The 72,089-nt window shown below is 40.4% G+C and overlaps 2 protein-coding genes across 2 annotated transcripts; one reads left to right on the forward strand and one right to left on the reverse strand.

The window, feature by feature from the left end:
* The first annotated feature begins 747 nt into the window (after positions 1-747).
* LOC307262766 (homeobox protein Dlx3b-like) lies at positions 748-12,990 on the forward strand. The gene is made up of 3 exons (XM_080043738.1): positions 748-1,545; positions 8,602-8,786; positions 10,735-12,990. The coding sequence occupies exons 1-3, from the start codon at positions 1,215-1,217 to the stop codon at positions 11,155-11,157; spliced, it is 939 nt and encodes a 312-aa protein (XP_079899864.1). The 5' UTR covers positions 748-1,214; the 3' UTR covers positions 11,158-12,990.
* Positions 12,991-21,064: 8,074 nt separating this feature from the next.
* On the reverse strand, positions 21,065-36,673 carry LOC307263237 (homeobox protein Dlx4a-like). Its single transcript, XM_080044347.1, has 3 exons — positions 35,882-36,673; positions 31,705-31,901; positions 21,065-23,469 (listed from the first exon to the last, which is right to left on the reverse strand). The coding sequence occupies exons 1-3, from the start codon at positions 36,207-36,209 to the stop codon at positions 23,224-23,226; spliced, it is 771 nt and encodes a 256-aa protein (XP_079900473.1). The 5' UTR covers positions 36,210-36,673; the 3' UTR covers positions 21,065-23,223.
* Positions 36,674-72,089: the final 35,416 nt, after the last annotated feature.

A 72,089-nucleotide genomic window follows, 5' to 3' on the forward strand; every position in this document is an offset into this window, starting at 1 on the left:
AATAATTACATGTATTATACATATGTTTTGTTTTTAAGAAAATATAAACAAATCCCCCTGCCTTGAAACTGCATAGTGCACCTTTAGGTCCTCGAGATTCTCAGTGGTGACACTTGGTGGTGATAGCATGTCACTTAACTGGATGTGAAACTTCAAACTTTTTTTCAGGGACATTGAGAGTTCACCTGCACTTTTTATCATTTGTAGTTTCTAACAAGAGTTTCTCTTTCACTTTAATATATTAAAAATGCAGAACAAGTTTAAATATTACGTACCCATTAGGGATTGTCAGATTGAACACGGCAGTAAATGACTAGTTCATTTGAATATAGATTTTTAAATATAGAGATTTTAACAGTTAGAGTTAGGCTACTCGGCGATAGTTATCCTTGTGGCTTCACCATCATGCGCAGTTTCCTTCAGTAGAGTTACACCTACAGTCTATTGCGGGCCGCTGTTTCTCTTCCCCCGAGGCGTGGGAGAAGCCAGTCAACGAACGTAAAGAAGGAAACGCCTTTTTTGTTGTTGTTAATAGGCCCCAATTAACGGTAAATAACTCCAAACACGGCTCGACAACAGCAGCCGGCTTTGTATCTGTATTTGAATGGGAGGCAGTTCCCTGACGCTAATGCGTAAACACACCTTATCACAACACCATTACGCACGGCTTGCCATGCTCAATCTTTAAATGCTCTGCTGAGGAACGCGCGTGTTTTTGTTTTGTTTTTTTTATCCTCGAGATCCGTCGAGGTTAAATGTTAGTTGGAAGGAAGAATGTTAAACAGACTTTTAGACCAACTCGCCAACCCATAGGAGAAAGAGAGAAAGAGAAAGAGAAAGAGAGAGAGAAAGAGGCTCATACTGGAGGTTTCTGCGGGGAGGAGACGGGAGCCAGACAGGCGACAGTCAGCGCTGTGCTGTCTTGGCCTCGGGGCTGAGGCAATGGGGGCGAGCCAATGAGAAGGGAGACTTCCACTCCCTTCTGTCCTGCCCGGCTCGGCTCAGCTCGGCGCGCCCTGTAATTACCAGCTCGAGTTGGGTTGGGCGCCGCCACGGTGGACAGCCCGGGCTGCTGCGTCAAGGGACTTTGGGAACACCAACCAGCTCCTCCAGACTGCGAGCACTTGACTTCCCCCAGACCAACTCCACGTTACACGGTTTGAGAGCAGCAACCCCAAGCCTGAGAAAAACAAATCAAATAGCCTAGCAGTAACATGAACGGGCAATCATCCTCACCTGTCTTCGAGGAGAAGAAGCCGCTCAGCAAGGATTCCCCGACCCTGCCGGAGTCCTCGTCCACGGACATGGGCTTCTACAGCGGCCAGAGCGCGCCCCACGTCTCGCAGGATTTCTACCCGGCGCAGCAGCAGACGTACGCGGCGCAGCACCTGAACCCGTACGCATACCACCACCACCACTACAACTTGAACGGGATGGGTCCAGGCGGCAGCGCATACCCCAAGCCAGAATACCAGGTTTACCCTCATGCGGCGTACAGAGAGCACGGAGCCTTCAGCAGAGAGGCACAGGCAACGCTGCAAGACGGTGAGTCGATCTAATAAAGTTTGGCTTTTTTACTCCCATGCACTGGACATGACAGATCCGACTGATCTCTGGTGTCAAGATATTAATTTCGGATCAGTTTAATGGAGGCAAAGGATATAAGGAAGCAAATAGGCTCTCCAAACCACATTGCACTGATATTTTCTCCTTTTACGCACAGTTGTATGGAACATCTTCTCCATCTTCGACCAACATCGTGAAAAGCCACATAGACCAGCTGGAAACGATGTACAGCAAGTGCTCACGTCTATGGCCATATGACCCCAAACATTACGCACGGAGTTTTACGCACGGTTATTTAGTTCAGGTTCAGTGATGGAGGAAGTATTCAGACCCTTTACTTAAGTAAAACAAAAACAAATAAAAAATTAAATCAAGTTTTCAAAATAAAAGTACTCAATGCAGATGCGACTTTTCTACTGTTATATATTAAAAACGACTTGTCAAATTAGTCACTATCCAATTCCATTTTGTGAATCAAGTTATCATTATTGGACTGTTTCATCTGTGCTTGTAGGCCTCCATATGTGTCTGGGTAGGCCTACTATATACATTATTTAAAACACTCTTCTTATGCTTCATGCGCAAACATCTTTATTAGGAAAGTAACAAGTAACCAAGCTGTCAGATACATAGTGGAGTAAGTAGTACAATATTTCCCACTGAATTGTACTGGAGTATAGAAGTAAAAAGTAGCATGATAAGAAAATATTCAAGTTAAGTACAAGGGCCTAAAACTAGTATGTACAGTGCTTTGTTACATTGATGCATTTGGCTGATTGTCCCTTGATGTTGAACTTTATAATCTCCATCATTTGCAGTCAGACCGAGCTACAGTAGGGGAGACAAGGGTTGACTGAGACTCCCACTCCTATTCTTCCCTTGTAGATAAACCCTGTACCCACATATATCCCTAAACATTTTTATATGTCACAGATATATATATATCAATATTTTTTGTTGAACATCATTCTTTTTACCAAATGTAGTACCAAATTAGATCAAAGGTTATCATTTGAATAAGTTGTATTTGCAGCTGCAGAAGTAGTGTGTGTGTGTGTGTGTGTTTAAATATATTTATCAAATGTAGAGGTCTGTCAGTATATCATTCATTCTCATTGGAGACGCGTCCGGAGTCTGCAGATAACACACATTGCAGCTGATTGCGATTTGTATAAATTCAAATGGGATTGGAGCAGTAGGGTTCATCAGCGTGGCCGTGCTACCTCTTCACAACTTTCCATGAGAACTACTTCTGTGACGACTTCTGAGTTTTAGAAAAGAGACCGAGGTTCATAGGAGATATAGGGGCAGTCTTGGGAATATAAATGTAATTTTAAGTACTTCAATCACATGTAAATAGGACCTACCATCAACCAACAGCAAACTGTAGTTAAACTTCTAGTTTTAATTACATGGAGCTCCCCCCCCCCCCCCCCCAGCATGGAGAGGGGGAGGCGGTCTATGTGGGTGAAGAAAGTAAACAAGAGATCATTTCAGGACATATAAAGGGTCAACACACACGGTGAAACACCTCTTATCCGTCTTGTCCCGGAGCACCTTGGCTTTCCGTCATTTATTTTGATAGGAGAGTGGAGACGAGCCTGAAGGCCTTTTGGACGGAAGCCATGGCCTGGTTGGGTGACTTTACAACTTCACCTACTTTAGGCACAAGGAACTAATTCATTATCACAAATTGTCGTATGCGCACTTCATAGATAACCTCAAGTGTCTGTGGCAACTTAAATAAACTAATAGTACAATACAGAGTGTGTGTAACAAGGGGACATGTGGTTAAGAAGTGAGGCCATGAGGTCAATGTGCACTCTATACAGCTCCTATACAGGACAGCATTTGGACCCACGAGCATTATTTAGGCCCTTTAACTTTAACTCTTAGTTGTGTTCCCAAGCATTATTCTATTGTCTCTCTCTCTCTCTGTCTCTCTCTGACTCTCTCTCTCTCTCTCTCTCTCTCGAGCTTGGATGGTGCCTAGTGTGCAAACTGGACAATGAAGAGCAAACCCGACAGACTGGTGTGCTGTTTTTTGACATTCCAGATGGGAGTTGACTCCTAGGGAAAAGGCCTCGGGGGACTTTGGCCCACAGCCACAGAACATCAGGTGTCACGACATGTCAGTCAGCCTTGGCCTTTGGATCATCACACAGGGAAGGCTCCTTATCGCGCCAGAGCCCTCCTCCTAGGCAACAACGCCCAAGTATAGAAATAAAATAAAAAACACATATAAATGATGAAATAAATTCACAGATCAATATAAAGGAAACAGCAGATATATATATATATTAAAAATTTGTTTAAAGCAATAATTGTGAGTAAATGGATCGAAAGATAAATAGGTGGAAAACATATTCAAATTAACCAAAGGAAACAGAATGTTGGAAATGCAGAGGTCATAGGTCAAAGCCACATTTATGCAACTGCACACCCTTATCATAATTTGGACTTGTTAAATAAAGTCTTCAAAGCTATAGTGCGTATAAGGAATTTGGAGTTATAAATACAACAACACTATCGGGGCATTTATTTATGAGGCATGCCTTTGGTGATAACACATGGATTTTATATGCCATACTGAGAAATACAGAGAGTGTTTTGTAGAGCAGTTAATAGACTTACTCCTTTGGTGATGGCTTGAATGTAACCGACATTCATTCCTATGATAAAGTTACACACTATTAGCATTCATTTAAAATGAACAAAGTTTGATTTTACATATTTTATTTATGAAAATAATAATGAATTATTTACAGTTTATTTAAGTAACGTTATTTCCAAACATTAAGGTATATTTAAGGCATATTAAGTAAAAATAACAAATAAATAACAAAAATATCACATTATCAACATATTCACCCTCACCACCAGTTTATTTTAAAATGTGAATAAATATATGTTCATTCATATTCAAATCTGTAAACAATTGTAGATTGGTGTAACTGTAATACATTTGTTTGCAAATACAAAATGCATAATACTACAGTATATGGTTAAATCATTTTCTTTAAAGGTGCACTTTGCAGTTTCAGAGGAGGAGGATTTGTTTTCAATTGCAGAGCCTGCAGTTAGTTTACAATACAAATCTTATCTACATGCAATTCTAAGTATTGAATAATTCTATCATCATAAATCAAAACTAAATAATTTTGATACACCTAACACCAAATGTAAGACTAGAATATGTTTGTAAACCAAACTGTGGGCCCTGCTGCTGTAAACAACAACAGTGAAACGGTAACTTTTCAGGAAGTTTTCTAACTTTAAACAGTGTTCCACGGATCCAATTTCCTGGAAAGATTGTTTATTCATGTCTGAGAATATACCAATATACCTTAAAATTTTTTACTTTCTTTAACACACAAAAAGTTACATAGTGCAGCTTTAAATATTTTCCATCTTAAAGGTAATACATAGTGTGCATGGTGATCGAACAAAGAAATGTGTTTTGAGTAACGCTGGTTGTATAACTGTGAGACAAAACAAAAATAAATGGTATACAAGAATAACAGCAGTGTGTGTGTGTGTGTGGAGCGATGTGTATGAGCTGCCTCCGGGCTACATGAAGAGCACCTATAAATCTCTGTCTCCCTCTCTCCGGCTGAGGGAGACACTCAGACCAAAATTATACGTTCAGAAGGGCTGGCGGAATTTCTTTGAAAATCTGGGGCCTGTAAGCAGTCGTGGCTATTTTTGTGCCTTTGTGTGACTTTGTGTGAAAAACTCTCACATAGGTTGTGTTACATTTTCAAAGAAGAGAAGAAAAAGGAGAAGGCCACAGTGTCGTAAAGTCTTCGCTTTAAGATTGAACAAAATACACCAAAAGACACAGGAATATCACATGCCTTTTTTTTACAGGGTTCATGCAGCTTTTTAAAAGAAACATTTCCAACACTTTCCAGATAAACGTTACACTTTCAAGAACCCCAAAGCTTTAAATACAATCATATGAAAAAGTTTGGGAACCCCTCTCAGCCGGCATTATAATTGACTCTGCTTTCACAAAAAAAAGATAAAAGTGGTATGTCTTTAATTTACCAGGAACAGCTAAGTACTGGGATATTTTCCAAACAAAGATTTTTTGAAAAGCAGTATTTGGTTGTACGAAATAAAATAAAATGTGAAAAACTGGCTGTGCAAAAATATGGGTACCCTTGTGGTTTTGTTGATTTTAATGCCTGTAACAGCATGTAAAACTGATGACTTTAAACGCAAAGTTGGTTGGATTATGTTGTTAAGCCTTGAACCTCATAGAATTGTCTGTTTAATCATGAGAAAATTTATTTTATGTGCCTAAATGAAAGTTGCACTTCTCTTTGACTCTCTGCTGAAGTGAGACAGAATGGGATCATCAAAACAGCTCCCAAAAGATCTTAAAAACAAAGATTATTCATTGTCATGGTTTAGGGGAAGGCTACAAGAAGCTTTCCCAAAGGTTTCAATTGTCAATTTCTACTGTAAGGAACGTTGTCAGGGAATGGAAGGACACAGGCACAGTTGCAGTTAAACCCAGGTCTAGCAGACCAAGAAAAGTACAAGAGCGGCATATGCGGCGGATTGTGAGAATGGTTGCAGACAACCCACAGATCACCTCCAAAGACCTGCAAGAACATCTGGCTGCAGATTTCAAACCTTCAAGACACATGGTGCTACAATTCAGTAGCCTGGAAATCCTGACCCTGATATCTTGAACGATAGAGGGTCTGGCGACGATCAATAGTAATTTCCAACTCTAGGGGCGGCTCCTACTCGTGCATTTCAAATGCCACTGCACGCAGTTGGATAGCACTACAACCAATCAGAGCGATGCACAAGTGACGTAAGCCCCGTTCGTTTAGCGAACAGCTGTTAAACTGTTCAATTAAACGTTTGCCGTTGTCGGTCGGCAAAACAGAACATTCCACTTACTTGCTAGTGAAAGCTATGAGTCCCGTCTTCCAATTCGTTAAGGGTCGAGGCCAAAGCAGTCTCAAACTCACACAACATATCCGCAGCCATCTTTGATGTTTACTATCACAGCTTCGACGTCGCATGCACGTCACTGTCGTCATCCGGTTACGTCCTCCCCAGAGCACCATATAAAGGGCTCTGGCGCGCCCATATTAGATAGAACCAATTGAAACGTTATACCAGATTTCTGGTAGTCTTGATAAGCTTCAACGGAGCGTCTCCAGACCAACACGCGCAGCAAATTTAATTTGCCAGCGCCTAGTGGCAGGTCTGGGAATGCCAGGCTAACAATTCAGTGCAATTTGCACCAAAACATCTGTATGGCCGGGTGATGAGAAGGAAGCCCTTTCTGCGCCCACGCCACAGATACAGTTGCATGGAGTATGCAAAAGCTCATTTAGACAAGCCAGCTTCATATTGGAAGAAAATGCTTTGGACTGATGAGACAAAAATTAAGTTATTTGGTCTTTATAAAAAGCAGATGTTTTGGTGCAAATTGCGCTGAATTGTTGAACGATGTACAGATACACAATCTGCAGCCAGATGTTCTTGCAGGTCTTTGGAGGTGATCTGTGGGTTGTGTGCAACCATTCTCACAATCCTCCACCTATGCCGCTCCTGTTTTTTTCTTGGTCTGCCATGCCTGGGTTTAACTGCCACTATGCCTGTGTCCTTCCATTTCCTGACAACGTTCCCTACAGTCGAAATTGACAATTGAAACCTTTGGGAAAGCTTCTTGTAGCCTTCCCCTAAACCATGACAATGAACAATCTTTGTTTTTCAGATCTTTTGGGAGCTGTTTTGATGATCCCATTCTGTTTCACTTCAGCAGAGAGTCAAAGAGAAGTGCAACTTGCATTTAGGCACATAAAATACATTTTCTCATGATTAAACAGACAATTATATGAGGTTCAAGGCTTAACAACATAATCCAACCAACTGTGTGTTTAAAGTAATCAGTTTTACATGCTGTTACAGGCATTAAAATCAACAAAACCACAAGGGTACCCATATTTTTGCACAGCCAGTTTTTCACATTTTATTTTATTTCATACAACCAAATACTGCTTTTCAAAAAATCTTTGTTTGGAAAACATCCCAGTACTTAGCTGTTCCTGGTAAATTAAAGACATACCACTTTTATCTTTTTTTTGTGAAAGCAGAGTCAATTATAATGCCGGCTGAGAGGGGTTCCCAAACTTTTTCATATGACTGTATATATTCATGTATCAGTGGAATGGAAGGGTAATTATAAAGTGTATATTGGCTATCATCATAAGGTCATACCCAAGCTATTGAAGAAAAACCTCATGGATTTACCAAAATGGTTTAATATAAAACACTAAAATCCTCTCCTGTCTATTTCTAATTTCTGGAATATTTTGGGTCACTTGATGTGTAAGCTTTTGAAGAGAAACACATGGATTTTTCATAAAAATATAAATTTAAAATAAGAGAAGTACTCAAGTCCAATATAAAGAGTCCTGTGCGGTATATTCAATGTTTATGATAAACTAGCCAGTACTTAATTGATGATCCCTAAGTCAGTCTGTTCAATATGGAGAACAATCCAGCATCTTGGGGCGACCGTGGCTCAGTTGGTTGAACGGGTTGGCCAATGATCCAAGGGTTGGCGATTCGATCCCCGCATGGCCACCTGTGTCATGGTTGTTGTGTCCTTGGGCAAGACACTTCACCCACCTTGCCTGGCGTGAATGTGTATGACTGCTGTATGTTTGAGGTGGTGCTCTGCTGTATGTTTGAGGTGGTGCTCGGAGGGGCTGTTTGCGCTTAATGGCAGCCACGCTTCCGTCAGTCTGCCCCAGGGCAGCTGTGGCTACTATCGTAGTTTACCTCCACCGGTATGACTGTGTGTGAATGAATGGAACCTGGAAGCCTGTAAGCGCTTTGGGTCCTAAGGGAATAAAGTGCTGTATAAATCCTATCCATTACTATTATTTTCCTGCAATGTGTTTCAAGCACACATTTCAAACCTTCAAGACACAAGATATAAAAATCAGGCATTTTCCCAAACTGAACGAAGCCTTGTTTGCACTGTTTTTTCTCCTGCAGTGAAAGAGGAACCGGATGAGGAGGTGCGCATGGTCAACGGGAAGCCCAAGAAGATCCGTAAGCCGCGGACCATCTACTCCAGCTACCAGTTGGCCATGCTGCAGAGGAGGTTCCAGTCAGCTCAGTACCTGGCCCTGCCGGAGAGGGCCGAGCTCGCCGCACAGCTGGGCCTCACGCAGACACAGGTCAGTTTTTTTTAAGCCTTCATTTATACAGGTAAACCCCATTGAGACCGGAGACTCTTTTGCAATGGAGGCCTTTTCCCATTCCCACGTTACCATTCATTCACACACACATTCATACATCGATAGCAGGCTAATTATCGACATTCACACGAGGCAAGGTGGGTGAAGTGTCTTGCCCAAGGACACAACAACCATGACACAGGTAGCAGGGCGGGAATCGAACCGCCAACCCTTCGATCATTGGCCGAACCGCTCTACCACCTGAGCCACAGTCGCCTGACAGTTACAATGTTCATTTATTTGCATTTCAGATTGAGTTGCAGTTGAAAGTGGAGGTACTGAGAGGCTTTGGAAACGGTTGAAAAATTAAGGGAAAAAAGGTTGAAATGCCAGGGAGATAATTTAAAGGTGCAACGAGGAACTTTTCAATATTTCTGAAACAGTCTAAATTTTCCTCTGATGATCATCAAATACATAGCCTGGTCCTTCCAGACCATCCTACTTCATTTCATTTGTACAGACAGTCTGGAATGACTCAATAGACAAACGTTAACTCACTTGAAGGTGGGTGTGTCTGTTGAAGTTTAAAACTATTGGTTCTGCCCAGTGCAACTCTGGATCTGCCAACCAATCGAATAATGTTTGGTCAAGGGGAAATGAAAATTGAGCAGAAGTAGATAGGCGGGTGATGCCAGGCTATGTAACAGTAAATGAAACCATCAGTACAAAGAATGCTATTTTTTATGTCGTTTTTCTTAATGCCTTTGTCATTGGTCCGCTCACCCAGGAACTACAGCTGGGGCAGTAAAAACACTACAGTATTTGTCCAAAAGTGGGTGCAAGAATGAACAAAAACTAAAAGTTCCTCGGAGCACCTTTAAGTGCACTGAAAATTACATTGAGTTGAAATGTCAGTTGATATGTAAGAATAAAACGGCAGTAAAAATGTCTGTTGTACAGTTTGGAACGACAGAGTTATGAGTTTTAAGGCCACAGGTTAGGTTACATAACTAAGATATAATTGGCGAGTTTGTTATTAGATTATACTTAAAAAAACATAAAAATAACACTAGGCTAAGATAACATTTACCGCAACACATATAAATAAGACAACTGAACAGGTAACAGTCCCATAAAAGATATCACAATACACAGAATAGTTGACAGTGATCCGCTGTGAGCTGATAGCATCAGCAGTTCATGCGGTTTCACTATGACTAACCTAATGATTTACTGCAACATGACTTGTCCTCGCTTCAGTGATAAGAGAACACTCTTCTGTGGTGCAGGTGGCGGCTGTAAATCATTGCTCAATATTATGCTTGGTTTCTTGCCACGAGCGTGGAGGAAACAAAGGAATGACCACAAAGCAGCATGACAATAGCTCTCATTGAATCGAAAAAATACATGGAAAGGAGCTCTACATAAGCTATGATGACATTACCTCGTCGGGACAATAACAGTTCTTAGATAGAAGATCATTCTATTCATAAGTTATATTTCAAGTACTAGTTGCCCGGTGTGTATTGTAACTTCTATTATAACAAAACACCTATTGAGAGGATGAACAATTCTTTTTTTGTGTGGCAACAACTGCTTAGTAACCTAGCTGAGGGTAAGGAATGTTATGGTCCTAGGTGGCAGGAGAACTAATGCTAAAAAAGACAAAATTTACCTTTAATGGGCAGTGTGTTTGCACACAAAGTTCCTTTTTACAAACCCAGCAGTCACGGAGCGAAATCCAAATTATTTTGAGTTATTTGGAGGATGTTTCAGACCAACCTGTTGAATTGGAGGACCGACATTAGCTCTCTTTAAGCTCTGTGTTTGGTCACCACCAACCCCCTGAAATGATTTGAATCATTTATTATTAACATTTATACAAATGTACCTTTTGTGAGATGAATTTAATACTCATCTATCTATCTATTTCACTCCTCGATACCAGGTCAAAATCTGGTTCCAGAACCGTCGCTCCAAGTTCAAGAAGCTCTACAAGAACGGAGAGTTTCCCCTTGGGGACGTTCCTCTGGAGAACAGCCCCGACGCCAGCGACTCCATGGCCTGCAACTCTCCGCCATCTCCGGCTGGCTTTGTGAACAACACCTCCACCACCAGCAGTAACAACAACAGCAGCAGCAACAATAGCATCAAGAGTCCTCCAATGCTGGATCCTACCAGCAGGGGGCAGGCTCACTTTCAGCCTCCAGTCGAAGCCTCGGCGGCGGCGGCAGCCTGCATGGGAGACTACAGCCTCCAGAACTGGTACCAGCAGCATGGCACACATTTAGGTCTGCAGCCATCAGGCCCGCCGCACCACGCCACATCATCGGCGCCGTCCACCGCACAGAGTATGGGAGCCGTGTACTGACGCCACTACTGATGGGAAGAGGTTTTTTTTTGTTGTTGTTGGTTTGGCAGTGATCATCGGACACGAGTAAAGACTGTAAAAACCTGTCACATGTAGCAAGAACAGGCTCGTCTGCAATTAATGTGGATTGAAAACAAGCGCTGGCTTCGGTTAGCCCCGTTGACTTTAGCTCTCACTTTTATGAACTCATAACACAGATGTTATAATGGAGATCAGGGTGACCGAATAGGGGCTGAGACCGATGCCGACACTTTTATTTTGAAATCACTGCTAACTAATGAATAGTATTTTGTATATTTAATATTTTAAACATGACCATATTTATGGCGAAAAAGGCTTCAGTCTTTCCCTTCTATAGCTCATACTACTGAAACAAATCCTTCCAGCCAGGCTTTGCAGCACATTAAAGCCAACCACACCATCATAGGAAAACCTTAACATATGTTGGGCTTTAAATGTATACGGTATGTAGGGAACACGACTATTTGATGTAGCTGTGGTCAGACACCATGTTGAAAGGTGAGGAACACTTAATAAAGGCTGATAACCTTTCAAAATAAAACATCGTCCAAAGACACGAGACAGATTATCAATTATTTTTTTTAGATACAATTCACTAGAAACCACTCCGAGCAATGGAAAAACATGTCCTATAAAACATTTGACCAGACGTTCACAAAGTGCTGTGCCCAACAATGTTAACGTCCATGTGTTCTTTTTAATCTGAAAGGATTCCGTTCCCAGTTCTATGAAATACACCCAGAGAAGATTAAAGGTAGAACTGTGTGTGAGCTGCAGCTGTGTTGAAGGTGAGAAGCTCTTGCTGCCAAGGTAACGCTGTAATGTCAAATGTACCCACGAGAACGTATGGAGCCTTTTGTGGCTCCAGATGGAGTTGTGTGAGGCTCCATAAATGTCCTCAAGTGATGTCACTTCAGTCAGAGTCGGTTGGATGTTTGCGAGTTTGTAAACCCGGGCTTGTGGAGTGAGTTCTCCATAGCTCGCCGTGGCAGTGTGTGAGCGTCCACTAGCCCCGCTCCTCCGTTGCTGCTCCAGCTGTCCGGTGAAATACGCACTGCTTCTATTTTTGCCGGATGCCGGAGTTGCCGCATCAATTTATTTAGGACAGAACACATCGAGATAGACCACAGAGGCAGACAAAACAATAAAACATCCGGCAAATTTTCAGAATAAGACACTCAGTGTTTCACTGCAGGTAACAATCTAAAAACAGAGACACATACAAGCATGTCCACTGTTCTTTTACTCGTTCGGATGGGAACAATAACCTTCCGTGCGTGTTGTGTAAATACCACATACAGAGTCATATTATCAAGCCCAATCGCCCGTCACTTAATTACCGCGGGAACTCCTCTGTCTCGTGACTGGCCGTGCCCGCTTTGAAAACGGAGCCGGTGGGTGTTGACGTGAAATTCTAAATCTCCCAACCTGACCCAAGATAACCCTGATGACATCACCGTGACGTCATCAGGGTTCATTTTTCACGGACTTGACTAAGCTCCTCCATATCCCCACAGGAGACATTATACAACTGTTTTCACATGCTGGCTGAGTAGTACTCTCCATGGCGAGCCGACTGATTTTCACAGGTGTACTTTCTGTATAGTGGCCCTTTAATTCCTGCTCTCAAGCACTACAAGGCCCCCTAACTCTTTAAGAAAAGGAGAGCAAAAGTGGTAGCGAGTTGGTGCTAAAACAAAGCTGTATATAAATATGTTGTATATAACATGTGCTGTACTCAGGTCTTTTATTTATAAAGTGTCAACAGTAGATCAAATGTGGTACACCAATTTGTGCCTTAAGAGTAAACTAATAAAATGTCTATATTTGAATAAGCTGCCAGTGTATTATTTCCAGCGTACATACACACACGCAGGCACGCACAGACACACACACACACACACACACACACACACACACACACACACACACACACACACACACACACACACACACACACACACACACACACACACACACACACACACACACACAAGGTGTTGAAAGTGTGCTGACGGTGCTTTCCTGGTATACCTGCCAGAGTGAGTCAGACAGATAAAGGTTGCACCCATCTATATATTACACACACACACACACACACACACACACACACACACACACACACACACACACACACACACACACACACACACACACACACACACACACACAGTGCGTGTAAAGGAGGCTGTGGGAGTTGACACTGCGGCAGACACTCTGGAGTCTCTGGATACTAATAACACACCGCTGACACAGAGAAAGACGGGTGTACACTGCTTTCATGTGGCACACAGTTGGAAAGGGGAGGAGAATGTGTGTGTCTGTGCATGTGTGCTTGTTAGTGTATGTCTGTGTGTGTGTGTAACAAACAAGCCGTCTCCAGGCTCCCAACCAACCAAACCCATAGGTTGGCTAGCAAAGAAAGATGGCAAGACCAGGAAGAACACAATGTTTTATACAGTGTTTTTAGATAAAAAACCTATACACTATCTATGAAAAAAACTAGGGTATCAGTACACTATTCTGTGTACTGTTGTCTGACATGTTGTTTTGGTAATAATTTAATTAAAGGTGCACTATGTAACTTTGTGTGGGTCAGAGAAGAGAACATTGTCTAAAGTATATTCTCATAACTGAATAAACAAAAACTTTTTTCACAGGAAAATTGGATCCCTGGAAAACTGTATGAAGTTAGAAAGATTCCTGAAAAAGTTACTGTTTCACTGTTGTTGTTTACAGCAGCAGGGCCCACAGTTTGGTTTACAGACATCTTTTAATCTTATGTTTGGTTCCAGGTGACTCAAAATAATTTATTTTTTATTTTTCATGATGGCATTATTCAATACTAAGAATTACATGTAGAGACAAAATGTTTTGTAAACTATACCTGCAGGCTCTGCACATGTAAACAAATCCCCCTCCTCTGAAACTGCAAAGTGCACCTTTAAATGGTCCGGTAATTTGTGAAAATACGCTTATTTTCGATGTATGTAGAAAAATAAATGCATCCAAAAATAACAGACTATGTCAAGGATAAAGGCTCAATTTCCAGTAGTTGATATTCTGGGTGCTGGCTAGAGGGTGCTGTTGTATTCCAAAAACACACATAAAGCTTAATGTGGGGTAGTATACTGCCTGTTTATAAATACTAACATATCCACACACACACACACACTCACACATCTACATGCATCACACACATATACATCCCTACCTTTTTACACATACATGAATATACATACATCTATTAATTACACATTGTCATGGTGTGTAGCTACTGTATTGAAAATGAATGGTCAATTTCCTCCATTTATTAGTGAATTTGTCCAAACATTGATTCAGGGAGATTTTCAAGTTTTCATATGAATACCACTTCCATTGACTTGAACTCAAAGTGTTCAGATGGGTTTATTACAAATGCCAATCCTCTTCCAGGATGATCATTTGAGCTTCTTTCTCCCATTTTGATGCAATATAAAGCATGTATTTCTGTTGTTTTTATATTACTATAAAAGTAGGGTCTAACCTGAAGGTATCTAAAGAAGGCTTTTTCCCCCTGCAACATTCACCAAAACAAATGTTTGAAAGTGTTTTTGTCCTGCAACTGAAGTTTTCTTTATACAATAAGATAAGATAAGATAAGATAAGATAAGATAAGATAAGATAAGATAAGATAAGATAAGATAAGATAAGATAAGATAATACTGTATTGTCCGTTTTCACGGAAATTTAACTTGCAGTACAATGAGTAAAGGTTTATGTCTCAAAATAATACCTTGAGAGATATATCCAATTGGCTCACATCAGCTCTAGCATGGCTCTAGGCTTTCCCCCACATGTTGTTTTATTGATTCACATTTGGAATAAAAGGCTCAGCCCTTTTATATGGCTAATTAGCAAATATCTTAGAATGCTAACATGCTAAACCAAGATGCTTGACACAAAGTCATGTCCCGTGTGTGCCATGTCGTGTGTGGGCCTTTTCTCCACAAACAGCATTGCAGAATGATGCAGGTAAATTGAAAATGTAGTCCAAAGTGTAGTGAAGAAGAAGCAGGATTTACAGCAGGGCAAATAGACAACCACGTTCACCTCAACCCAGAAGTGTGTAGGGTGTGGACCCCTAAACCACATTTCCACTAGGACAACTTCCATGTTTGTTTACCTCCCTGTGCTAAGCTCTCAGCTTCCAGGTGTCAAGAGAGGAATGTATCCCGACAACCCAGGGAGAAAGGCAGAGAGCGCCAAAAGGGACTTGTACCAACCTGAGACTGGTACTACACAGGAAAAAGTGTTTTTTTTACCAAAGCCATTGCGGGTAAAGATCAGAAGAACTAGATTATATTTTGATACAAACAATACAATATTGTCAGACACACCACTAAAAAAAACATATAATTCCAAAGTCAAACACACTGCAGAACTGTTTGTGATTCTTTTCATGGTTATACGTATTCTGTGAATCTCCCAACGTGTGCATTAAAATGAATACCTGGGTAACACTTTACAATAAGGGTACATAAATTAACAGTTAGTCAATGCTAATTTAGTGCTATTGATGGTCAGTTAATGCGTAGTTAATGCCTTTTAAGCATTAAGTAAGTGTTAACGCTTAGGTATTAACGGTTAGTTAACTAATGCCTAGTTAAGCATAAACTACGCTTAACATTTAGTAAATGCTTCGTTTATGTTTATAAAGTATTTACTAACCTTTAGGTAATGCTTAGTGAATGCTTGTTAGGTCTTAATCAAGCATGAACTAACAGTTAAATAATGTACCATTATTATAAAGTGTTACCAATACCTGACTATTTATAACACCACGAAAAAGATGGACACAGTGTTTTTGAAGGTGCTGAAGGGACTGTTTTTACACTCACGGGCGGGCTGAGGAAGGTCGATACCAGGTGATGACATCATCAGCCCGAGTGGCGAGGGGACACTGGGTTTATAAGAGTGTTGTGAAAGAGATTTGGAGCTGCTTTCCTTTTTTTTCCTGCCTCAAGCAAACGACCTGCTTCACACTGCGTCTTTGACTGATGTGTTTTTTTGAAAGCTGATACTAAAGCCGACACCTTTTTGCCTTTCTTTCTTTGCCAATGGGGATACAACGAGGCGTGTGTCAATATGAATGTGTCACTCATTCACTTTATTGTCAGGATGGAAATCAAAGCATTCTAACAGATGTATACAAAGTACATATGATACAATTAATGTGATGAGCACTATCAGCCAATGATATCGCTCTAACTATAGTGCATTTTGCCAAACCCACTGTACACATGCATACTCACACATGCATACTCACACACACACACACACGCACACACACACACACACACACACACACACACACACACACACACACACACACACACACACACACACGCACACACACATACACACACACACACACACACACACCGAATGTGTTCACACCACATGGGTCAAGTTTTAACAAGCAACTATAAAGTGACCCCTACTGCTCATGACTTGATTTAATTAATCAATTTTCCCCCATGCCTCTCTCTCTCTCTCTCTCGCTCTGCTTTCTATCAACTCTTTAGGAGGCTACATGCTGTCATTTGCCCAGTAGCAAATGGTGAAGTCTATGGTTTTATAGTTGTTTTTTTTCTCGCATTTTTGTCCTCAAGCGAGCTCTTAAAGACCTACTTCACCGGTGGGAATATGAAGGTGTATTGAATTCTGAGATCCTATTTAGTATAAGTGTGCAAAACAAATTGAAATTGGTTCATTCTAGCCTGAGAAAAGGCAGACAGAGTGTTTTATGGTCTCACTGTCTAACCCTACATTTTCCTTACTGTGACATCACAGTAAGGGCTAGGATTAACAGGACAGCTGGGCCAAGGGAAGACTGATATGAGGGAAGACAGAGGGAAGAAAAACCTAATTCATTATATTATAATAGTGATTTTATAATGATAGAACGCTGGTTCCGTATGGGTGAAGTATTCCTTTAAGTTTCATTTCCTATTTGTCTTCCACATGCCCGGTGTTTATTTTTCTAAATAAACACAAACAGTAATATCTGTAGTTAAACACGGTTTGCATGTTCAGCTCTGTGCTATAACAGGCCTTCTGTGGATCTTGAAAAGTGTTAAAAAAAATATATATATATATTTTTTTATTACGTAAGTATTGGGAGGCTTTAAAAATGATCAAAGAGCTTAATTATTTTTCTCTTGCATGCTACAAAGCAAGGCAAGTGTATTTATACAGCGCAATTCAGACACAAGGCAATTCAGAATTCTTTGCATGGGCATTAGAAATACATCAAGATTAGACATAAGAAAATATTGAAATTGCTGTAGGCAGTGGAATCAGTTATCAAATATTTCTGTGTGATCGGGCGCTAACGCAAGATGTGACACGCCTAAGAACTAAAACTGGGATTGTTGTGACAGCGGACCATTCATTCATATTCTGCTGCGGGTCTAGTTTGCATTCATTTGACTTTTGATTTGTTATATTATTTATAGCATTTTCAATTATTGTTATTGACTGCTGGTAAGTACATTAACAAAGTGACTAGATTATAATTCTGCCTCTATCACCCCCTATCGGTTTGACAGGAAATTGTGTGATTGTGAACCATTTATTAATTTACAATGGAGGTCACACATACAGGACAATATGAAGATGAATGTTTGGAAGATAGGAATATTAAAACCTATTTATGGCCGGTTCTATGGACCAACAATACTGAGTCTTTGGGTAGACAGAGGACAGGCTAACGAGTTCAACTTTCCAGGTTGTTTCCATAATCTGGCGCAGATAAAAAAATAAAAAAAAAAATTATTGTTTTGATTTTTGCAAATATAACTTTTAAATAAAACGTATTTGCACATTCAAATTCTATACTTGAATTTTTTTTAAGATATTTTTTAGGCATTTTTTTATGCTTTTTATTGACAGTGCAGAGAGACAGAGTTGAAATGGGGCAGAGAGGGGAGTGACATGCAGAGAACGACCGCGGGTGGGAATCGAACCCGGGTCTGCTGCTATACTTTTAATTGGAGGGGAGAAATCATCATGAGAAAAGGTCCGAAAGTTATACTGTACATATTTTGTTTTCATGGTAAGCATAATACTATATGTCTAGAGATTATTTTAATAGAATTATTGAATGCCTTGTGTATGTTCAGGCAGTTATCTGTTTAATCCTTCCTCCTGTCTAATCAGTTCACAAATACTTTCTCACTTTCTCCTCAACTTCTCTGTAGGCAGATGTGTGTGTGTGTGTGTGTGTGTGTGTGCGTGCGTGCGTGCGCGCGTGCTTGTGAGTAAGTATTTGCATGCACAAGTGTGTGTGTGTGTGTGAGCGTGTGAGGCCCTTTGCTTTCTCTGTTTTTTTGTTGTTGTCTTCCTCTTTTGCCCTCTTTCCAGTGGGGCGGTGTTGTGTTGCCATGTTCCCACAGCCCCCGACGGGTTGCCATCAATTCATTAGGACTAAAATACAAAGTGTCTGAACTCTGTGAAGCAAAGTATTCCATAAAAAAACAACCCTCTTTGGCGTGAACTCTGCCAGAGGCAACAGGATGCAGCATGAAAGTAACAGACAAAATAAGTTACAGGGACTGGCTTTTGCGTAGTGTGTATAAAAAGACGAGAGGAAAATGTCCAAAATTAATTTCAGCAACATTGTCTTGACCCAAAATAATGTAAATATGTTTTATTTTATTTCCCGTGATTGACTGGTATCGTGGCAAAGAATGCTCAGGTTCCCCAACATGTGTTTCCCTTTAACTAGACTGCAGTCAACTGTCTCCACTCCATTTAAGAGGAAGAGGAAGAAAGTGTCTCATGCGAGGCCAACGGTGCTGAAAGTGTTACACTGTTATTACCCAAAACCTCTTCACATTCAGGTACAGACCAATAGAAACAGCCCGCACTGTACAGCGTCATTAATCCATGTATTAAAGGTGCAGTCAGCCATTCTGGAGGACGCTTGTTGTCAAAATCCCTTTTTAATAAGTGAATATTTCCACACGATTTGCTACTTTAGCCTAAGGACTCTGCACTGTAGGCTAAATCGTTTCAGTTTGCTGGAAAAAAGCGTAACAATTTCCTTAGACTTTGTGACTTGAAATGCCTCCACCAGTGCCATTGGCCACTTGCGACGGTGAGGAGTGCGGATTAGAAATAAACTGCAGTTGCCCTTTAATTAACTGCACCCTCTAGCTATTAACAATTTACATCATGATTAATTATTTTTTTAACCCTTCCTGTCCAGTGAACATCCTGTAACGGAATCAGAATTGGGTGATTTCAAATTTTCTTGATAAACTTTCGGATGAAGAGTTCCTTTATTGGTAGAGAAAATCATCCTATGTGGGCTATATACAATTGGATTACATGGGAAATTCTTTGTGACTATTATAACTCAAGAAAAGTAGACTTTTTAGAGATGCGTGGTTCTAACCTCATCTGATCTGATGCATTGCTGTTGATTTAACAGACCAGACTTTTACTGCTGATATGTTTTGAATGCAATATACTGTATTTACAATATATATATTTATATTTATATTTATTTATAAGTCATTTCACTTTAAGTTCAGGACCTGACATACCAGTTTGAATGACATAATGTTTAACCCTGACCAGAGTGTGAGCCTATGAGCTAGCAGGCCTTAACAGAGCAGCTACACAGTTCATTAATTTTTATTAGCCCTATCGCCAGCTGCACTGCTTCCATGAGTGTGTTGTTGTTGAACCTGCAGACAAACCGTGAGCTCTAAAATAAGACATGACTAAAGGGATGACTTCACACCTCTGGGTCTGGTCTGAAGTGTGAAGACCTTTCCATCCATAGTGTGTGTGACGGTGCAACAATGCCTCTCAACGCCAGGAAAAAAACACTCAGTGTCAACTTTCTTTGAATCACACACACACACACACACACACACACACACACACACACACACACACACACACACACACACACACACACATGCACACTCTCTCTCTCTCTCAAGACACACACCTGTCATATCACCATGGCCTTTTGTTCTTACGTTAAACCGCACCTGAAGGCAATTTGGTCAGTTTCCTTTTTCTTTCCTTCCAGTCCATCTGACCAGTCAAAACAGTGACCTGACCCCGTGGGTTATTCACTCATGGAAAAGAAGATTGTAATACTTTCCCTTTTGTCCTTGAAATAAAAAACTAAACTAAACTAAAACAGAAAAAGTACATGAGAAAATGAGCTAAAAATTCCTGCTCTGTTACATAACCTCCAAAGTATTAAAAGTTAATCCAAGATGAAATCAAACATACACAATACCTATATGTTAATGCAGTTTTGCAATGTCCATTCAGCAGATCAATTTGTTGTGAAAGGATTAGCTCTCAGTGATCCAGTTTGATGTAATCCACTACTTCCTATAGGCCTTTTCCTTCTAGGGCCCGAGGCGGCAGGATATTCCCTCGACTGACAATTACAGATAATTACACCGTCAGAGTGAAAGCTTTATTTAACAAGCTGTGTCCAAAATTACCTATAATTGACGCGGTCATTTTATAAAATCATTGACGATGTTTGACGACTCTTTTCGCTTTTCCAGATGTTTGCGGGGCGAATAGACGTGACCCGCTTCGACTGATTTACGACTCTGAGAGAAAATGGCTCCGGGCCACATGGGGCACACAGAAGACCATAGACTGAGGAAGGGAAAAATTATGTTATTTTAGCAATACATTACCGAAGCCTCCATGTGATATTATCTGCTAAAGGTGCAAAAAAAACTAATTCCTCACACTGTTGGGATGTTAGTAAAATAAACAAAATCAAACAGGTTGGCGATGATCACTGAATTTGATTTATTTCAAATAACATAAGTGTATCCTGACCCCTGGGCCAATACATTATCGGCAAAATATTAATATTATAGGCGTATTTTAAGAGGTTGTTGAGTGAGTTCGAGGTCAACGGATCATGGCTTGTATATATGACTGTAAACTGCAGGTCAAGAGGACTATTCCCATTTCAGAAGGTCTCAAGAGAGGAGTGGCAAAAAAACAGAGAGAGAGTTGGGATGAAACATTTCAGCCATCACTAAAAATCCATCAGAACATTGAAAAAAAACGTACCTAAATCAAAGCCGTTATTGTGAATGGCAAAGTACCAGGCCCACTTTGTTGAATTTGGTCACTTGACAAATGTGTGTGAATGACAAATTCAGTCTAATTATTATTTCATATGTCCTTCATCTTTTAACTTGTTCAGATCTTTTAATTAAAATGACAAATATATACACGTATATCTAAATTTAAATCATACAAAGAAGTTGCAGATTTCCATTCAGTGCCTGTTTCCCATATGTTTTCGAAAGGTTTATAAAAATACCGCTACAACACCATGAAATGGTTGCATGTTCATGTATCTTGTCAGAGCCCCTATCAGTACTGTAATAAACAGTTTCATAATGGCTATTTTGAAAGTTACTACACAGAACCCTTATAGTACAGCCTACACCCTGCCAGAATTAATCAAATATACACCCATTGGTCAGAATAATTTTTTTTTTTTATCTTTTCTTTAATCGGATCAGTTTTTTTAATGTTAACAAACCAATGGGTCCTTTGGATCAGTAAAGTTCCTTAAAGAACAACTATGAAGAACCCTCCCTACATGTACCTGCCCCTTCTTACCATAAACCTCTGAAAAGAATGAAAAAACCCTGAAATGTCCAGAAACAGATACCCAGCTGGCATTAGTTTTGAGTTGCAGCTTTATCAAATAAGTCTCTGTAGGCCGAGCTCCTCTGGAGGCAGAGATAACTTCACAGGCTGTCTCTTAAAGTCAGACTGTGTTCACCTTTGAGACAAGAAATAACACTCGCTCTTCCTCTAACAAGTTGAATTTATAAGCAAGCTACCAAAGCATTGCTTCATTCAGTCAGGGGTTGCTACTGAAGCCGTATGCCAGGGTGACACTACACAATATCTGCTCGGTTATAGCCAGATTTGGCAGTGGTAGGTTTTGGGTCATGCCAAGAACAATTGTTTCTTGTGTTGTGGCCGAAGTTAATCTGGGAAACCCCACGACGTCATCAGATCTGCATGCATTGAGAGAAAGACTAGCATGCTAGAATATTTGTTGTTGTTTTTGTTGCCTTCCACAACTTTTTCCGTCATATTTGTGATGTTGACCAATAGGAGCACGGAGCGCTAAGAACAAACATGGCGAATCCAGAGAGGAATGAAGTTGTTGGTACAACGGATCAGTATCACAATGATATACTGTAGCTAACATTAGCATAATGGATTTCACAGTCTGATTCAGAAAATACACTCTGGTGGCTAGCTAGCAAGCTAAATTTAGTTTTCAGGCTAAAAATGTTCCTTAATTCTACTTCAAGTTCTCTTTGGAGAAACCCATACTATTCTCTTTGTGCAACCCTAAGGTAAATGTTTGTAGGCTTTTCAGAACATGAGACAGTAACAGCTTTCTGCCAAGTCACGGCATACATTTTTATTACTCTATAAACACCTAATCTCAGACAGTTACCATCGTTACCAACAAATAAAATGTGCAGTCTGACCCCGGCAATTCCAAAATTTGGATAGATATTGTTGCATAAATTACATTATTGAGTCTGACTTTCTTGCTGTAATTATTGCTAATTCAGTTGGGTAAAAGTAACACAGTCTCATTTTAAGTTTTTAAAGGTGGAATCAAATAAACAGTTTGCAATTAGCTAACTGGTATAAGGTAATGGTAGCCACATTACATTAAGTACCAGGAACCAAGTTATATTTTGGAAACAATTTTTCAATATCTCAGTAGCTGTCTGTACTTTCTATAATGTTATATGTCTCATATGTCCCCCTTTTCATTTTAAACCTGAAGGAACAATGTATTAAACTGCAGTCAATCTCTGCCAGTTCTATTATTTCTGCCTCCAGAGTCGCCCAGAACTCCTAACAATGTCCGTGTCCCTATGACAGCTCCAGTCGACACGCTGGAATAAAATCCGTCATTTGTCCCTGGAAGTGTTGTGTGTGTCCCTTTTTTGTCCGTCACATCATCTGAGTCCTGGGCATGGAGTCCTGCTGGTGTCCTGCGGGGTACCAGTGACCAAAATTGTTCATGTATCCCCCAGAATGCACCGGGGCACCCTTGGCGGCCATGCTGATGTCCCACAGAGAGCATGGGGAGGAGGAGGACTGAGGTGGGGGGCCCAGGTGGTCTCCCTCAGGTCCACAGGGCCCGTTCTTCATTATCTTCTTGAATTTGGATCGTTTGTTCTGGAACCATATTTTCACCTGGATGACAAAGGGGAAAGGAAAAGAGTTAATAGATGGGTACATTTTGTTCAATGAGGCAGTATAGCTAAAAATAGTTGATCCAAAAAAAACTGCTGAGATGCTCCTTCAATATTTGTTTCCCATGTTTAGAACAACAATAAAAAAGTAACGTTTGATAATTAAACTATGATAAAATGTTTAATTAATAATGCAGTCTTATTCAACAGCCTGCATGTGTCCGAAAGTTTCAGTGTAGCTAATGATTGAAAAAATGTCCCTTCTACAATCCTAAATAAGGAGCCCTTCTTTGTTGATTTAGCTGCCTGACCTGTTGCATTAAAGGTGGAATCAGCGATTCTGGAGAATGCTTGTTGTCCAAACCACTTTTTGTCTAAATGTGTGAATATCTATATCTATAATATCTAAGTGAATATCTCCTAACGATCCGCTACCTGTCCGTATTGTGTGTCCATGCTGAAAAAATAAATCTGGTGTTGATACACAGCCTAGGCCCTGTAAACTGGTATGTAAATAAAGGGGGCCCACTGTAGATAGCAACACACCTGTTTACAGAACTTGTCTGTGTATTAAAACAGTTTTTCTTTCAGTGCACACACAGTACGGACAGGTAACGGATTGTATCAACTGATTTTCACACCATTTTCTTAAGTGTCTGTCAATATTGTTCACTTAATATCTGCTTATTGAAAAAATACATATTGGTGGGTGAGTGAAAGATAGATTCTTATTGAAGGCATATTTAGCCATATTATTCCTAATGTTTGGCTGAAATGAAACATAACGAGAAAACAGTATTTTAGCCAGCAAGTGTGTGAATCTTTCTTCAATGAAACCTTAACAACAGAGTCATTGTATCTAAGTAATAATATACCACAACAACCTAAATTAAGTATTAAAATGTCAAAAGACAAAAAGACAATAAACTATACTAATTATTGCGTACCAACCAAATGCTGACCTTCCAGAAGTGCAATAAAAGATAGTGATGCAATAACGGAACCTAACATTAGTATGCAATTAAATAAAATGTTCAAGCCAACCAAGCCATGCATTTACACAAAAGACAGAAATACCATCACGGTAGGTGTGCCTATAATTATGTGACTGTGGCATAACCATCGACACTGCCCCAGTAACATACCCAATGACACACTGTGTTCGTTTAATAGCTCTTTTCACACAGTTAAAATTGTCAAAGCAAAGGTGACTGTTGATATAGTAATAATTCATTAATTTAATTTGTGACAAAAAGGCATTGACAGCATTAATTTTAAAAAGTAACGTTCGAAAACAACAAAATATGAGGGAATGTACAGTTAATAATGCAGTCTTAACCAACAACCTACATGTGCCTGAAAACCTCAAGGTGTAGTCACTGATTGATAAAATGTAACCTCTCCCAAATGATCTCTTCTTCAGGCGTTGATTCAGCTGATTGCTTTATAAGCAACATCTTGTGTTTAAGTAACATCTCGGCTGGTATCTCACTGCCAGTAAGTCAGGCTAAAATTTTAAGTATTTGCTGGTAATGTTAGCTTATGGGTGCTCCGAGGAACTTTCAGTTTGTGTTATTTTCTTGCACCCCCTTTGGACAAGAGCAGTACTGTTTGTACTACCCCAGCTGTTGTTCCTTGGTGAGTGTAACCATGACAAAGCTATTAAGAAAAACTTTACAACGCATTCTTTGAACTGATGGTCTTGTTTGCTGTTACAGGTACTTTATGATCATCAGAGAAAACATTTGACTATTTTAGAAATATTGAAAAGTTCCTCGTAGCCCTTTTTAAACTACCAGTTCTGACGTCTCTGCCAGAAATGTTAGCAAACGCTACCAGTAGTTATAGGTGGGGTCCGCGATTCTGGAGAATGCGTGTTGTCAAAATCACTAAATATCTCCTCACAATCTGCTACCTGTCTGTACTGTGTGCGCACTGAAAGAAAATGTACTGTTTTTTTTTTTGTTTTTTTTCAACCTTTATTTATACAGGTATATCCCATTGAGTCCGAAGACTCTTTTGCAAGGGAGACCTGTTCCCATTTACACATTACCATTCACACACTCATACACCGATAGCAGGCTAACTATCGACATTCACACGAGGCAAGGTGGGTGAAGTGTCTTGCCCAAGGACACAACAACTATGACAGAAGTGGCAGGGCGGGGATCGAACCTCCAACCCTTTGATCATCGGCCGACCCGCTCTACCACCTGAGCCACAGTCGCCCACACAGCCTAGGCTCTTTAAATGGGTATGTATACAAAGGGTATGTAAACAAAGGGGGCCCACCGTAGCTAGTAACATGCCCGTTACAGAGCCTAGTCTGTGCTTAAACACTGGATTATTTTATTTTTTCGACGATCACCACTTCATTCAATAATTTCTGTGTGGTTAAAGATGATTTTTCCTGTGTTGTCGTTGATATAATTAGCATGTCCTCTGTTTCCAGGGCGCTGGCTAATTGAGCATTAAATCACACAAATATGCCTGGCTCACCTGTCAAGCTTAGCAGGATGAAAGAATGAATCATCATAAACCGGTTGTAAGTGCGGCGTAGAGGGAAAAATGAACGCCCAAATGACTGGTGTTGCATGGAGACAAACCTCTGGCTGGCAACACAGGGCAGAGAAAGATAAAAGAGCTAGAAAGAGAATAGAAAACACTCATGGCGCTCCCATATTCTTTTCTCCTCCACACTGACAGTCCTGGGAATTATTACCATGGGATTTTTTTATGGCTATTTATGAAGATGGTTGAAGTGGTTTATGGGAGATTTTTTTTATTTCTAATAAAAAATCTAATTTCAGACTGGTCTAATTAAATCCCTAAATATGTGGAGAAAACGAAATTATCCCTTTAACCGATAATCAAAAAGGCACACAGCTTTCAGCAATAAAGCGCTAAGAAGTCATGCAGATTGAAATTTCACATTCATTTGTTTTCTATTGTTCCAGTCTACGTGCTGACGTAAATCACAGCCTGCGGGGAAGTTAGCATGGATTGTGGTAAATTCATAAAGTTAAACTATCACTCTATAAATCTACAATATCATTTCGCCACACAATGCTGTTGTTCAGAAATTAACTTGTAGTTTTGCTTCTCTTATCTCGTACTTTTATAAAGAAAAGGTACAAAATAAACATTTAGACGTTAATTTGAATAAACTTTTTCTGATTCTGTCTATACTGCATGACTCCTATACAACCATCTTTAACGGCCTATATCTCAAGGTTTATTTTTTTCAGTGTTCCAAAAATCTCAACTTCTAAAGCATTTACATCAACTAAACTTTCCATAATAGTTTTGAACGCTATTCTAAAGGTTCTTACAGAAGGATTTATTCAAATGTTGTTAATTTTCAGATTTATGATAACATTTTCTCTTTAAAAACCAACTGAAAATAGATTTTTTTAGCATAGTATTTTTTTATTTATTAATATGAAAAAAGGCTGAATCCCAAATCGGTCTCTAATATGTTGAGAAAATTCAATAACGATTTTTACTCTGGCGTTATCCACCATCTAGATTTTTATTTTTAGAGAAGCAAATTCATGCATCATTTTCTAGCTATACAGTTGCTATATTTGCATATTTAGTCATTCATTTCAGAAAATAATGGTAGTAAAAAAAAAGATTGCTTTAAAGTAATTTTTCAACTGGTAAAGTTCCTTGATGATATGTACACATTAAACATTGTACCCTATTCACCTGCAGAGTCTATAGAGTAATGTTATAAAAAATGACAGCCACCAAAGCAAGTAGTGCCTGCCGTATTCTAATTACTTGGAGTGGTACAGCACAGTGGTGTAGCCTGCAGATTAAAACCTACAGTGAGTGAATGGAGCATAGCTTATGAGCCCAGGAGTCAATCATCAGCATGTTAAGTTAATGCAGCCTCAGTGAGAGGATTTCTGCTGTAATTATTGGTTTCATATTTCAGCAGCAACATGAAGTTGACAGCTTCCCTAAGAGCGCGACTAATGACACCGACATTAGCAGAGGAAGGTGGCTGAGAGGCAGGCCAGGTGCCACTGAAGTGTGCGTGTGCATGAATGCTATGTGTGTGTGTGTGTGTGTGTGTGTGTGTGTGTGTGTGTGTGTGTGTGTGTGTGAACACAAAATATAAAACCAAACCTTGCAGTGTGTGGCAGCAGCATTATTCTTGAATATGGTGCACGGAAAAGATGATCTGTGGTGTACCATGAGGGATCTTTTCAGGAATAAAAGGCTTCCATTTGGTGGTTGGTCTAAGCTGTGCGTGTGTGCGTGTGTGTGTGTGTGTGTGTGTGTGTGTGTGTGTGTGTGTGTGTGTGTGTGTGTGTGTGCGTGTGTTTGTGTGTATGTGTGTGTGTGTGAGAGAGAGAGAGAGTTTCAAGAAAGAATGTAAGACTATGCTACGTGCCATTTCTCAGCTGCGTCTGGGAACATTAGAGATTTAGATGGAAAGTGGTCAGCGGTTGGCTGCTGGCCTAATGACATTGAGGCAGGATAGAGATGTGGAGTACGATTGCTATCTAAAAGTGTGTTTCTGTTTATGTTTCCATCCGTATATGTGTATGAAAATGCACTGCATACGTTTCAATACATGCGTGTGTGTGTGTGTGTGTGTGTGAGTGTGAGTATTACGCCCATGCATGAAAAGAAATGGGTTAAAATGTGCTCAGTACATACTGTATGTGATTGTGATGTCGAATTACACACGCACACCAGGCTACTTACGACCGACCAAGAGCAACAGGATGGCCAGTTTTAACAAAAGCCGCTTTGTGTCTCCATCTATTGACTTTGTCATCACCATAGGAAAAACACAGTGTTGTATTTTAAATGTAATATGTTTTTTTTCTTATGTCCATTTTTACAACAATAATAATGTTAGATTGAGCTCTACTGCATTGAGTCCGAATGTAAAAGGAAAATGGCTGTTCTTCAAATGTAAAAATACCAAATTGTTATTGTTTTCAAGAAAAAAGAAATACAATTTTCTCATGTACTTGGTAGTGACATGACAACAAGATTACTCTTTTAAAAACAGTCAAAAAAGACAAATACTTACTTTTAAAACATATGTATAAGGGGACATTGCATTAAGTGGCGGTTTTCCAGTGGTGGCAACAAACATCAGTAGTCAGGTCAGAATATGCTACATTCAGTACAATAACAATTGGGAAAACCTAGAATATACCACATTAGTCAATTATCTTATCTGACCCAATTCAACACGGAATCCCGGTCCTACATCCACTTTTGGTCAAGCCAGTGACTTTCAGGAGTCTCTGCTGGTTGCTTGACAATTCACGGTCACCACTTCCAAGTAACAATGTCAACCCAGAAAAAAACTGGAAGGGAACCCCTTTGTGGCTTTGCTTTGTCTAAAAAAGGTCTCACTTTTGACACTACCAAAGCACTCACAGAAAAGAAGCACACGGTTATTCCAAGCCCACAGAAATGTGTCTGCATTCCTCAAGCTACAACCAGAGATATCCTTTAATTGCACTCTCTAGTATCAACAAACTCTAGCGTACTGCAAAGACTATGCAATCAGTCAAAGCCCACTTTCTCTCATCCAAAACACCTCATAGAAAACAGAGAAAGGTTAAGAATAAAATGGCCTCCCTGGTAATCGTGCACGTGAGTATGACTTGCAGCCGACCACATTAAAAAAAACAATACAACAGAACAGACAAGGCAAAATGAACAGATAATTTCCTACTCCCAGTGTGTGTTAACATAGCTGCGGTGGTTAATTCAAACGAGAGCAGAACAGTTCATCCAATGACATCAGTTGCTTATGTATACTCACTCATGTACTAACACACACGTGCACGCACACTCCTGTGTGTGTATCCTATTTTAATTGAGGTGTCAGCATGCAAACCATATGGTGTTTCCCCAGTGCAAGATTCTCAATTGTCACCTTAACCACAGGTATATTTCATCATGCTCCACAGATTAGTATATGGGCCTTTAAAAATGTGTCAACAAGCCATTTTATTTCACAGCCACAAGCCTGCAAACAAATTCACCCATTATTTTTCCCTGGCTGTTCTTTGAAAGTAAAAACTAACTAGTTTAACAATTTTTATTATTATTCTTTTCTATTCCATTCCATTCAGTTCAATGAGGCAGTATAGCTAAATCCAATCATGATGTAGAAAAAAACCTTTTAGCTTAGCTTGTGCCAATGGTCAAGTTTAGCAGATATCAGTACAATGCTGGAATGAATGTGATTGGTGAGGTTAAGGTTCTTTTAGATTACATTTTCACATGATACCTGGCAAAGCAAAGACACATGGGATTCCTAAACTAAGGACTGTAAATACTGTATTGGCATGTTGCTGTAAATTATAAATGATATTAATTAAACACATTAGTTCAAATGGGCAAGAAAGCTGATCTTTGGGTACAGATATGTTTTGGGTATAGGTAGCCTACTGCATTTTCCCTCTTTTATTTCCATAGGATTGCCTAATGAAAGAGTGTAATTAAATAATGATTTAATTATAATAAAACTTCAATAGTTATATTATTGCCATAACACTCAACTTTTGGTATTCTGTATTTACTACACCACTCTAAACTAGGCCTAGCCTACTGTGTTTATCTTCTTGTATTTAATAATTGCACAATATTTAGTTAAATAGTTATTTCACAATATATCGTATTTAAGAGAAACCAGATGCTCAGTAAAGTCAGAGTTATCCCTCAATTTCAGCAGTGTCCTTAAACACTCTGTTAATGTAGTATTTGATAACACTTACTTTGTTATCCACATAATGGTTATCTAGATATAGTTAGGACCAAATTAAAATATTTCAAAGTGCAGCATCAATCCGTCTTGTTTATCATGGGGTTTGTTCCCAGACTGTGAGTGTCACAGACAGAAACAGCAAATATCAGAGCTTAGATCAAACAGATAAACGCTCTAAGAACTACTGTTGTCTATTATCAATTGAGTGTGGCACATTTAGCTAAATGGCACTGTGAATTCCAGGATGTTAATACTGGTAAAACAAGAGGCAATTTTTTTTTTTAATAATTGCAGCATCCAACGCCGGTTTTGCTGACTTCATGTGACAGACAAAATGGCTGCCATTAGGCTTTTATTTGCCTGCAATTGCACATGTGCGCTCATTCTCTTTCAAAACACACAAATAAAAAACTATTGAGTGAGAAAGATGAGCAGTGGCAAGACATTATAAAAATGTTTTTGTTCCACAGCACAACCCAGAACGTGCGCAGATATCACGCAAACACATGTATACGTACAAGAGCTCCAGCCCTTATTTTTTAGAACAAGTTGTCTTTTCTTCTGGGGTTTGTCTCTTTTGTCTCCCTTTTGTATTGACCATTTATTAATCAACCTCACACGCAATTCTAGTACATCCAGCGCATGCCAATCGGTAATTACACATAGAGGAACGTACAGTGACACCTGTTCAAGAATGTACCAGTGCCTGTTTTTTTTTGAGTTTTTTACTGGCCCGACCGCCTGTACCTGTGAATGATGTGTGGCTGCCGTACCGGTGTCGACTCCCTAACGGTGTGATATTCATCATGCGTGAAATTAGGGTGAGGTGATGGACACACACGCCCTTAATAATTAGAGAGAAAAAGGAGCCAACTCTTTGTTCACCTTCAAATTTCTTCGGAATTGTGTCATCCAAAAGACAGTCAAGTTTTCCCCTTAAGCCATTTAAGCATTTCTTTGGAAATCCTCATTTTAGTATAAATCAATCCTTAATTATCAGACATTGTGTGCTTGTGTCAATATGGAAATATATTTATGGTTAAATTAGGTTCTTTTGGAAAAGTATTTTAAGCCTGAATGGGAAAGAGTGCAGGTGGCATATTATGTGTCTATATCTCAGTGTGTGTGTACTTGTACAACTATTTCTGTGAGTACCAATTTGAGTTTTAGACATTAGGAGGGAGGACATTTTTGGAAAGTGAGGACATTTTGTCCAGTTCTCCCTTTAAGACAGGCCTTTAAAGGGCTTCTTGAGGGTAAACACTAGGTTTTAAGGTTCAGGTATGAATCAGGTTTATGTTAGCGTTAGTGTTAATAGTTGGGGTTAGGCATTTAGTTTTGATGATTAAGGTTCAGGGTAAAGGGGTAGGAAATGCATTATGTCAATGAATGTGTGTGTGCGAGTGTGTGTGTGTGTGTGTGTGTGTGTGTGTGTGTGTATGCGCGCGTGTGTGTGCTATGTGTGTGTGTCATCCACTGCCGTACCTGGGTCTGCGTGAGGCCCAGTTTGGCCGCCAGATCGGCCCTCTCGGGCAGGGCGAGGTACTGGGTTTGTTGGAAGCGCTGGTTGAGGGCCTGGAGCTGCAGGCTGGAGTAGATGGTGCGAGGCTTCCTGATCTTCTTACCCTTCCCGTTCAGCCTCACCTCCCCGTTCTCTATCACCGCTGTGGGCTTCTCGTGTTCTGGGGGGAGAGAGGAGGGAGCAGAGCAGAGGGTTTGATTTTATTAACGCCCCCAAAAGATAAATACAAGGCACCCGACACACACCGACCATCTGTACCAAGGGCACCACCAGTCTCAGCGTTTCATCTTACACGTCCACCAACAAGACACCAAAATTAAAAACGATTTTTTTTTTAATATCCTGCTTTATAAAGTTTTGTCATATCTCTGTAACGTGTTCTCTGTCATACTAGTATGAATAAAAGTTGCGTCTGTATATTTCTCCTATACAACCCATCTGTAATGGCCATTATCTCAACATTAGTTTTTTTCTCCAATACTTCAAACATATCAACTTCTCAAGCACTTACATCAACATACATTACATAGTCATTCTTAGCATTATTCTGAAGGATGTGCTCATATGTTGTTAAATGTCTGACTTATGAGACATTATCCTCAAAACATTTTAATACCTGTACAAAGTATTCTTTTAATATATAAAATAAAAAGGCGTCATCCAAAAATCTGTTCTGTTAAAAATGTTGTAAAAAATATAGATTTTATCTCTGGCCTTATCCCACATCTAGACTTAGGTTTTTAAAAAGATGCACATTTGCACAAAATTGGTTAGATATTACCAAATTTGCATATTTATATAAACATTTCTGAAAAGGTTGTAATAGAAAAAAAGTATTGTTTAAATGTCAGTAATCAACTGGCAAAGTTTCACGAGGATATAAGGTTAACATTTTACCATCACATGTCTATAGCTTTAAAAGGAAAGCTTTTGGTGGCTTGTATTCCCTATTTGTGTGTTTTATTTCGATCCCTCAGAAGACCTTAGAAAATAAAAGCCTTAGTGTAAAAGCAAAGCAAAGAAATTCAGCGTGTGCCTTTATCCAACATACAGGTGGCCTCCATTAGAGTGGCAATATATTCAGCCTTCACAGAAAACTTGTAGGCCTACGTGTCGTGTGATAAGAAAACATTTTGTGTGTGTGTGTGTGTGTGTGTGTGTTTGTTAAATATCCGACCATAAATGGGCTGAAGCATTACATTACAGTGAATAAGATAAACCGTGCATGTAACCTGAAACCATCTCAAATTTAACCACACAATGGAAACAAATAGACGTGGGTTTCAAAACATGTTGGGATTCTGTGCGATAACTTGGTGCAATCCTTGTCAATCTGATACGTGGGAAGAACATGTGTCGGTGGATTAAAGAGGGGTATTAGCTCAGTGAAAACACAGCATAAACAGCTCATTGCAATGACATATAGCCTGATGAGCATGCTGGGATATGGCTGTATAATGCCCACATGACAGACAGGAAAGGCAGGTTAAAGGATGAATGCAGCTTTAGCCTCTTCGTATGGGCTTTTCTTCTTTTTTTTCCTTTTCTTTCTTTCCTTTTTAATTCGAGAAGGCTACAATAACTGTGTTTTATTCGCCCACGCTGATCTCTGTTATGACATGTGCTTATAGTGTGCAGTGGCATGGGAGAGAACAGCTGCGGACAGGCCCCAGGGCCCCACAAGACGTTTTGGGATATCTGTAACTGAGCCGCAGAGAAGGGATGAGATGCAATGGTGCTCGCTTTGCTCTGGACTGGACATTTGATTTTAAAGTGATGAAATACAGAAATAACCATAAAGAGTTGTTAGTACACCGATATGAGGAAATATTACACGTTTTGCGTTGTACGGGCTTCGTCTGAACAACTTTTGATTAATTGTTGATTCCTTAAAAAGTCCCCCAAGACAAAGAAACGTATGTAATGTTAGACTATATAAAAGGGGCTTTCCTTGTTGGTCAGTAGAAGTGCACAGAGCTCTGACTCCCCGTTTGACCTCACATGAACAACCTGCTATACTGTTGAGAGAAACTGAATTAGACTGATTGTGTAATTGGGAGTTTAAAGTATCTTCAGCACCAATCAAACATACAGAGAGTGTGATCGTCCATGGTGCATCTCACCATGTTTTTTCATTTTTTTTTTTCTTTTTTTACAGCTGACACAAGTGATGATTCAACACGTCAGCAGACCATAATATCCTCTTTGTCAGACGGTTTCATGAAGTTTAAACACAGCTTAAAGGGGATGAAGGGTGTTGGATACCTCAGCGAACATGCTTTATTTGTGGTGAATTATTTGATTGATACATCACATGGGCTGAGAAAACCAGTTGAAATAACTGATGTTGGTCTTATTGTCTGAGGAGCATCTTTTTTGTCCCCCGAAAATGTTTGGATTTAAGGAAATACACAGACTTATTAGTATGTTCACCTATTTAGAATGGCATACAAAAGTCAATGAAGAAGGCAGTTGGGATAAAATAACTTCTTTGTTATTTAAAAAAAAAAAAAAATCTACATCCGCTACATCTTTTGTATGTATTTATTATACAAACTCAAACTGTTTTATAATAATATTTAGAGCAATTATCACTAATAGTTTGTATATTTTATAGTGATTGGCTACGTTATTTTTCATGTCCTTCCTCTCATCTTTTGTCAAATCTACAAAATTACACGTTGGACTTCTCACTTAGTTTGTGCTGAGAACAATATGTAACGATGTATTTGGGGTAGAAGAGAACAAATTTAAAGTGACCCTATACATCTGTTACCCATTCATGTAACATATATGATGGTTGTCACGCCACTTCAGTAAAGTGTCCCAAGTGCAGGTTGCTCCTCTCCGCCACTCCAAATGCAATAACTTGTATTCATAATATCATAATAATATTTATTTGAAATGATTAAATTTGATGTTTTTATTGTAACATAGCATTGAAGAAATAATCACTAGAAATAACCTTTTTACATTTTAAACATAACCTATCAAATGCAACACGATATTATGTGTATATACTATTTCAAGTGGTGCAATGAATTTGTGTTCTAAGTCTTCAATAGTCCTCGCAATTAGTCCTCGCAATGGGCCTTTTTTATTTATTAGTAATAATTGTTATACATAAGACAACAATAAAATAAACGATTGAAAGGGAGAGAGAATTGTGGGATGTCCTGTATTAGTATTATTATTATTATTAGTATTGTTATTTAAATCTCAGGTGACATGAGTAGGCTAGTTTAAAAATATCGGAAGCACCAAATAGTTTTGATTAATTTAGTTTTTATCAATTTCAAACAAATTACGGTGAGTAATGCTATCAGTGTTAAGCATATGCCTACATTAGTATTATTATTATTGAAAAGCCTCCCTTCAGTGCGTGCGCCGGGAGCCGGGTCTGGGTGTTATTCGGGATATAATGGGGTTTGGGGGATTTGGGGTTAGGAGCGCGTGCAGCTCCCGGGGCCGGTGCGGGACACCGCAGGGCCGGGCTCGGCTGCTTCTTGTGGAGAGGCTCACGGTCTCTGCGGGCCTCCAACTCATCTCCAGTCCAACCCCAAAGTACACTGTGGCTGACCCGTGTGTGTGGATCCAATTATTGTGCTCCACTGTGGCTTATTTTTCGTGCTTTCTTTACACAATAGGCCCACCCCGACGATTATAATGGGCTCTAATAAGACATCTGTGAGGAATAACATTTTTCTTTTCCCTTCTTAAATTGGGCGAGCCTTGTTTCATTTAATGTCCTCTGTGATGGAACATTCAACGTCGTTTGGGCCGTCCCGTTATTTAAGAAGACACACGGACTCATCATTTGAATAAAGCTAATTTTAAGCACTAGCCTATATGACGCAGTACATAAAATAAAATAAAACTTACTGGTATGTGATGTGTGTGTGGTAAAAGTCCATTGAATTGAAATTACATGTTATAACCTAATAAAACTGACGCTTTTGCCTTTAAGGCAAGAGCTTTTCTTTGTTTGCGTTACTTTTCTTTGGGAGCCCTCAACTCCAACGAAACACCTCCGTGGCATAAGTCTTCATAAGACTGTTATATCCGACTATCGGCCCATGTTCAAAATTAGAATGCAAATTTTCAAATTGTTCTCGTTAAATTATCCTGTGTCAAACCTACCCGCATCATCCAGCCTGCTGTGACCGAGCGCGCCGCCGTGGCCTGCGTGCTGGTAGGGCAGGTAGGCTCCGGGATGGTGCGCGCTCACGGGGCTGTGGTAGGGCGGGTATCCCAGCGGGCGGCCGTAGGACGAGGCACCGGAGGAGAAGGGCCCGTCATGCTGCGCGGCGTGCAGGCCGTGGATCGGGTAATGGTTGTGAGACAAGCCGGGGGAAGGCTGCTGGTGTCCCGGGTAGCCGTGGCCGCCGTGTCCGCCGAACTCCAAAAACGCCGATTTGGACGGATCAGGCGGGACCAAAGTGTCCGATAAAGAGCTCATAGTCATCATTGGGGTAAAGGGACAGTGGTGTGTCGGTGGAAGCGGTAAGAAGGGGTCAGCTATGACCTCCAGGCGGGGGTCATCGTAACACAACCCACCATCAAGGGAAAAAAAGAGAAAAAAAAAGGAGACGTTCAGAGAAGTTTTGCACTTTCCATAAAACAACAGGAACTTTTTTTGAAAACCTTTCGACTGATGTCCCTATATTCCTGCTGAACGAAAGGGGACTATAATGTGGGTTTTCCCTGCGTTACATCCCAGCTGAAGGGTCCTCCAACGGTGAGCGTGTAATATGACATTAACGCGTAACGCACTCGGCGACAAAAAACAAACAAACAAACAAAAACAGCAAAAACAAAACAAAATGCCGAAAAAATTAATGATGTAATATCCTTGGTATCGAGTTATTTTCCTTCTTCTCTCTGTCCACAGTAACCAGTGTGCTGCTTGTTTCCTCGCGCGGCTGCAGAGAGGTGCGGAGTGCACTGTGCGTCCCTGAACGGCCCACTCGCTGCCTCCACACTGCGCACGCCGCGCGCTCATTGGCTGCAGCACTGCCCCACGTCACACTCATCAGCACCGCCGCTGGATCTGGCGCTTCTCTGTGTTTCTTCTTCTTCTTTTCTTTTTTTTTTGGCGGACAGCACATCGAGCCTTAGTGCCGAAGACTACAAGAGCCAAGAGCCATTTGAATCACTTTAATATAATCCGGCAAGTGTGAAAATTGTGGACAAAACTAAATTATAAAATAAAATTAACCGAGTTGAATAGGTGTCTAAACACAACCCAAAGCCATTCAAGAGGACCGGAGCAGACTGACTATACAAATATGGATGAATAAATACATAGATAACCCAACAAACGGGCCAATAATTTATACAATATTCGGCGTGTTTTATGATCAGATGCAAGAGTAAGTTTAAGTGATCTATGAGGGAGTGAATGAGGGCCGTGGCCTTTGATTCGCTTCATCCTACTTCTGCATCATACAATAACTTGTAGGCAGACGGTTAAAACATCTGGCTTTTATAGTTTATTATGTACAATTCAATAGTGGCCCAACTAAATAATTATAAATAAATAGGCCTAAATAACATAAAAAATACGTCTCATTTTTGCGGTCATGCGTCATGAACAGAGAATGCGCATTTAAAAAAATCATGATTTCATAAAAAAAGAAGACAATACTGGCTCAGACAAGGCAGCGGCTTTCCAAAATAAAACTGGCCAATGAAAGGGGCGCGTCACACCAAACGATCTCCATAATTTGCTGCTGAAAGGCCGCAGAATCTATTATCCAAATTATTTTTTTATTGAACACACGTTAAGACACTGTTCCACAAGAATCCAATTTCCCTAAAGGACATCACATTGTTCTAATTCGTTTTCTTTCTTTCTCATCTGGCTGTACATTTTTATTTTTTATTTGTTTTAGATAACATTGGGATAAAGCCGGTCTTGCACGTTGCACCATCGTACACACACACACACACACACACACACACACACACACACACACACACACACACACACACACACACACACACACACACACATCCTCAGGACACCGCCTGTGGTCCCACACGACGGACAATTACAACAATCTTGGCCCTTCTACAGAAACTGAGGTCTCGGACACTGTAATTTTGGCTTGTGTTCGTTACGCTCCTCTGCGGTTGAAATCCTTGACTGTAGTGAGCCCGCTTTCAAATTAAAACCGGCAAACCTCAACATTACAATATAGGCTGCATCCAAAATAACGGAGGATCAAGACATTTCAGGCCAATGATCAGATCCGGACGATCTGCGCGACGAGAGACTCAGGTTTCAGGAGGCCTATATGATAGGCTCAATAGAGATGCCATCAATGTATGTGTGTGTGTGTGTGTGTGTGTGTGTGTGTGTGTGTGTGTGTGTGTGTGTGTGTGTGTGTGTGTGTGTGTGTGTGTGTGTGTGTGTGTGTGTCCTGGGCATGGCGTATAGCGTACAGTGGGGCCTAACTGTAGGCCCATAACTGACACTGTATTATTTGTGTCTCCATTTCTGTGTCGTTGCTCTCTATTGCTTCAAATTCCATGCGGTTGCAGTTAGGCCCTAACGACTTTTGAACGTTAACGGTCCCATCATGGCGGACATGTTGTGGGAATGCTGGTGCTCCAAAAGGCTATACTGTACTTTAATGTCATTTTAAGGTTCTAAGCATGTTCTGCAACATTACAATTCCACTGTTCGACAAATCTTGTATTTTTAATTGCACTTCTTTTATCTCACAACTAAAATGACTATTTAACTGTTGAATCTTTTCCCTTTAAAACATATGATAAGTTATAAAATACATTTTTAATGGTTAAAACCATTGTTTGTGGTTGGGCCCCATTGTCAAGTGTTTATCCGCTGTTAGCATCAAAGAGGAGAAAGTAAAGGTGTCCTTAATAGTTAAAATCTGATTGGTTGAATCTTGCCTATGTCCTATAGTCGACTAACGTTTGTCTTTCTTCCTGCTCAATGATCTCATTTGCAACATTGGCTCACATTTTTCCAGATGAAATGGGCTGAAACACCCAATTACAGTTTGTCTTCTTGATTTAAGAATGCATTGTATTGACTTAGTATACCATTCACGCACACTAAATAGATTAATCAAAAGCTCACAAGTTATTTTCTAAAACTAACTTTTATTAACATATAATAGGCTGATATTTATACCACAATATGGAGTGTATCAGGATTTTTTTGGGGAAAAAAACAAGCAATTTCATGTAAAATCAGACATTCAGCACCCCCATAGCCTTAATAGAATGATCCTTGTTTCATAATTCACATTTTGAGACTATTCGAATGAGAGATTGGTAGTCGAATCGGGCCCCTTCCATTGATTGTGGACTCTAGGCGAAAGTATTCTATACTTCAGCCAAAAAAATATGTATATATTTTTTCATTCAATTTGGTCTGAAACTTGAGAAAAATCTAAACAATTGTGTCGCAGAATTTCTTCTTCTCTCCCCACCTCCGGCCCCTCATGGTTGATCATGTGACCTCAAGAAGGGGCTGTGACCCAGGTTTGGAATCTTTGAACCAAACGAGCTAACTGTGTACTAAGCAGTTACAACAGTAACTATATATGCTTCCAAATCAAGGTTTTGAATGCAGAACCTTAACTTGTGTTTTGAAGTATTTTTTAATGTGGTGCATTAGTACTCATAGCCTTAAGTGAAGGATCAGAATAACTCCTGCATGCAGCCAGCTGGAGGGTAACATTTGGGCTGCACAGACGCCTGCAGGGCCACTGATCTTGGCTTTGATTGGTCTCTTTGAAGGCTCCGCTGTGGCCCTACAAGACAGTCACACACACACACACACACACACACACACACACGCACACACTCTCTCTCTCACACACACACACACACACACACACACACACACACACACACACAAACAAGCGCACAGAAATATAGGTGAGATTGTATTTTCTAAAAATACTGCTCCCCTCCCAATATTCTTAGCGCCATTTGCCAATAAAATAAATCGCCCGAATTGAATGTGAAGTATGAATGAATCAATGGATGTCAACCTCTCCCATCAGGATGAAGTCGACCAACTGTTTTGACAGCTTAATTAGTGTGCAGTACCATGTAGAAAATAATTAAATAATTGGAACACACTGCAGACAAAGATAGACCGACAGAGTCAGAGTCAGAGATGTTTTGGCATGCCTCTTGTAGTTGCCTTTAGGATCCGGCTTATTATACCAACAGGCTGATGTGTGGAGTTAGTTTGCTACACATCCAAGCCTGCGCTGGTGCTTTCATCTGTGGCCAACATTCCTCCCCCTCCCTGACTTCACCTCTTGCGAGCGCCGGGCGGGCACACCCTCCGTGTCAGTGCTGTTATTTAGCGGCACACAATCTTGCTAAGTCGTCACATTTTCTTTTCCCCCCTTCCGTTTTTTCTTTCTTTCTCTCTGTAAAAAGGCGATGGGGTTTGCCAGGGCACAACAACATGGGAGAAAATGATACTATAGCATGCACTTTTGGCATTTAGGCCCAGGGATTCCATGTATCAAATGGTTTCCAAAGTTGAATCCAACATTTGTCGTGAATGAGGGCGCAACAACTAATCGACTAATAATCGACTACAATATGAGCTGTCAACTAATTTAATGCATTTATGAAATTAATTTATAAGTTGGTGGCGGCCGCATGGCGTCAAAGAATAAAGTCTTAAAGCATTTCACCCTCAACATGGTAAACATGGTGCTCCTTCAAAATGTGCTCCAATGCCGAGCAAGAACGGGGGAATCTGAGGCATCGGGTAATGTGAGCCACCCCCTGTATCGAGGCAACGGGAAACATTTGTGGTCATGTGAGATATATGTTTTCAAGCCCCTCTCATTTCCCCTTGGCCCTGAAAGAGAGGACCTCATGGTGCTGTGGTAAGCATGTTTTTTTCATCAAAATAGGTATTTTGCATGTAAAAGTAAATTTTCTTGCTGTCAACTTAATAAACTGTTGTGCCAAAGCAAATGTATTCACGTAGAAAAACTTCTATCATACGTGTTGATGAACTACCAACATGTAAAAACCATGTGATGATATTAGCCAAAGATTAGCCTGAAATGCTAAGAGAGGTAGTTTTTCTCAAATTGTGGTGGTGGGGGAAAGTGAGCCAAATGCTGTGGGGGAAAGCGAGGCACTGTCTCACTTTACCCCACCATGAGGCACAAGTTAAGTTTAGTCTTAAACATATTTTAATGTAATATTACATAACATATGTTTTATTTTAATGTCATACACATTGTAGAAAAGCCATCATGCCAAGGAAATACACCAGGAAGACGATCTGGGGCAACCACACGGAAAGAGCATCTCATCTTTCCCTGTAACCTTCAGGGCTGGAATGTAGAGTAGGCCTAGTTGTAGAGTATGACAGGCTGATGTTATAATCCAGTTGGGTCTTCTCCTGTGTTCTGAGTCCCAGGCTGTTCTCGCTGGTTCTGATTTTCCTATGCTTTGACCCCCAGACACAAGCTGGCTCTAAGGGTCCTGTGTTCTGACCCCCAGACTGTGTTCTAATCTAACTGGTTCTATCTTTCATTTGAATCTTATTAAAACCTTTTGAATTATAATATGTTGTATTTGATTTTCAAGTGTTTAGAAAATTTGCTTTGCTTAATTGACCAAACCCCATCATTCTTTTACTAGTCCGACATTGGTTCTGGAATGTGTGGCTAGCTTTCAGGATTGTAACTGTTACAATATGTGTTGTTATGGTAGTTTCAGAGTGGAAAAAGTAAGTGGATCAGTTTACCCCCTTGATTTTTCTGGTCTGTCTCAGTTTACCCCACAGCTGGGGTAAAGTGAGCCACATGACAACTTTTTTTAAAACAATCATATTTTCACTGCCCTTTGTCTTGAAAAAATTCTGCTAATGCCCATTTCTAGGAAACATCCTGAATTAATGGGAAATGTGTAAATTTGTGTGATAAATCATTTTAGCTCGCTTAGAGGGGAGCAAATGTAAAAAGTGGCTCAGATTACCCCGTTCTCCCCTACGTTGCAAAAAATAATATTAATTCGGCTGGCCACATCTGCAACAGTACAAAGCCTCCACTACAGCGTCTTTTCCCCCAAACTTTTCAAAATGACTATGCTGACTGCTATCTCCATAAGGTAAACAGACTTACTCTGCATTAGCACCTCATACAACTCACTTCAAAAACACTGAACTGTCCCTTTAAAGGTAAAGGAGAGCATAAAAGAGGGCATAGGTCCCTCACACTGACAGCTGGTGTGGGGCACATAAAGACTTTTAATCTTATAAAGTGCTGATATAAAAAAAAGTGCTGTCCTTGGTTCAAATGGACAAACACTTGACATTGGAATGTATCTTTTGTATCAGCAGCAACGTTTATTAAAATACATATTTTTGAATCAAGTATTTATTGTTAGAGAGCACATGCCTCACATCAACTTGAAGCTAAATTTAAAAGCTGATAGCCAAATAAGAGTCATTGAGTCATTTTGCTATTCATAATCCAAATAGTCGATAAAGTGTTTCAATAATGGATAGATTACCGGACCAACCAAACAGTTTATTATTTTTAACCCTAGTCTGGAATATAAAGTGCTAAACCTGGAGAATTGTTCTTCTTCAATCATTTCTAAATGAAATCAATTAGAAAGACTTCACAGGACTTTTTTTTGTCACATTTTTACACAAAGGCCGTCAAAGTGGTATTGTTGTTGCGTGCAGGAACATGCCCGAATCGTGGAACAATTGACGAGCGGGTTGCAATGGCCAACACCTCCGAATCATGGACCATCTTAATGGCTGGGTTCAAACGACGCCGCTGACTTGTGGTGCCCCGCAGGGAGGCAATTTGTCATCTGGTGTCAAGGGGAGATGACTTACTGTCCGACAGCGGGGAGCGTCTCACAGTAGCTTGTGGGAACACGTGCAGGTCAGCTTACACCTCCAGGGAGAGAGGATGGGGGGCGAGAACGAGAGAATAACACATCATGACATTTCAATGAGCCTTAAAATGGTTTCTTTTCAGAACACGGGTTGGATAAAAGTTGTAAACTGACCCTTGTTTTGTTCTGTAGCTAAAGAAAACAAGACACTGATCCTAGTAACAAGTGCATCAAAAGCCAGTATCTTCTTTACCGGTGCTATAGAGCTCCATTGTTGTCCAACAACTATTAATAACACATTCATTAGATACGCTGTTGCACTGGGTGACCTGTTACTTCATTACCATGAACACACACACACACACACACACACACACACACACACACACACACACACACACACACACACACACACAGACACCAACATATACACACACATACACGTTAACGCATATAGACGTGTGAGTCGTTCAGGTCTGCGAATGGTGATACGTATGACACCTCATACACATACATTACACACACACACACAACGTAGATTGTTTTGATACACCTTTCCTGCTGCCAGAATTTGTCACTAAATAAGGATTACTTCGCTGCAGGAAATAGTCTTAAAGAAATGCACTATTTCCTCCTGTATGTGTAACATTTGCAAGAAACTACAGTCACCTGCTGTTTCAGAAAGTCGCTGAGCCTTTAAAAAATATATATGAATAAAAAAAACGGGGGAATTACTCTTCTTGCCAAAAATATTGAAAAGAAGAAAAATACTACATAACGCCATCCTTATCCATTAAAGTTATACTCTGTAAGATTTTAATCTAGTTAACTGTCTGTTAAGTACCTATCTATCAAATAGTGAGTTATAACAAATATGACCCACTGATGAAAGCGCCTGTATTTGCTGCTTTGCCCTGTTATACTATCGGAGGGGCTATTCCGCATTTCCCACACTGCAGCAGTGCGTTCAATTTTACTCGGGACATGGGAGCTTCAGACTCAGTAGTACTGAGTTCAGACCTGTTCGTTTTGTTAATTTCGTTTTTATCTTTCATATACAGTCTTAAAGTCATGGTCCTAGATCCCACATTTTCAATCCTGAGGAAAAGGTAATTCTGCAGCCGTTTCTTAAATTCACGATTTTCCACGTACAATCGGAAGCAGCATGCATGCCTGGGCGAGTGTCACTGAGCCGACGCTAGCGATACAGACTCTCTGTCTCATAAAGTCTGGGTCAAAATGTTGGATCAGAACACACATAGAAAGCGTTACGCAGGTAAGAACTGACAATATACTGACTTCATACATGCAATAATGTTCGGTTTTGAAAGAAACTCTGGTCCACAAGCGCCCGCAATTACATTTACGGCCACTGGAAACAACAACCTAACTCAAATGTAGCAGTTAACCGCTTTAAGAGAGCATGGGGTAACCTGGCCCTCACATTATTTCCCACTGTGAGATGGGATGGTCTGCTTTCCAATAAGCTTATTTAACATTTGAATAATCTCTTTTGACTATATAATGGAAGCAGTACTAGTACAAGATTTGAATGAGGAACCTCATTTGAATACATGGTTGATCTTTAAGCTGCATTCATTGTTTTTTGATGGTCAGCAGAACATGCTGTGAAAGTTATGCAAACACAAAATAAGCATTAACCCTTTTTATTGAAAATGTTAGTCAAACACTATCTCTCCTTTGGTCCCTACCAACTCTGAGTGAAATATTTTGTCCCTTGGCTGATGAATGCTAAAATATGTTTACCAGCTAGTTGCATACTTTTTTTGTCAGGTAATAGATGAATGGGTTTGACCCGTGTAAATATATAAAAAAAATATTGATTATTGCAGCTTTCAAATCTAAAAATGTGGACCGGATTATTCACTAAATGAAGTCATTTGCTCTTCTCTGCTCTTTTGTGTATTCATTTTGAGTGCCAAGTATGCCAACTCTAAAAGCTTGTTTACCTCTACAAAATGTTTTCGCATCAAGGTTACTTTTTGAATTTGTAGGCTACACAGAGGAGCAAACTGACAAGGAGATGCACATGTGATAGTGTTGAAAATGTTTTAACTCCACAGGGCTTTGTGAATCTGCTAGGGAGAAAAAAATTCAGATACTCGAGGAAAGATCTGGATTGACTATCAAAGTGTGATCAATCACACAAAGGGATGGCGCGTCTGTCTCTCGTTAGCTCGCAGCTAATGTCTGTACAGTTGGTACATTGAGTGACCACACCTTAAACGTGTCCCCAACCCCCTTCCTAATGCTAAAGCTAGGGATAGTGTGAACACCATTTCTTGGAGATATCAACAACCTTCATGTAGCGATTGGAAGAATTTGCCAAGAACAAGTGCAGGGAAAAGGAACACTACCAGCTGAGGGTGACACACAACGGGGGCCGCCATACTAACACAAGCACACATGTGAGAGCTGTGTGTCTCTGTTCCCTTGCAAGGTGAGGTGAGGCAAGGTAGACGTTGCCTGTGTGCCTTCTCAGCTAAGACTGTAATTATGGCGTGCCATTATGGAGTGCAGAACAAAGGCGAGCCCTGCAGCAGCCGGAGAGCAGGGGATGTACTTCTGCCTCTATTCACACTGCAGTTAATAACAATACTCCTCAACGCACTGCAGACAGCGCGGCGTCAACCCTCCCACGTGTGTCTCCTTGTGTGTTTTTAAGCAAGAGATGGAAGGAAGGGAGAGGAATGGGTGTGTGTGAGTGACAAAGGGATATTTGCATGTTTCTTTTTGGGTACGTTGAACATGTATGTTAGAGAGTTTGAGGACAAGTTTCGATCACACGTCAAGTTGTCTGCCACTTTGAGGCTGCAAGTATGATTTACCCAGGCCAGTTTATGAGCCAATAATCCTCGCATAAAAAAGTATCTGGGTGTCAATCAATTATAATGGCACAAAACCAAGCAGTAAATGGATTAATGGAGATCATAAAAAGTGACAGACATTTTTGTTTCGTCCAAACGAAAGCGTATAGCGTACAAAGCGTGTGCCTTTTGATACACAAGACCCATAGCACAAAACATCAACAGGAGCACATACAGCACAGTAAGGTCGCGTTGACACCAGCATTGTTTATTATGGTTGAACTGAACCCTGGAGTGTTTAACCTCTGGTGCAGTTTCGTTTGAATGCAGTCTGAGACCTCTGGTGTGAAGCAAACAACCGAACTCTGGTCTGGTCCCTGGCCACTTAAGTGAACTCTGCAGTGGTTCATCACTGGTGTAAACCACGTCCACACCAATCAAACAAAGCTTAGTATTTACACATAATTTTGCGGCACTGTATGCATGTTTATTTGTTTGTGTCTATTATCCATCCGTCTATTGTCTGCCGGTGTGCGGCCCATAAATGTACCTGTGATGTGAAGAAGAATTTCACCTTGAGGACAATAAAGTCTAAAGTCTAAAACCATTATCCATGAAAGAGAGCCAGAAACTGAGGACCTAAAACTGAGGACCTAAATGGAATCCAGCCATCGTTCATTTTGTCTGTGCTTTTCGTACATGGGTGTGACCAGACTGTTTTATACATGTTGAGAAGATACATGTTGGTGAACACACGCATTGGGACAAACAGGTCCCATTGCGGCTGCTGGTATATCAACTGGTTTAAGCTGTGCAAAGATTAGCTACTTACACATACAGTATATCACATATCATACACATAGGACCTCTAGGGAAATGTATGCACAGACTTGATAGACCTCAGGACAGAACTTTATTGACTGTTAGATCCTGACCGAACCTGTCGCTGTGTCGGGAGATTTAAATCATTGATAGAGCTGTGAAGCTGTGCCATAAGATTACATAACGCCCCGCTCCTATATCAGAGAAGGTAGATGAAAGATACGTATCAACTGCAATATTCTACAACATTGTTTTGGGAAACTCAGGGTGTTTTCAAACCTTTTCATTAGTTCTGCTCCTCATCAGGGAACATTCACAATGGAAGGAAAACTTCATGGGTTGACATATGCTCTGGTCATTGTTTATTACATAGTTTATAGCGTTTATAACTTAAGGCAAATGATACAGTTTAAAAAAGGGACATGGTTACAATTGCTGATAATGTGTGGATACATTGGAGTTGCCTAATTTATAGGCTATAATGTTTCTATAACATATTATTCATAAAAAGGTACAAAGCTCCCTGCAGTTAGGATCAAGGCCTGATCAACGCTCACCACATCGAAACGTATCAGAGTTTTTTTCTGACGTAGACATTGTTGAAGAGCAGGTCTTGGTCGGGTTGTTTGGGTCTACACCTGAGTGCGATTGCTGTGTTCACACCTTCTTAAACTAACGAAGGGTGGAAATGGGCGTGCATTTTAAATAATAGGGTGTCTGAGAAAGTTTGTAGCAAAATTCCACTGGACAGCCTAATCAGCATTTAAACAGAGCCTCGGCTGAGCCTTTCCTCCCAAGCACGTCCATTTGGTGCCTGGAAATGACCAAACAGGGATACAGACATACACAAATAAATAAACGTGCGCCTCAAGAAAATGAAGGATTGTGTTAGTCCAGGTGCTGGCATTACTCTGCTGTAGAAAATGACATGTGAGCCATGTTGTACAGAAACCTGCTGAAGTCAAGAAGGTGTATTCACTAGATAAGTGCTGAACCTCTCGGCGTGATGTTGACAGTGGAGAAGTTCATTTTTCTCAAACACTCCCAATGGGTTTTAAAAGTCAAATTCTGTATTTCATCAAGTCTTTTTTACAATATGAGCTGTTTGTCTTTTCTTTTTCCTACTGTTGACATTTGATATCTGCTTGTGTTAACACTCATCATCGTAATGACAAGTCTTTGTCAAAGATCAGATGTTATTACAGAGGGTTTTTTAGCAGCTGAAACATTGCTGGCACTGAGTCCCGCTTATCTGAAACATGAGCTGCCAAAACATATAACGGGCTTGAAAGGATTTAATTTTAGTGTTCTAACTGCTCATTTCCAATGTGTCAAGTCAAACAATTGGGACTCTCATTTTAATTGGCATCTAATTAACCTTCAAAAAGGTTCTTGCACAGCAAGTGTTTCTGACACATGTGCAGAACGTAGATTGCTAATCGTAACAGAAAGCAGAGATCCAGAAAGACTTAGTTACCTGTAGTCACTGTATTTAAAAGGTGGAGTCAATGATTTGGGATTTTGTCCAAATTAGTGAAATCTCCTCACGATTCACTACCTGTACGTACTGTGTGTGCACTGAATTAGTCTTTTTGCATATCCCCTCTCAAGATGCCAGACTCCAGAGGGGGCCCCATGCGGGGTCAGAAATTAACTGATTTTGACAAAAAGTGTTCTACATTAGATTACCTAGTATGCCTTTAAAGGCATGTTCACACCGGCTTTGTTTAGTGCTGTTGAAATGAACCCTGGAGCAATTCAGCCCTAGGTGATTCATTTGGGTTGGTTTGAACGCAGTCCAAAACAATGGTGCGCTCTAAACAACCGGACTCTACTCCTCTTGAAAGAGGTGGTCTCTCAGGCCGTTTACAAGTAAACTCTGGAGCGGATCATCGCTTTACAATGTACAGTCCATTTAAGTTTTTGCCTTTGTAAACGCTAACCGAAACATCTAAAAAACGGAACATTGTATCTGCTCTCAGCTGCTGTGCACCAAAGAAACGGACACGGGTGAAAACGGGTGAAAACGGGTGTGAACACGACCAATGTATTTTCAACAAAAGCAATCTATCCTGTTTTAAAACTATCTCTATTCTTAGCATGGTGTTTTACCAAAAGGAAAATAGGTTCAGTTGATGCATTCATGAATAAGTGATTCTTCAGAACGGTCATATACTTACAGCTTTCCTGACCTGTTTAAATTGTGTGACCACTGCATGAACTTCAACAATCTACCCGAGAAGAAAAAAAAAAAAGTAATGAGATGAAAGAACAGATGATAGTCGTTTCAGCAGCTGTGTTCTCAGATCTTGCCCTCATCCTCCAGTTGACCCCAGAGTATTTAACGTCCCGTTCAAAGTAGTCTGCCAACGCTGAAAACATGTCTCTGGGAAAGTGTAGCATGTCTTAATTGTCCCCTCACACAGCTGGCAGAGGGACCAGATGCAGAGGGACACTGTAGTGAAACGCTGGCTGTTTGACTTCCTCACTGCCCGCTACCATTCATTTCTACAAACAAATATGATAAGGTCAGTTACACAGGTTCCACAGCTTGTGGAGCCAAATGGCCTTAGCAGTATAAGCAGTATGTAGTTAGGCTACTACACAAGTGCAACATAGGCATAGGTAATCAAGCCTACATTATGACAATGGCATCTCATTTGAAATAACACTGCTGCATATATCTGGTAATGGGGTACAGTTCTTGAGCATGTTTGTTCATGGTTTAGGGGAACACATATTTCCAGATCCTGTCCATTGTGTTTAACAAAGAAATCGGAATACGTTTGCAACAGAATCAAAAGACGCCAATACATCTTCTCATCTGTGTGATATCCTGCTGCTCTTTCAACAAGACCTAGTCTGGTCTTTATTTGATGCTGATTTTAAATACTTTTTACAGTGTTCACCATTGAGGTTTAGCCTGTAGGCATGCTAACCACTATCTTGGTTTGGACTGAACATGAGCAACCTGAAAATGCTAATTAGTGCCAAACTAAAAATGTGGGTGCTAGATAAAATGTCTGAGCGTAAATCTCTCAACTAAATTACCAAACTTTAACTGACATATACTGTATGTCCTGTAGTCCTCACCTACATGGGGTATACTAGTGTCCTGGAATAGGTGTCCTATACTGGACATTGATTGCTTTGTAGATGGCTGTGTGTCTGAAGTTGGCATTCGGTCAATTTGGTAGGTAGTCTTCAAAATTGAATGAACAGATACATTTTGTTGCCACTCTATTATGACATTACATTACTACCAGCAGCACCAATTTAAAGCACAATACTCGAGACAATGGGTTTAATGGGCCTTGTCTCGCATACGTTTTATCTTCGACCAAAGGCGACTGCAAGCAATCCTCTCTAGAAATATCTCAAGGTCTCTGCCTTTTTATGCCTGTCTTAGTTATTTCCAATTTCAGGTTATCTGACCATATTCCAATAAAACAACTTTTTTTAATCCTTTCCCTATGTGCTTTGAAGCTGGCGAGCCGGCCAGGACTTCCTGTAATTGGCGCTAAAAGAACCATCCCAAATAAGTTTTCACACCGGACACGAACCGATCCGTTGTTTATTTTTATTCAAACTCAGACCTCTTTTTGTCTGCTATTTGTTTAAGATTAAGATTAAGAAAAATTACAATGTCCGGACCAAACTAGGTAGGTGTAAAAGCCCCCTTAAGTCTGGTCCAAAGTGACAATCCAGAAGACCATACCAAGTAAAAACCATAGGCACTATGTGCATAGATGGCCTTCTCTTTTCTTCGTATGTATACATAATATATTCTATATTCAATTTTATCACAACTGAGGAAATAATGGACTGCAATTAAGTTGTCTTATTATCAGGAGCCGGCAAATTCTGAAAATAATGCAGGCGAGGAAAAACTATTTCCTCTTGCACTTTCACTTCCAACGTCATGTGCATTGGACACAATGTTATTACATTACTAAGCCTTTATAATACATGACTCCTGCCTTTACACAGGCTACCATCAACTGTAACTGAGTGGAACTGCATGACGATGATCAGTCCAACCATCTGTGCTCTTATACTCAGGGAAACTGTTCAGTACAATGTGCTACAGCAGCAATAAGAGCAAAACACATACATCAGATGGGCACATTAGTGTGAAATGTCACTTATATTTTAGCCAAGGTTTCCTTTTTGCTCTTCAGGTTCTATAAAACCCTTTTTTTCTTTTGAGAACAGCAAACAGCGAAGGAAATGATTTAAGTATGTAAGCCTCTACTTATGAAGAGTACGAATCTATTACATGATACTTTTCCAACACTCTTCGGATGGACACCTTTGCCATTGTGCGCATGTACTCAGGTGTGTACATGTTTGTGCAGAATTCATTCATCCGTAGCGTAGCATGTGTACAAAAGGAGCCAGGTAATCCCCGAATAGTCCTAAGGATTACTTGGAGAAGCTGCCTGTAATGCGTCAGGGTTAAACTCTGCTGAACCACTTTAAAACCATGAAATGCCTCATAATTATCACCATCAGCGCTGTGGTGGAAATGTTTTGAAGTGGTGCGAGGAAATAGACCAGGGCATACAGTAAATCCTTTAGTTTTGTGCTCATTCAAAGCCCCTGAAGCTGTTAAGTATCTATTGTTTAGCTCCAGGACTCAGCGTTGTTGGTGTTTTGCTGACACACAATATGTGCTAACGAAAAGTTGCCACTTTTTTCTGTCCATGGTGCTGACTTAAAAGCTGAGTATACTAGGGTTCAAGCCTGATTTGAACCCTAAATATATTGCTCAAATCTTTTTAAGCCAGCTTGTAAATTGTGTCCTGGGCCTGTGCTGGTTGAACTCTTGAACATTGTAGAAACCGGTTAATTTTTTCATGGGTCAGAGAGCCACATCCTTATGTCACTGTGTACATCTGTGGAGGTCTCCGCTCTCCCAACGGACATCAGCGACCACAAACGTCAAGTACGACGACAACAGTACATCACATCGCATATTATTTAAAAGTTTCATATCTGGCTTAACATTGAAGGCCATACACAGACGTCTAAAACCGACTAATCCAGTGAATTTGTGCTGCTGGTCGCAATCATTATGATCATTATAATGTGTTAGTTGGTCCGGTAGGTCACTGTAATCCTGCCCCCTGGCCCATGACATAAGTGGTTCTTGGATCAGGAACAGAAAATAGTCGGTGGAACCAGTTTCCCTGGGTGAGCGAACTGGCACAGGCTCCGATTCGGCCTTCGTACTGCCTCGGTGGAAAATGTTGGTATCCAGCCAGACATTGATGATGAAAGGTATGATGCAAATGCACAACAAACACAGACCAGCTATAAAAAGACACAAACTCAAAACTTATATAAATTAGATGTGAGATGCCTGACAGTGAATACTTTGTGATAACTTTGAATCATGAGGTAAACCATGAGAGGATATTTCAGTTGTCATCAGATTGACTTAATCACCTACACTACTACATGTATTCAAACACACTGCTCTCTATAGTGCGATGTCATCTGAAATATGACCTGAGGCCTAAAGTTCCTCATATCCAATAGATGAACTTGTTTTTCTTGTGTGTGTGTGTGTGTGTGTGTGTGTGTGTGTGGTGTGTGTGCGCGCACGCTATTCTGTCTTTGATGTCTTTCCTTTTTACACCCTATCGAGGTGTGTGCCAACAGGCAGATTATAGGTGTGTTAGCTTTGATGTTTGTCAGTGTGTGTTTGTGCACATGCTTCATCGTGAACGGGCATCTGTTTCTATTTGCACACTTGTGAGTATGCGTGGATGTAAGCTCCTGGTTTGGCAGGCTTGGCACCTGAGGGGTGCGGTGGGTGTGTTAACTGCGAGGAGCAGATTTAGCTAATTGCTCTGAAATAAATAGAGTAGGATATTCCAAGGTTAGTTTAAGGTTAGATGTAATCTGTGCATTTATGGAGGTAAACACAGAAGTAAGATGGAAAGGAAGATGCTACAGCTGGCAGGTGAAACATACCGTACCTAAATCTTTAAAAATGCGGAAACAGTAGCAAAACAGTAACGAGTAGACTTAAAGGTGCTGTAAGCGGAATGGTTCTTTTAGCTAACTTCCTGTCAGTTACTGCAGTTAGCAGTCCCATCGCTCGTCCCTATGTTACCACATTAATGCACTGCGGTCTTCAAGCAGCGAGTTATCTAGCATCATCTCAGATCCATAAGTGTGATAAAACATGATAAAAACCATCAAAACAGACATTGGGAAGGATTTTTACCTAAATATTCACCCATCTGTTCCTCTGGCGCGCACCGGCAGTGAGACCATGAGTGAGACGGGTGTCGGTTTGTAGCGTTCTCTCTTGTGATTGGATATTAATTTCGGGATCCCGAAAAGTTTATTTGCCGATTACATGCAGAGCAGCTGACAGAGAGATCGGCTTTATGAAACGCGCACATTATGTAAGTGATCACTGTATGAATAAAGAGCGATTTAACACTTATATTAACATAAATAAATCGCTTACTTCACCTTTAAAGGAGAAGTAAGTGACATGGTCCTTTTAGCTAACTTTCTGTCAGTGATTGCAGTTAGCAGTCCCCTCCCTCGTCCCTACGTCACCACCCAACACCACATGAAAACATAGCCGTCTTGGTCAGATAGTGGAGATGGAGAGCAGCGAGTTATAGTTGACGGGCACGAATACCCGCCTCTTTATAACGCTCTGTCTCCTGATTGGATAAAAAGAGCAGGATACTTGAAATTGTATCTGGCAATTGCTGCAAAGCTGAATGACTGGGAGACCTGTGTTGTGAACTTTGCATACTGTTTAAGTGATTGCTGTATGAATATAGAGCGATTTAACATGTATAACAAACAAAAAAATCACTTACTTCTCCTTAGATTAAATACTTGATACTGAATCGTCTCTATTCTACACAGAGGCCTTAGTACATCATGTCAGCAAGCCCATTATCTGGTCAGCTAGTGTTAGCTAGCACTAGTTTAAAAAACAGTTTTTTTGGTTATATCAGGGTTGATATGCAGATGTGTGCATACAATATAACAAACAGTAACGTAATATATATAAAAATTAAAATAGTGTTGATGCAGGCGGACTTCAAAAAGCTCTGAACGAGTTCCTCAAGGAGCTTTCTCCAATACAAACATTCTCCCAGATTTTTTTTAAACCTCAGCTGGAACAGGAGTTCCGGCCCATTTCAATCCCTGATTATTAGCCCTAGTATATAAACTGGGATTTACTTGTTGATGTTGCCATACATGTTGCTGAGCTAAGCATGAGAACTATATAGACTGAGATTTACACTGAAAGCAAAGAAATAATACCTGTGGACAAGATAAATGTACTCAAAATTTTTTATTGTGCTTAGAGAAATCTTTCGAAGCTACAACCTCTTAAAATAGGGGGTCTGGATAAATGTTATAATGTAAAATATAGTATAATATAAATGTATATGACATTTTGTGTGATCAATAGGTGACATGAATATAACGTCGGCTTTGTGGCACAAATTAACATTCCCCCAGAACTGTGGGGCTGATTGACCACACACACACACACACACACACACACACACACACACACACACACACACACACACACACACTCACACAGCGGAAAGAAATGCATTGGCAGACTGCAATCAAATTACTGTATATGCAGGAATGCAAGAACATGACTTGAAATGATATGATGTACTGTCATACACACATATGTGCTAAGAACACACATTTATTCAGGATTCTGGTTTTGACGGCCGAGGTGACACATGTAAAAATAGACTTAAATTCACTGCTGTGGAAGCGCTCCAAGGGACGTTTCTCATAGTGTAGTGGAATTGTGGGGCTCACTACTCAGCCCGGCCGATCAGAAATACTTCAGATTGGAAAGGAGACGACGATGGAGGAGTGGATTAGGTCTTAACAGGTGTTTACTTTATTGACAGGTCACAAGTTACAATCAGGAGACACATCCCCTAATACCATCAATACAGATGTGGACCTATATACACAAGCATAGGCTATCGCGCAGGTCTTAACTATCCCTAGCCTAACCGACCTCGGAAAAGGGAGCCGAACCAAGCCATGCCAATCTTCTTCTCGGGCCTCTGTGTTCAAACCAGGACCGGATTTATCTGATGCAGGCTGCTCCGCCATGGACCTAACTGAAGCTAACCGATCCTGTTCATGTTCTCAGAAAAGATTAACGGTCTTCGGATAGTCTATATGATTTAAGGGCGCACTCACATACTATCTGTACCCTGCCAAATTATACTTGCCCCCTAAAGTCTAGTTCGTTTGACCAGTGTGAGTTCTCCGTTCCCTACTCAAATACAGTACACTTCATTGGCCCTTCACAACCTTGTCATGATGCTGGAAAAATGACTACATGAAAAAGGAAACCATAAGACCATGGTGGTTATAACAGGTGTGTGCGTGTTTGGCAGTTTTCACAGATCTTGCATGCGTGTCTGTTTAAACTGTGCAGTTCTCTCCCTCCCTCCCTCTCTCTTCACTTCCTCTCTCCTTCTCCGCTCAACTTTCAGCCCCATCAGGCCAAAAGAAACAGACTGAGGAGCTTCACTGTCTGTCTCTTTTTTTTTCTTGATTTCTCCCATGCCTTCTTTTTCCTCTCCTTCCCCACACTCTGTATTTTTTTTCACCCAACACATGTGCTCCCACACATAAACAAACACATGCACATGTAAGGGCAGTACCAGAGGGAGATGATGAATACCCTATGTGGATGGACTGGATTAAAAACAACATTAATGAGAAAGATCTAATTGCCGTCATCTATCAGCCTGTCTAGACCTGAACTCCAGAGGCTTACGGATCAGATACAAATCAGGCTGAGTCCCATACTGTAAGGACAGAGAGTGAGAGAGTGAGTGAGAGACAATTATTATCGTACACATTTCTTTAGTGCAGTGCAAACATCTAAGGCACGCAAAAAGATTTACAAAAAAACCCAACTCTATTCTTGTTCACAAGACCTTCACAATTCAATACTGTGGCTGCTGCACACACATACTAAACACAATATGAATGAGACTGATACACAAGAACACAAGAAAAAACTCCAACTTCAAATGTATGCCGGCATAAAATGACACGTTATAAACCCAATCTTAGCCTGATTCGTTTTGCGTTGGAAACGACGGTGGGACAATCAATGTTTTTATTTATTTTAGTAAGTAGGACGTAATGGACGACAGCTGAGCTGAAGGTCCAGGACGCTTTACCACATTCCGAGAGACTAGCATGAATATTTTGGTTTGCTTTCCACAACGTGTTTCATCACAGTGACTAATAGAGCTCAACAGTGATTCTGGAAGTAAAAATCACATTTCTCTAAATGTTATTATTATTAGCCATAATGTCATGTAATGTAAAAATAGCTCATTTGGAACATAATACAAATAGTACCGTAGTCTGGATAACACACACACACACACACACACACACACACACACACACACACACACACACACACACACACACATGCACACACACACACATGCACACACTCACACTCAACGGAGATTGCGCTCGCGACATATGTGTCACCAAACTCCTCCCCTTCCTCCAGACAACTGAAAGTGCGAGCGTGAATGTTGCTGCACACGTCATTGATGGTGTCGGTCGGTGGCTTTTATAATAGGCTGTGCGAGACTATACGCATTGTAATGATGAATCGTACATAATGAATAGCAATTAAACAATTTGATTGTGTATGATTAAAGATATTGGCATCATTTTAGAAAATAAGTAATAAATCAGTCAATCAACCTTGGTTTGTTTTCTATATGGCTTCTAGGTTGAAAGAAAGCTTTATTCCAATTTTCTTTAACCTTTATTTATACAGGTATATCCCATTGAGTCCGAAGACTCTTTTGCAAGGGAGACCTGTTCCCATTTACACGTTACCATTCACACACTCATTCATACACCGATAGCAGGCTAACTATCGACATTCACACGAGACAAGGTGGGTGAAGTGTCTTGCCCAAGGACACAACAACTATGACACAAGTGGCAGGGCGGGGATTGAACCTCCAACTAATAAAAAAATACCAAAGTGTTTTAGAGTTAGCTTGTAATAATAACTTGTTACTGCTTATAACGATATATTTAGTTTACGGTTTACCAAGAGGAGTATGCTTCTTGGCATAACGTAGCGTAGTTTGTTGGCATGATACCAACCTGTTTGTAATATGTTCGTATTGACGTGATAGTACATAGCCTACTATGTTTCCACAATTGGAACATAGGTGAGGCTTTGAGGGAACACCTTGATCCAAATTTGCATGTAAACCGTGTGTAGCATTGGGGTGTGTTTGTGTGTGTGTGTGTGTGTGTGTGTGTGTGTGTGTGTGACACACACCTGTTTTTACCATTGTTTGGTCTTTTATATGGACATTATCATGGATATTAACAATTAAAAACCAGTTGTCTGTCTGCAGTGTAATTAAGTAGGCTATAATTATTGTTGTGATACGCATCTGTTGTCCTGACGATTGACATAATAAAAACAAATCCACCCTAACCCTAACCCTGTTTCCTAGAAAACAACGTCAGCTGATTAACATAGTCATTAGATGGTATCATCAAGTGGCCTTACATAATTGAATGATATTCCATCACATGGTTAAAGTGTGTGTCTGATTCTCTCAGGTCAAAACTACTATTAATACCAAATACCATAAAAAGTGACCAATTTAAGACAATTCTCTGACAATAACGTATTATCGTATTGTATCTTATCAACATATTTAACAACCATTTATATCAACTGCATGTGGTCGCTATGGGACAAGGCAAGGAATGCTCAACATCATTGGAATAGGTCTTTTGGGGAACATGAATGCATGTAGGCTACAAATTCCCATCCATGGCTTAAATGCATGTGGTTCTGGTTAAAAGTTAATAGAGTAAACCTGTTGCTGTCTTGCCTAAACATAACCATTAAAGGTGCACTATGTAGCTTTGGGTGTGTTAGAGAAGTGAAGGACATTTTCAAAGGTATATTCTCATAATTGAAAACAAATTGGATACCTAGAACACAGTTTGAAATCAGAGGACTACCTTGTTGTTTACAGCATCAGGGCCCACAGCTTCGTTAACATCTTCTTTTACAGATGGTCCATATGGATCATATTGCAAGTGCCTGAAAATAATTCTAATTTATGATAATAGAAATATTCAATTTTAAGAATGAAATGTAGAGGAAATATATTTTGTACACTAACTCCCCCTCCCCTGAATCTACATGAAACATGAGTGGTACCTATGTGTCAACAAACGTGGTGATGATGAAGACATTAGCAAATTTCTGATGGTTCAAAAGTTAAACAGTAATGTACAATGATGTGTTTAAAAATGACAAAAAACCTGAATACATTTGTAAATTTGAACACAATCTGACAACCAGACTGTGCTATCATTTGTTTGCCAAAGCCTCCAGACACAAAAGCTCAGTGTGTGCCGTAAATGTGTCTATATGCACTTACAAGTATGTGTGTGTGTGTGTGTGTGTGTGTGTGTGTGAGAGAGAGAGAGAGAGAGAGAGAGAGAGAGAGAGAGAGAGAGAATGTGAGAGTTAGAATGAGAAAGAGAAAACTTTTATGAGAGCGGCCACCTTTTAAATCAAAGTTAAGGGTGGGGAGACAAGACCCATCCTGCCTGCTCTGCTAAATGTGACATTTGTTAATTTTATACACTTTTTGGTCATTATTATGAAAAAGCTTTAGGCCTATAAAGAAAAACATTTGACATTTGATCTGCCTCAATAAACTAGAACGTGGACATATTGTAAAGCTCAGACAGCAAATAATTCTGTGTTGAAACTACGTCTGGCTAAAAGTCTGGCTATCTCGACGTCATTGTAAATGAGGGTCACCCCTTAATTGGTCTCTCGAGGATAAATAAAAGTTAAATGAAATTTGTGATTCACGAGTCATCTTGGATCTGCTACATAAGTGTTTGGTGAAATGATTAATGACATACAAACATATGGCAGCATCACTTATGCTAAGAACATTTGAAATCTTATAGTTGTAAATTACTTAATTGATGGTCAGGTAAATTCCAACTTAAAGAAGCCTTAGAGGTTCATTGTATCCAAATATGTTAAAAGTGACATTCATCTGACCATAAAGGATTTAAAAGGCGGAACCAGCAATTCTGGAGAATGTTTGTTGTCAAAATCATTGAATATCTCCTCACAATCCACCACCTCTCCGTACTGTGTGTGTGTGTGTGTGTGTGTGTGTGTGTGTGTGTGTGTGTGTGTGTGTGTGTGTGTGTGTGTGTGTGTGTGTGTGTGTGTGTGTGTGTGTGTGTGTGTGTGTGTGTGTGTGTGTGTGTGTAAAAAAGAGACAGGGTGAAACAAGCCCCTGTAAAATCTGTTAGGAGACCGTGTTTCAATCAAATTGACCAAATGGTCAACGTTGTTGGCCATAATGCATCTTCTACAAGTCCTGGCATATTCACTTTCTCGCTTGATTTTATGACCCCACTAGTGACTTTTTTCTCTCACACAAAAAGTGAGACTATAGCCAAGACTGTAGCGACTTTTGGGATGGATCCAGTGTTCAGTGTGTGTTGGAAGGCAGCATCACCGACGGACAACCAATCTGCCAGACAGAAACGCAAGTAATGACCAATCGCCAAGCGTCCATGGAAGTTATTTTTATTTTTTTTCTTCTAAATGATTTAGATTTAGATTTTAAGTTAGTCTTTTTATCCCTCAACAGCCTTTGCGTCAGTCTAAGCCTTTAAAACGTTAGGGATTTATAGATAGATTGAGATGGCAAAGATAGCGATGAAAACTAGTTGAAGTCCATTAAGTGTAGCCTGAGTTCAATTTATTTAAATTTTAATTGTGTATATAAGTAAAGCTTATATTTTGATGTCACAGATGTGCAAACATGTCATGTCACTTTGTTGTTGAGTATATTGAAGTATGTGCAACTTTTCACCAGAAAATTGATTAGTTAACAACAGCTAATAACTAATTAATTATGTTCCACTGAATTTTTAGTTTGCAAAATACAGTTTCCCCAATAATCTACAGACCCTAGTAGTTTGAACGCGGACAGCTTTTTGGTAGAAAGTAGTTCCTGTGATAAATGTTGACCGTGACATCTGTTAGTTATTCAGAGCAAAGTCAGGCAAAACTGAAGACAACTACTTTAACCCATTGATGACTATGGCAATCTAGGATGCATGTCCTTAATGCCTGAGGGTTTTCTGAAAAAATAGTACGAATTGTCAAGTCTACCAAAACCTTAATATCTAAGCCTGTGTAGCACATAGAAACATGAAATAAAATACATTTAAAAGTTAAGGTTCACAGGTTTTATTCAAACATACTCCCTTGGCGCTTACAAACCAACAAATATTTCAAAAAATCGTCAAAATTAGATGAATTGGAAAATTATTAAATATTGTTAATAAATAGATGCAATGTGTTGTGTGATTTTCGTCAGTAGTCTATAGTAGACCTTGATTCTGTGCACCAAACGCCACTAACTGTTCTGTCGCCGACATATTTTTTTAATTTTTTTTATTATTTTGTTTTATTTTTTTATTTTTTATTTTTTTGATTGACGTGATTTTCGGCAAACCACACAACTTTTGGGTGGTCACGTGGTCTTAAAAAAATCAACAAAACCCACCTCATGTGTATTTGAACCAATGACAGTGCATTCTATGCTGGGAATGCCATGAAAATTAGATAAAGTAATAATGCTGCGCGATGCAGCATCAGGCAGGAGAGCCAATGTGGCATCGCGCAGCAGCCGTCATCAATGGGTTAAGGGTGATTTGGCTTCAACTAAGACCATTTCAACAACTGACACTACACTCAGTTTATGTGTGAACACTGCCTGCGTGCTGTTGTTGGCTGCTTTCCACATCTCACCATCTTATCGATGTATCGTTCGCAGGCCTGTGTTTGTGATTCTAAGATCTGTCTTTTTATTGCTGTCAAATATTTACAAGAGCATGCACACAGCCATTCTGTGGTCTTCTGCCACTGCATAAAAGCACTGTGCAGGTCCACACTGTGTGGCTTGCTCAGAGGCACGTTGGCACTTCAGTCATTTTAAAGGTGTTTAGGTATGGAAGGGACACATTTGTCTTTCCAGTTCCCTTTTTTTGTCACAGGGGTTTAAACCTGAGAGCTTGAGTTACAGACTAAATAAAACAAGTAGTTGTGTGAATGATGTAGAACAAAAAAATCTGCATAATCATAATAGGGCGCTGCAGCTTCATGGCGTCATATTGATGTATCACTGTACAAATAAACATCAGGTTCATGGCCGCTTTGCCTCATTAGTCGGTTGTTGTTTACTGCACTGGTTAATGCATTGGCTGACCACCCAGATGGAACACACATACACACACACAAACTGGGCTAGACACGCACACACACACACACACTCACACACACACACACACACACACACACACACACACACACACACACACTCACTGGGCTAGACAAGCGTGCGCACACACACACACACACACACACACACACACACACACACACACACACACACACACACACACACACACACACACACACACACACACACACACACGGTACAAATGCACAAACATCACACAAACACACACAGCCTGGAGTGAGCATTGATAAATACAGTACACACATAAATACACACACACATCCCCCCTCTTGCTATAGACTCAGCAGACCAGAACTACACAGTAGAACTGAGATCAGATATGAGTGTGCACTCCTGATGTGGCGCGTTGATTCTGCTGTGTGTGTGTGTGTGTTTGTGTGTGTGTGTGTGTGTGTGTGTTCGTGTCCAGAAATTGTCCGACCGAACCCTGAACTTTGAGATGACTAACTGTCAGATGAGACACTGTATTCAGGTTCCAGTGAAGCCGATCGGTTATTTCAATCAGATCTGACAATGTGAAGTGAAGTGTGTGTATAAAAAGCCTTAGTTGAGCTATATTTGTGGATGGAGGATGAAAAAAAATAAAAAGATTTCCAAATTGTGTCATAATCTTACAAAACAAGCTGTCTGGAGAAAGCCATGTCCCCGAGCTGCTGCCTAGAACACATCTATCGACTCATATTACACATTATGTAACTTTTTTTTATTTTTATCTCATATTTTCTCGCTCATCACTGCACCCATCTACGTATTTACTAATGAGAATTTAAAAACCTCAACTCTAATCTTGTATTATTAAGAGATTTTGACAAAAAGTCATTTTGACAATAAGCATTTTGCGATCCCAGGAGAACACTTGTTGTCAAAATCAGTGAATTATCTCCCAACGATCCGCTACTGTCCGTACTGTATGTGTGCCAAAAGCAAATCCGGTGATAGAACCAAAGTGTTTCTCAAGGAGTTCTGGAAGGACGCTGCTTGCTCAGAACATCCCAGTCCCAACGATGATGAAGGAGAACAAAAGTGATCCTTCAGTGAATGGATCATTGTTCCTTTAGCCCAGGCTTAGCAAATTTATTGACTATCTAACAAAAAAAGTGGTTAGCAAAACAAAAGTAGCAGTAGCAAACAAAGCTGAGCCTGAGCTGCACGATGTAAACTCTGTTGCCCAAGTTTCACACTCTCCACCATCCCCCAGCAAACACACACACACACACACACACACACACACACACACACACACACACACACACACACACACACACGCATACACACACACAAGCACACACGCACACACACACACACACACACACACACACACACACTGTTTTTCTGTTTCTGTGATATGGTTCCTCAGCTCTTACTGGCCAGCTGGTGTGTGCGTGCATGAATCTGTGTGTGTGTGTGTGTGTGTGTGTGTGTGTGTGTGTGTGTGTGTGTGCGTGCGTCTGTGGTCTTTCTTGGCACAGCGTGTCAGCAGTGGAAAGAGCTGGGGGGAAATTTTGACAGTTTCCCTTTCATAAAAATAGGCTGTGAGACCTGGGAGCCTCTACCTCCCTCCTGAGGTTGGACTGAGTTTGTCCCTTAAAGGGATGATTCACCCAAATGATATAAGACCTGAGCTTTACCGTAAACTTCTTTTTTCTTTTCTTCATTGAAAATTATCAGCGACATCCCGGTCACAGCAATCCTGTATACTGTTAATGATCCACAGAACACACTGTCAATGTTGTCTTGATGACATTCTGCTCACTTTTTGTGTTAGAGATATACCCCTTGATGATATACTCCTGCTAATGCAGTATATCAATGGTGTGCCACTGACTGTTGGCTAATTCATGGCGCATGTAGCCCATTCACATTGATATTCAAAGTGTTCCCCCTATTTCAACAACCCCACACAATAGGGCTCAAAACCCCATTCATTTTCTCCATAGAGGATTTGATTATAAGCCATAAAATCATAACAATAAAAGGCAGAGTTAACGCTAGCTACCCGAGCATGAAACGATGGTAGGCTGTATGCTCTGGTGCATGACACAGTTTGCATGATATCAACCTCGTTGTAAGAAAAACAAGTTTTATTCGCGATCTCAGGGAGAAGAACTACAATACCCATGATCCTAGAGCGTCACAGCGACGTCTCTGATTGGTGGAGCCCTCTGTTACCATTGAAATGTTTACCAATCGTGCGAAATTCGGCTTTCCGGTGGCTGCCATTAAAACAAAGTAGAAAAAAAAGAAGCTGGGCTGTCGGCTTCTAAAAGTGGAGTTAACAGCAGTATTATTGTTATTACAGACAAATAGCAGATCTTAGATTATAATTGTAGAAATGGTCCGTGTGGATTTTGAAACAAGCGTGCTAAACGATTGTTTTTTGGGAAAAGATCAGGAATCACAAAAAATTTGGAGTAATCAAAACATAATTTTGGACCGTAGTGATCACAACGAGCATCGTGTATTTGCATAATTTGTCTGTGGGTTTGCTGAGGTATTTTGCATTTGACTACTTTACTCCACCACTGCTTTAAACCAAACATTTAAATTGACTTCAGACGAGTGTTGATGACTTAACAAATTAAAACACCTTCTTCTCCATTCTAAATCAAATATTATCGTCCGTTTTTCGTCCACTTCAATGACATCCGATTTGCCCAACAAATTGACTTATATGTGTTCTTTATTTTTCTATTTTCTGTAATGGAGTATCACCGTGATCAAATCAACCTTTTATGAATTCTTGAAATCTATACTTAATTAAAAAGTGAATATATTGAGATGTTGGATATGAGACAGTAGTCTGATGTTCCCCTTTAAGAAGTGCAGGTGGTGAGAGGGCCAGAGTGTGCTAATGGGCTGCTCTCAGCACAGACAATAATAATAACAACAACAAAGTGCAACGCTGAATGGGCCCCCTTCAACCGTTTCCAAATGTCATTCCAGGCCTGGATGTAATGAGCCTCAGTGCAGAGTTGAATGGTTGGTAATTGCTGAACTAGGGGAAATGGTTTGTCACCATAGCTTCCTTTAGTTTTCCAGCTTCCTCTCTCTCTCTCTCTCTCTCTCTCTCTCTCTCTCTCTCTCTCTCTCTCTCTCTCTCTGTGTGTGTGTACATCTGTCCTTCAGTGTGTCAAAGTTGTGTCCCCCCAAACTCATGGCCTCTTTACCCGATTGTCTGCATGCTGCAGGGAATTGGACCCACGAGGTGACCCCTACATGACGACGATAAAAAAAACTACAGATTGTTTGGGAGATCAGTCCGTTAGATGTCTGAGTGTGCAGGTGGCTGGCTGCAGATATCTGTTCGGATAAGGAGGAAGAGGAAGGAAGGAGTATGAACGTGTGGGAGGAAATATGGAGACAGAGCAGTGTTTGTTTGTGTGTCTGCTTATCCAGAGGCAGACTTATCATAGGTCAACGGAGGGGATCGCCTTGGGCCGCATACTACAATTTCTAATAAACGTATTGTTAGATAGAAAGTTTTATTAAATAGAAAAAAAATGTAAATGCACTTTTTTTTCTTATAATCAATACTCTAAAATGGCTTCACAATGCTTAATGTAGGAGCTTTTTAGCCTTAACCTCTCAAGTCCACACTATATTGGACTATACTAAGATCTTAGTTTAGCATCTTAGCATCCTAACATTTGCTTATTATCTTGGACAGGAATGTGAGTACAATATATCATGGTAATCCGTCCCTTAGTTGTCTTGAGACATTTCACTCAAGATAACAAACAACAACTTCATAGTGGCACCAAAGGAAAAGTCCGTAAATTTGGTGCCAATCGATTGAATCGATGTATGGTGATATTTCCACTTATATAGCGCTTTGCCCTGTTTTTTGACAGAACCAAAGCGCTTTACATTGTTTTGTACACATTCACCCAATCACACACACATTCATACACCGATAGCAGCACCTACGACGCCGGGTGCAAGCCCGGGAACAATTTAGGGTTCTTTGTCTTGCCCAGGGACACTTCAACATGTGGCGGGGAGACGGGGGATTCGAACCATGAATATCAGTTCAAGACTGAATAGAAGCCCATCCAAAAAGTTTTGGAGATATTTGAGACTGCAACAAAGTGGTGGATCGACAGATACCAGCATGGCCCTGCTCAAAAATTGTCATGAATGTTCAAAGTCTCTTTCTCGCCCCAAAAAGAAAGAAGCCAATACCATTCCTTTATTGAAAATGACACAAAGACACACATTCTGCTCCTTTGCTGCTGTCAATGTTCTTTGGAAAATAATCACACAATAATCTTGACTGGCAGCCTAAATTGCACACATTAAACGTATGCTTTCTTTCTTTTAATTTTTTTTTCCGACAGGCAACCCCGGCTCTAATGCAAACATTAGAACTTTTTGCTGAAATGGCAAGCTCTTTCTTCCTCTACTGAAATGTATGTTGGATAGACAAACCTTTCAACATGAATTTTTTCAACCTACAAAAATGTTTTCAATTCCGTGAGGTATAATAAATAAATATGTATAGTTTTTTGGGCAAATGTATCTCATGGTTTTTAAGCAAACCAGAGTAACAATACTGCAATGTATTACATCAATCAGAAGATTGAAAAACTCTGCTTTCAAGAGTGCTGGGACAGTTTAAGAATAAGAGTTTGTCACGGACTTAGATCTGTTTTCATGCACAGCTCTTCAATGATTTCTCAGGTCTTTTTTTTAACATTGACATTGAAAATACGTTGTATATGTTACTGCAATAGATTTCTAACATTATTGGTTTCATATTCGAGATGTTATTACAAGACTAACAGCACGGATGTAACTTGTGAATGGGAGTGTGCTGTGTGCGGTTGTGTGAAACAGGAGATGGGTTTTGGTGAAGATGAGCGAAGAAGGGAGCGGAGAAATATTCAATCCCTCGAACAGCACTGCGGTATTGTAATGGGCCCTTTGCGCGGCCGGCCATTTCTGTAAAGAGCAATTTTCATGTCATATCTGATCAAATGTGATGTTGTTGAAAGAGTACTTTAGCCCGCACTCCCTTCGCCAGTGTGTCTGGCCTGCTTTACATTTAATGTCCTGAAGAAAATCAGACAGATTTGACGCATGCCAAACATATCAACGTAGGAAAAAAAATGTGTTTTGTTTAATTCCCAGAGGACATGCAAGTAGAAACAGGCAAGGAGTCCCCACATACTTAATGCTTATCCAATAGCAAGAAATATGCTCCTTAAAATTCCTGCTGCACTTTGAAATTTAAACAGAGTTACTCTGATATCGGATGTCCATCTCGATTTGGGCCGATTCAAAAGCAAAAAGGTTTCGATATATGAAATGAGTACACAGTGCATCTATTATAGATATAGGAGCCACTCACTCTATACATTTGTACCGTGACCAAGTGCGATTGATGGCTCAAGACTAGCTCGTCGGACTAGATATTGTAGGGGAGAACAGGGTTAGTTGTCACACGGGTTGGTATTCACATTCGTTATATCTCGCCACCAGAAGGGGCTGTCTCTGAAATGTTGGTATTGAAATGTCTAGAATTGGGATCAGAGTTCACCTACATAGTCTTCTCTGGAGTAAGACAGATGAATTCGAGGTGAGAGGACTTTTTGTGTTTGTCATGTCAAATTGTAAGTATTTACAGTAGCTCCTCAGTATTTTTCTTCTAGGCTTTTACACTATAGTTTAGATTGTTAGCTAGCTAACTAGTTGTCAAATGAAAATATTGAGCTCACATTTAGCCTGATCCTCTAGCTAGCTATAGCCAATTGATTGATGTCTGAGTGTCACTCTCATTCTCCATCCAATACATTGTGTATAGTGTGTGTGTGTGTGTGTGTGTGTGTGTGTGTGTGTGTGTGTGTGTGTGTGTGTGTGTGTGTGTGTGTGTGTGTAAATGAGAGAGAGAGCTTTTTGCCACCACATCTGGCCCTTGGTTGTTATTGCAGGGGTCGGGGGTCTGCTGGATCTCTAAGCAGCCGATGCTTGTGTGTGCGTCTGGTGCCGAGCTGCAGGTGAACGCCACAGGCTCGAATAATCACAGGTCAGGGTCATTAACTCTTTGCGTGTGTGTGTGTGTGTGTGTGTGTGTGTGTGTGTGTGTGTGTGTGTGTGTGTGTGTGTGTGTGTTTGTGTGTGTGTTTGTGAGGCACGGAGTAGGAGTTGAGCGTGAGCAGGTGGTGATCTGGTGTTCAAAGACAGGATGGAGAGAAGTGAAAGGGTGAGAGTCCGACCTCTGCCTTTAAAAAAAAGGCCTCAATACGACCATGTAATGTAAGCCTCCCAAAGCTTTCACAATATAGTTTAACTTAACACAAATCCTTTCAAACAAAAGCAAGAACAGAAGTCCTGGATAAGCTTTTGTAGCTAACTAGGAAGGGGTCTACTCCCAGGACCCCCATGCTAACTAAGCTAGATTTTAAAGTAACATGCCTTCCTTATAATAGTACAACATTTGCTTAATCTATTTTGATACAACATTTAGCATTTTGGACCGGCTCTGTCAAACGTAAGCTACAGCCTAACAAACCCAAACAGCTAGTTTGACTAGCTTCCTGGAAGTATATCTACGCACTTAGCTACAATAACTTACACAAGCTGTTCTTTTTTTGTATTTAAGAGTCAGTGACAAGCGTCTGAAATGTTTTATACATTTTCTTTAGTTTGTCAGTAATTTAGACAAGCTTTGGGAGACTCGTGCTGCATGCCCCAACACGATGTTTAAGCATGGTTAAAAAAACACCACAAATTCCCTTTAAAATACTTGCTTCAAGACCAGTTTAAGCACTGGGGTCTTCAGTTAATGTCAAGATGGCGGACTGCTCCTTATGTGCGAAACAGTAAAACAAAACACCTTCTTGTGATTCAGGTTCAAGGGTGAAGAGGGGGTTCGACTGCTATTTTTAGCTCCAGGTCCAACACCGCCGACCTTTGTCCCCTGTAGCCCGGGGGTCAGGTGTCAGGGGTCCTAAGTTGGCAGGCTGAGATGACAGTTTATTTTTAGTCCAAACAAGGCTGCTATTTAAGGCTATACATAAAGAGGGTGGTCAGATAATTATACCACCGGTTGGTCGGCTGCCATTTATCCACCCACCCCTACCGGTCAATTGCAGCCATATGTGGACAGACTAGGGGGTCTTCCCCGCTGCTACCACCATGTGTGTGTGTGTGTGTGTGTGTGTGTGTGTGTGTGTTTGCATTTATTTTCTTCTGCCTCTCTCCTCCTGTTATGTGAATGCACACCACTTCACGTCTTCCTGTGGATGTATCTGGCTTGTCTGTGTCAATGTAACCATCTCTCTTGTGTAACCGTGTAACCCAGTACATATGCATCTGTGTGTTTGTGTGTGTGTGTGTGTGTGTGTGTGTGTGTGTGTGTGTGTGTGTGTGTGTGTTCGTGTGGTTTCCAAACCTAAATGTTTGTGCCTCCCAGTTGCTCTGTTGTTAGTGTGGCCTCGGCTCAACCTCCCCTTCAATTTGCCTTCAAAACTCATAAACACACTGTCCACTCGTGTGCAGTCGTCCTCCGAGCCCCAATCAAACCCTTTTTCCTCGGAAGCGTTGTTTGTGTCGCGCCCTCTCCCAACCACCCAGATGCTGCACCGAGGATGACAGCTTACACCCTGTCACAGGTAGTGTGGATGCAAAGACACATGCAAGGTTTGCATAATGTACTGTGTCATTCACAGAAACTGTTTCAAAGTTATATTATCCTTGTACCCCACAGTTGCCGAAGTGAACGTCAGAGATAATTTTTTGATGTGCGGAAATTCTGCAAATCAACTCTTATTTTTTAAAGCTGCACACATATTTTCATAGTGGCTGCATTTGTTGCGCTAGGGCTTACCCGTAGAGACAAACCCTTACTCTTGCCACTCTCACCTGCGTCTAGTTAAAAAAAAACTCACTGCATGCTAGAAAGCACACAGATAACGTTTACTAAATGGTTGACATATTGGATGGTACAGCAAACATAAAAGCCAGACAGTACCCTTTGGAGTCATTGGAAACTAAAACAGTTACGTTTGATGGTTATCTTGATTGACAGGCATCCCATCCTGGACGAACATATTTACAGTACAGCCACACTTTTGCCAACATGAGGGTGTCAAGAGTGTGACAAGTGGTGTGGCTGCTTATTTTTTCTTCGTCTTTTTTTTTTTAGATAATTTTTTTTGCATTTTCAAGCTTTATTGGATAGTACAGAGTTGAGATGGGGACGGAGAGAGAGAGGGGGGATGACCTGCAGTAAAGGTCCACGGGTCGGATTCGAACCCGCGACCACTGCAACAAAGGCCGGAGCCAATATGGTACGCGCTCTATCCACTACGCCACCGGAGCGCCCCTTTTTTGTCTTTTTAAAGCCATCTTGTAGGTTCTGATCTGAATGCTTCAGAATAGACAAAACAAATTGTTTGCATCTTCAGGCTCCATATTATTCTTAGTTTTTTATCCTTCCTTGGGTTCATCGTGGAAGTGCACAAAGCAATGTTTTCTTTCTCTCTCTACTTTGGGAACGCAGTTATCTTGTTTGAATACACTTTATTTGAACTGCCGAGGCCAGTTGATTCGTACAGCGTGAGCATCAAAGTAACACACCATTCAAACACAGATCCATGGAGACATTACCAGGTTATTTCTGTCAAAGTGCAATTTCAAGCTGTAGCTGTGTTGGCTCCTCTTCATAGTTCATCTCTGCCTGACTCAGTCATACTTAGCCAAATGTTTTAATTTATGGATATGTATTAATAATATGGCATTCAATTCTGTGTTTGGCTAAAGAACGACCCATTGGAAAACACCTTGTGCCCACATACACACTTAAAAAAAACTCCCCAGAATACCAGTGTTATACTGTATGCTCTGGAGCAGACTCACTACTTTCACTTTCCTATTGGACGATTTTGTTTTTTTAAGGATTCCGCTCTCTCTCTCTCTCTCTCTCTCTCTCTCTCTCTCTCTCTCTCTCTCTCTCTCTCTCTCTCTCTCTCTCTCTCTCTTGGACTTTATTTTAGTAATCTGTCCCACGTTTGGTTTCATGTTGTTTTTGGTTTCACCCATTGCCTTGACTAGGTAAAGTTGTCACACTTAGCTCCAGAGAACACCTCACACTGAAGGAGGGTCTCGCGAGTTGATGAAACTTTTTTAACGTGCAGCATTACGGAGGTCAGTAAAACAATGAGGTTCTCTTAGTAACAGCACTAATCAACCAGATTCAGCCTCAGAGAACAATCAAACTTTACAGTATTCTTGTAATTTCAAAGACTAGAAGGAATCATTTTACTAACTTCGGTTTTTACTAGGAAAGCAGGTAAAAAAAATTAAAATTTAATAAATAAAGTATATCACATTAAAAAGTAGTGTCATTTGTCATGTGCTCAACAATTACAAAAGCAGTCGTTTGGCAATTAAGATATATGTTGCCTGACTCTCGCTGTCAGTGCAACAGACATAAAAAGTGCAAGTAAAATGATTAAATAAGGTAAGTATATGTGAATTAATACTTATTAATACTGTGGAATGGGTTTACATGTGCAATATGTACTGAAGGATAATTTATTTTCTCTCACAATGTGAAACCAACTTTTACTGTCAGTCAGGGTCCTTTACTAACACTTTGCCACATAATAATGACTTTGAATGTATTTGTTAGATCAGGATCCAGAGACAATGAATTGAGTTTGAGTATCCTGTAATTTCACACTCCTACAGTGTCTTCACCGAGGGGACGTGAGTTGATGCTACGAACCGTTGGTATGATTAGAGACAGAAGACTAGAGACTGGAGGGAAATAACAGACACAACTAGAGTGTCTGTCAGAGGCCACGCTCAACACAAACACTGGGACACAATGAGTACTTCCATTGCTAGCTAGCTGACAGCCAACCACTGTACAGTTGGCACATGAAAAAAATGTAGCTTTCTGGTTGAAGACACATTCAGACAGTCTACTATCACAGAGCTATTGTGGGTTCAAACGGTCAACAACTACTGTATAACTGTAGTGTAATCCCAGTGGGGGTCTTGTCCAACAAAGAAGAAGTTTCAGAGAAGAAGGGACAGAGTCGAGGAAGGAGGAAAACGGTTGCATGTTGTGTTTCTTAGCTGGTGGAGGAGGTTCTGCTCTGGACTCCACACCTCTTCGCCCACTGATCCCTATCAACCAAACAGACGGCTGGCGCTCAGTAGCTCGGCTTCCGCAGCAATTACCCTCTCCCTGGAGACACTGGGAGAAACTGAGAGCACGGTGTGTGTGTGTGTGTGTGTGTGTGTGTGTGTGTGTGTGTGTGTGTGTGTGTGTGTGTGTGTGTGTGTGTGTGTGTGTGTGTGTGTGTGTGTGTGTGTGTGTGCGTGTGTGTGTGTGTGTGTGTGTGAGTGAGTCAGAGTGTGTGTGTATGTGGACGAGATGTGTGTGCGAGTTTACAGTGTGCTTGTGTGTGTAGTCTGTGGACATATCAAGCTGCTCTCAATGGAAACCCCAAAGTGACCGTGTCATAATATTGACCTTACACACACACACACAACCAAAGAAAAATCCAATAATCCCTCCTTGTGCCCACATGAGGTGTCTAGTTTCATCTTTAAAAACGCCAGCGAAGGGAGCAAGCGTTGTCAAGAAATATTTGATTTGTCATAATGGCTCCTCCATCAGCCCTGTGCAGTATTTCAGGCTGACATGTTGGGCGAAAGCAAGCAACGTGATAGGTGGATTAAAGTTAAATTGCCCGTGGAGGGAGATCAGTCATTTGGGTCCGCTGTTGACTAAGTGTTCGCATTGGATGTGAGTGCACACACTACCACACACACACATACATACACACACACACACACACACACACACACACACACACACACGTACACGCAAACACACACACACACACACACACCTTGTGTAAAAAAAAGTTCTGAAAAAAATACTTAATAAATAATATAATAGCAATGTTTTTTTTGTTTTTGTCTCAATAGACATATCTGCTTTATTTCCATTAATCATTTGAAAAGGTAGATACCACTTTCATTCTGTACGATATAACCCTCAAGTAGCGGCGGCTAAACTTAGCATAGCATAAAGAGTGGAAAAAGGGAGAAACAAGGAGTCAAGGGAACAAAGTCTGCCCAATACAGTATAATATCTTGTTTATTTAATCCGTGCAAAAAACGAGGTATAAAAACAGGGTCCTCTCCATAAATACAACACTAAATCAGTTTACTTGAGTATATCCATTTTCTACTTTGTGTTTTTTACTCAACAATATTACAGTTAAATATTGTCCTTGGTTATATTACCAAAGTAAATGCTCTGAATCTTCCATTATTGGTCACATGTACGGCCTGAGACATTTTTTTTTCTCTACGTGGCGCTTTGAAGACAGAGATGAGTCAGTGAGGAAAACAACCATGACTTTGATAGTTTCAGCTTGA

The sequence above is a fragment of the Ammodytes marinus genome, assembly GCF_949987685.1.
Source record: "Ammodytes marinus genome assembly, chromosome: 16".
In the NCBI taxonomy this organism is placed as follows: Eukaryota; Metazoa; Chordata; class Actinopteri; order Uranoscopiformes; family Ammodytidae; genus Ammodytes; species Ammodytes marinus.

Coding starts and splice junctions, on each gene's coding strand:
- LOC307262766 (XM_080043738.1), top strand. CDS start 1,215: ATGAACGGGCAATCATCCTCACCTGTCTTCGAGGAGAAGAAGCCGCTC. Junction 1,546..8,601: donor ACAGGCAACGCTGCAAGACG/GTGAGTCGATCT, acceptor TTTCTCCTGCAG/TGAAAGAGGAACCGGATGAG. Junction 8,787..10,734: donor TGGGCCTCACGCAGACACAG/GTCAGTTTTTTT, acceptor CCTCGATACCAG/GTCAAAATCTGGTTCCAGAA.
- LOC307263237 (XM_080044347.1), bottom strand. CDS start 36,209: ATGATGACTATGAGCTCTTTATCGGACACTTTGGTCCCGCCTGATCCG. Junction 31,902..35,881: donor CAGCAGGCTGGATGATGCGG/GTAGGTTTGACA, acceptor CTCTCCCCCCAG/AACACGAGAAGCCCACAGCG. Junction 23,470..31,704: donor TGGGCCTCACGCAGACCCAG/GTACGGCAGTGG, acceptor TTTGTCATCCAG/GTGAAAATATGGTTCCAGAA.